Raw genomic sequence first — 70,465 nt, 5'->3', positions numbered from 1 at the left:
GGGCCCAGAAGTCTCGCGAGTCCCCAGAGTGAGCCCAGCCTACCCCTTGAAAGGCCAAACTGTTGAGTGCCTCTTGGAGGAGAACTTTGAATAGCTGCTGGGCCTCACCAGGCCTGTCTGGGAGAGGAGAGGAAGGCTGGGCTGCAGGAAGGATGCTTGAGACACAGACTCTCAAAGTGGGCCAAGGGGAAGCCTCTCTGGCTGGGCCTGCTGCCCTCCTGCCAGGCTGGGGTGTGTGCTTCTGCTAACCTCCCTTAGCCAGGGCCCTCTGGGCCAGCTGAGCCTGTGCAAGCCTGTCTCCCCCTTGGTCCTTTCCATCACCCTGGCTTAGCCTCTAGGAGATGCCCCTGGGCACCAGGGCAGTCCTGGCAATGTCTTGCAGGGGGAAGTTTGACTGTTAACTCCTCAGGCAAATCCAAGCCGAGGGCACCAATCTTGAAAATCATATTCTTATTAAAACAATGCAGACTGCCAGGAGAGGGGAGAGAGCCGCCAGGAAGGGGCAAGAGGCAGAAAGGGGCCAGCATTAACTCTTCAGACTATCTGCAGGGGATTGAAGACGCTGGCCTCTTGCTTCCCCAGCCCCAGCAAACACTTAAGGCAATTTTCAAACAACCCAAAGTGTCTGCCAACTTGAGCTGGGCATGAAGGTGGACTGCATTTTGAAGCCTCATTAGTTTGCGTGTAGTTGAACCTGTGTGAGTGGGTAATAGATCTAAGATTCATGAACTCTTGAGGCCCAATGATTTTTGGAAGTCTCTGGCTTTCCACTTTGGGCCACACCTGCGCCTTTTGGCTGCCTCGAGGCTGGGTTCAGCCTGGCCCAGGGGGTGGGTGGATGTCGCTCTCTCCACCTTCTTGTTCTAAGTTGTCATCTGATCCCTTTGTCAAGGCTGAGAAGCAAAAGGGTTCCCAATTCAGCATACCAACCATGTGGACGTGGGTAGGGCTTGGAAGCTAGTCACCCACTCTTTTTCCAGCTGGAAATGAGGACGCTCAGAGAGAGCTGTATGGCAGACAAAGATCCACAAGCTCTTCCTTATTGTGTGAGGGCAATCTGGGGACCCCAGTCATCAGCTGAAACCATGGCAGGTTCTGAGTCTTTTATGTGTGGCTGCTTCATGCATCCACCCCCCTCAGGGCCACCCCCAATCCTGCCTTCCAAAGTCCTTAGGTAATCAATTAAAAGGCAGTGACCAGTCAAGGCAGAGCTGTACACAGAGGCTTGAATCTGGATTCTTTTTCCTCAGGGGACCTGTCAGAACTGACCGTTTGCCTGATGCAAACAAACATCCAGGCAGGAGGGTCCCCTGCCTCACAGCCAGCACCTTCCTCCACCCCACACCCAACCCACGTTCCCAGCCCCTGGGGGTGGCTGGCTGGTAATTTCTTGATATCATTGTTCCCTCTTAGCCTTACTCTTGGTCTTTCAAGGAAAGCAATGCCTGATACTGTAGTAGCAGTTTCATTTATGACTATTTGTAAAATGTAGAGGCCCGTGTGGGGAATGCAAATCACCCCACCAAGAGATAAAGATTCCTCTTATCTGATTCAGAGGGTGAGGGGTCTGACGCAAGCCGATCTTTTCATTCCTGGCCACAGACGCCTAGGCAGCCTGTGGCCAGGCGGAGTCCTAGGGACCCCATGACAAGATCGCATGTGTGTCCTGGTTCTGGGGGTGGAGGTGGGGGTGGCTGTTTTCCAAGACCTGTTTTAAGATGCACCGTGTGTATGTGTGGGCCCCAGTCTTGTCTGGGGAGTCCCCAAAGGTCAGGTCACAACCTGCGCCGCCTTCCCTGAGAAGCCTCTCATTTCAAAGGCACTTATTGTATTTCTACCTATCAGAAGAAGAAAAGTGTTTTCCTGGAGATAACAGGGAAGGGGGTGGTTCTTCTTGGAGGGACCTGGGTTTACAAAAAATAAATAAATAAAGGGGTGGGGGGGTAGGAGGAAAAGGGAGAGAGAAGAAAGGAGGGAAAGAAACAGCTCAAATGAACAGAGAGATCACAGTTTGCATGGCTGCCCTTCAATGGGCTAAACTGACAAGATCAGTTTTAAAGGGCCACTTAAATCAGTTTCAAAGACCAGAGAAAAATGAGTCGCCCTCTTTGGGGACAATCTGAGGCTGGGTCGTGGACGCCATTCCTCGGGGCTGGGCCAGGTTGTCGACCCCCCCCCCCACTATATAATTATAAGCCTAACTATTATTTACAGAGGAGGAGGGGGAGGAGCGTGGGCACTTTTTCGTTTCATCTGTTTGCCTTTCTGTTTACTGACTTGAGCTCGATTTCACCCAATGCACTTTGCTTGGGCCTCCCAGGGACCAAGCCTGGGGACCGGGACAGGGAAAGCCCTGTGAAACGCACAGAGTTGCGTTTAATTTTTAAGCAAACACCCCAGGACCCTCTCCTGCTCCACCCCCCCTACCTCCCACCCCTCACCCCCAAGTTTTCAGTGCTAGGCAGTTCCTCCAACTCCGGTTGGGGCAGTTTGACTGAGCTATACACACACACCTCATGTGACCCATTTCAAACCTCTTAATCTGATGACTGAATTCTTCTTCTTATTCTTCTTCTTATTCTTTTTTTTTTTTTTAACTTTCTTCCAGATGCCTGTGGTCTCTCTGATGTAGCCCATGTGGAAAGCTTGCAGGAAAAGTCCCAGTGTGCTTTGGAAGAATACGTTAGGAGCCAGTACCCCAACCAACCAACGCGATTCGGGAAGCTTTTGCTTCGCCTCCCTTCCCTGCGCACCGTCTCCTCGTCAGTCATAGAGCAATTGTTTTTCGTCCGTTTGGTAGGTAAAACCCCCATCGAAACCCTCATCCGGGATATGCTACTGTCCGGCAGCAGTTTTAACTGGCCGTATATGGCAATTCAATAAAAAAAAAAAAAAATCAAAATAAGAAGGGGGAGTGAAACAGAGAGAAAGAAAAGGCAAAAGACTGGTTTGTTTGCTTAAATTCCTTCTGTTAAGAAAGGATATAAAAGGATGTTACACGTTTGCTAAAAGAAGAGAGGGGAAGAATTTAATGGACTGTGAATTTCCAAAAAATAAAAAGACTGTCAAATGAACTTTTACAGAATGCATTAAAAAAAAAAAACAAAAAAAACTCCTGTGTCGGTCAGAACACCTTGCTACTTATCATTTTTTTTTTGTATAAAAAGGAAATTAGTCTTTTTCTTTTTTTTTGGTAAATTTTTGAAAAATATTGCTAAAAGTGCATTTAAGGAGATTGGGAGAAAATTAGCAGAATGGAGAAAGTAAGTCTCTTTTTTTTTTTTCCAAATTATTAATTGTCCTGTGTCTATGTACCTCTAGCTGTTCTTTTTTGTACTTTCCTGGTTGCAAACCAGTTTATTCTGTGGTTCTATAATAAGTTTTGATATAATCTTGGCTTCTTAAAAACTGTGTATCCTTAAAATATATGTTCTGCAAGAATTAAAACTGAGTCCATGAAAATATCATAGGGAGACATAAAACTTTAAAAGACAACTCAAAGATGATAGAAACGCACTTATAAGGTGGTGATCAAAAATTTTAGGTGAAGTTGAGCACTCTTAATTTGAGAACCGGAAGAACCACATACAACACTTAACTCCCCCACCCTGCTCCCCCTCCAAAAAAAAAAGACACCAAGACAAACCTAGCTTTTTAAAAATATTTTAAGAAAGAGAATGAACTGTGGAATTTATTGGCAGCCAAGGAATGTGTCCAAGACACAAGCTGAGGTTTTCAATAAAAAAGTGAACTTTTGTAATTTGAATTGGGTCCCGCTTAGTTCTTGAATTGTTATGAAAATCCTATATCTGTTTGTATATTTGCAAACCCTTTGTATTATAATTGTTGATATTCCCTTTTTAAAAAATACCATTGAAATCAGCATGACAAAATAACACTGTTGGCACTTATAGGTAATGTGATTGATTCAGTATCTTAGAGTTTACAGTTTGTGTTTTAAAAAAAAACTGAAGGTTTTTTTTTTTAAGTGCAACATTTCTGTATACTGTACAAGTTATAATAACTGAACTGTTTGGTCGAGTCTTTGTGTGTTATATTCCAAGGAAAATTTGAAAGTATTCAGAAATTAAAATATTATTTGATATCTGAAACCTGTTTGGCTGTCCCCCCTCACTGTCTTTCACCGAGAAGAGCTCCCTGAGAGCTCTCGCTTGAGTGGGCTGGGAGGTCCATTTGTTTATGATCCACGGTCAGTTTGTTCAAAAGTGGACTAGTGTTATTTGCCTGCTTAATTTGGTTGTGTGTGTTGGGGTGGGGGGGGAGCTGAAGTTAATGGTTTATCTATGGTTTAGGAAGTGCCACACTGATATAGTACACCACCCCCATTCACCTAATCCTCTTTTTAATTAAAAATGGATTTTCCAGGGGAAAAAAAAAGGCCCTTATATTTGTCACACTTAAGTGCCTGCTTAGGGAAGGTATTGTGAAAAGCATTAGAAATCTTGAGATCAGTATCTATTTTATGATCAGAAAAAAGTGGTGTTTTGTACATATCTGACAGTTATACAGAAGGCTGTTCCAGCAAGCTAATCACAGCATTATAAATAGAGGACAGTTGTTTGCAATGAGTTTTGCCTGAAGTAGGTGTGAGTTTTCAAAAATCTTTGTGGTTCTCATGTAGCGTGGTTGTTGAGAGGATTTCAAATGCAGTGGTACAGCTGTATATGCTACTTTGCAGTTGGTCTGCCTGTCCCCTCCCCCTTTCTGTTCTTTCTGTGGGAGCCTGACCACAGGTGAAGGGAGTCATTTCCATTGGAGTTATGTACATAAAAACACATCGACATTCTGACATTTCAGATTGGGTAGATGCAATCTGGGCTGCTTTGGGGTTCCTTTGTCCTTAGAAGCCAAATTAAGAAAAAGGAGAGAGAGAGAGAGAGAAGGAAGGAAAGTTGACAGAGGTGTGCTGATTCGGAAGTAGGAACTATTTTGTTTTGGCCTCTTCTCTGCACCCCCCCTCCCCTTTTCCTGGTTTGGAGAAAGCTCAGTCCTTGGAAGCTTGCAATTTCGTTCTGATTGAGGCTTTCCAGCACCCCCCCCCCCATATTTCCCTATGTCATGGTTTAATTTTAAAAGGAGGTGGGTAGGGGAAGTGAAAGGAAAGGGGTCATCTTGGAAAGTGTGTTAAACTTTGACAGTCCTTTCCAGGCAATCCATGTAGACCAGAAATATCTGTCTGATTTCTGCACCTGAGCTGACTTCTCCATCCACCCCTCAGCTTCTTCCTGTAGATATACACAAACGTGAATATGAGTACGTTCCTTTGGCAGAATATCCCTGACCTTTTAGATCGAGGGTTTGTATGTTGGTGTTTATTTTCCCCTCTTACAAGTGTTATCCATGTGAGTGTGTGAAGTTTCTCTAATAAGTAAAACACAGGCCCTTTTCCTTATTTGTTTTGTGTTAGTTTATTGTAAACAGCCATTTGTTGTAAATTATTATTGGCATTAAATTATAATTTATGATTTTCAAAGCAAAAGACAGTCCCTGTTTTATTATGCTTTAAGCATGTGTTGTGGACGTTGGGGATCTCACTCTCCCTCTCTTAAGTTTCTGCAAGCAGCTTGGGGTCTGCGAGGCAGAAAAACAGGACCCCCAATTTTTCAAACAGTTAAAACAAAACCTCTTGTATATGTTTAGAGTGGCCGGAGGAGGATCTGTTTAGAGGCTTGAGCTTGGTTGAAGTTTATTGCATTTAAAGAAAGTTTTTCTTTTCACGCTGAGTTAGAACAAAAGATCTTTGCTGCGACCGAATTGGACAAAAGACGAGGGCTGGGACCCAGCGAGTGCGTTCTGTGTGAAATTGACGAGATCTTTAAAAAAGCTGCTAAACATGGCGACTCTTTCCCTTTAAGTGTCTCTTTTTCCTTGCTGGGTTTTTTTTTTTTTTTTTTTTTTTTTTTTTTTTTTTTTCATCTGATCTGAGCTCGCTTTATTTCTTCTCGCAGCCCCGCTCCCCCTCCTCCTCTTGGCGCTCGGGGGTGTGAGAGAACCCAGTTAGACGCAAAATGCAACAATAGTCCGGGCAGAGAGGGAGGGTGGGGGGCGATCGCTGCTTCTCACCACTTTCAAACAAACCTAGGAGAAGACTGAGCTCGGGGTGGAGGGGGGATTCTGGCCCGATTGCTCGGCGCGTGGTCGCGCAGCCTGGGCCTTGCACCATTAGTTGTCCCTGGGCCGCCAGAGGCTGGGGCTCAAAGTTAGCGGGCGACGTCCAGGGCTGGCTCAGCGGAGCCGGCCGGGTTAGCATCCGGCGGCTGCGGGGCCGGGGGCCCGGAGTTGGCAGCCGCAGCGGCGAAGTGCCTGCCCCCCGGCCCCCGCCCCCCACTTACGCGCGGCGGAATTCCGCCCGCGCCCCGGAAAAGTCCGGGGTGCCGGGCGCGCGGGGCTGCTCTCCGGGGCTGTGCACCGAGCGGCGACGGGCGACGGGCGGGGGCGGGGACGGGGGGCGGTCGGGGGGAGCCGGAGCGTGTGAAGCTGCCTCGAAGCTTGCTTTTGACTTGGTCCTATGAGCTCAGCCAACATGGCGTCTCCCATTGCTCCGGGAGCGCCCGGCTGCCAGGCACGGCAGGGCCGGGTAATGGGAAACACATTGGTTCCCAAAAAGAAAAAAAAGGGGGTGGGGGGACGGCCAAAGGCCATTCCATCTGCAGGCAGAAAACCCTCTTTTCAACTCTGCCTGGCCAGGAAGTGTGCGATCGGTCCTCGATGATCTGTAATTAAGGCAGCAGCATTCGTAGCGCAAATAGTGGTAACATAGGACCCCTTTCTCTCTTGCGCGCCCCCCCAACCCCAGTAATCAGGAGAGTTTATTTCATGTCTTCTCCCCCTTCGAGCATCAGTTTAGGGGAAGCAGAAGTCTGGATCCTCCAACGATCTTAAATGTTTTAATGGTATAGGGGGAGGGGTGTGTGTGTGTGCAGACCTCGGTCGCTTCTCGTGCTCGTTAATGCAGGGGCTGCGCCTGGCTGGGCGCTGGCGGAGCTGGGGGTGGGGGCCAGGCTGAGGACCCCGCCGGACATGGGCAGAACTTGCAGCTTGCAGGTCAAACTTATAGGAAAGGTGGTTTTCCGGGCGGATGGCTGACTGGGGGCGCGCAGGGGAGGAGGGGCCGGTTCCGCGCGGGTGGTCGCAGCCCCTAGAAATGTCTGGACCCGCGTGGACAGCGCCCCTGGCAGGAACGCGCCTGCAGCGAGGATCCCCTTTCTGTGATCGGTCTGAGGGCGGGCGAGGCTGGCGGTGGGGCAGACTTGGCCTCCCAGAGCGGGTCGTCCGAGGGCCTCTGCAGAGACCGTGGATGGGCCCGGGCCGAGCTCTCATACGAGGGGACAGATTGCCCCTTACGTCCAATTCCAGCCCCAGCCCGAGCCTGGAGACCCGACCCTCCGCCGCCTGGGAGGCGAGCGAGGGACTCTCTGAATTCCGGGCCTCGTCAAGATTTATTGAAGTTGGGTTTTAAAAACGTGCTTCAGATGATTTTTTCCCATTTTCTCAGATTTCAAAGGCTCCCTGCAGTGCGGCTGCCTAATTAATGGTGAAATTCAACTAAATCTAATTATGCAGTAATTTTAAAGCAGTTAGTGCTGGGCGTTGGTTTGTAATAGGACCCCAGTTTTTTAAAGTTTGCTTACTGTGTTGGTTTAGGGGAAAGCCATTTTTTTTTTCTTTCTTTCTTTCTTTTTTTTTTTTTTTTTTTTTTTTTTTTTTGGATGGCAAAGAGAGCAGGGAAATAGTTTTGCTGTGTGAACCCCACGGCTGAGAACTGCCCCTCTCACCTCTATCTCCATCCCCATTTTCTCTTTCTCTCATTTTTTTTTTCTCCCAAGCTCACACTCAAAAGCTGAGCCAGGTGCTTACCCACCAAGGAGACCCTGTTTCATAACCAAAGGGAAAAGGGAGAGTTTTTCATCAGGAGACACAAAGGGGCTTGCTATCTACCCTCCTGAGTGGGTCTGTAGATGCCCCCAAAACAGAGAAGGGACGCTCATTTCTAACAGAGAGCCCATTTCCTCTGGTTAACATCCATTGCCATTAAGGCGAAAAGCTGACTCTTGGAGTTATGCATCTTATCGTCCTTCTGAGAACTCACTTGTAATAAGTTAGCGTCCTATTCCAAGTGAATTGTAAAACTGCCTCCTTTAAGATGACATCTGTGTCATTCAAAGTCATTGTTGTTTTTTGATTTTTGTTGTTCCCTACCCCCCACCCCCCGGCACCCAGCAGGCCTGGCGTTGGGGCCAGTGCTGAGGTGCCTATTGGGCCTCTGGGTGGGGTGAAGGGGGAGATAGGTGTGAGAAATGAGCTGACGGGCTTCAGCCTCTGGGTCTTAGTCCAGGGTGAGACACCCCTGAGGCAGAGAGGGCCTGAAGGGGGTGTGCTGTGTCCCCTTCCCCTTCCCCATCCCCCCAGCGGCCCCCTCAAAATGACGTTCCTTGAAAGAAACGTGCTTGTGATTAGCTAAGAAAACACATCTGCTTTTAGAGTTGGGCCTTCGTTAATTAGCTGAACAAAGGGCCGTTTTGGTTTTTACCTTTTGCTGAGGGAGAGCGTGTTATTTCAGGGGTGTCGCGGGCCTCCTCTTTTCAATCGCAGCCACGACGTTAATTTTATTGGGATTACTGATGGGAAAAGAGGTGGCGCAGGCTTCCGAGAGGAAAAGCTTGATCATTACCCCCTTTGGAACTATATTTTTCCACCCAACCTCCTGCTCGCGAGGAGGGGTGGGGGGCGAACTGCGCGGCAAGTTGGGAGCAATTGGAGTCAGTCTCGAGGTACACTGATCCCGGGTGACAGAACGTGTGTTGAAGCCGAACTCCATAATTTGCGCTTCTGTTCCTATATTAGGCCTGGACAACGAACTAATGAGCTTTGGCCCAGCACAGTGTCACTTGTATTTATTTTCTTATGGCAACTTTGAGATAGGAGAAGTGTTTCTACCCAGGATCCAGGGAGGGCCTGGAGTCCCGACCGCAACCAGCAGCCCCGGGTCGTTGGCTGCCTCCTGGGGGAGCGAGGGAGCACGCGGAACTGACAGAGCCCGGGGACTAGGCCTTTAGGCGAGGCCCTGGGGCCCTCAGGAAGGCGTCAGGCCTTTTGGAGGCTCAGACATTTCCACAAGCCCAGCTCCCTGAGGTTGAGGTCCAAGGCAAGCCCAGGGCAGATCCCCAAGGCAGGACTTGGTCAGAGGTGCGAAGGTGGCGTGGCTCCCTGCTGGCACCGGGCGGAGGAGGGACCCAGAGCAGAGCAAGTCAGGCCAAGGAACCCCTGGAGCTCGAGCGAGGCTATTTCCGCCCCGTGGCCAGGGCTGCCTGCTTTGTGCGGAGGGAGGCCTGGGTCAGCTCTCTGGCTAACTGGTTTGGGGGTGGATGGACAGATAGGATGCTTTTTAAAAAGCTCTTGCGGGTTCTGAAGTGCGGCAGCACCCTTCCCTCTGTAGTTTGGCCGATCCGCGGCGTGTTCGTTGGAGAGGCCTGGGATAAAGTAAAGGAGGAGAGGGGACAGAAAGGGGTCATCGAAGGCAGTGCGAAGGTCCTTTGTGCCTGGCATAGAGAACAGAAGGACCCCCTCACTCGGAGTGGGGGCGGGGAATGCAAAGGAAGGGGAAGCGCTGGGAACTGCGAGGCCTGCGGGGACTTCTCCACCCCGCGCTCGGCCCTTGACTTCCGTGGCTGTCGCCTCGCTCCACGCCAGACAGCCCTGGCTACCGACTAATAACGCCCAGGCTCTGTGCCCCCGCCCGCCCTTCCCATTTCTCCTGGCCTCTCCTGCTGCATCCCCCTCCCCACCTCTTCCTTCCTTCCTGCAAATGGGTGTTAACGTGGGTCTTTATGTTCTGTCTATAACTAGGATGTAATCACGCGCCCCATGCCTCTCTCTAAAAGCATTTAATAAATGTCTATTAAAGCGCTACAAATGTAAGATGAATTTAGTGGCACGGCTGCCTCCCTGAATCCAAATGGTAATGATGGATTTATCAACAGGGATTCGCCTTCAGCACAGTGAGGGAGGTTTACTCAGCAAATATGTCAGCAAGCACCCACCCAAATAAAATCGTGTGGTGCCCTGAGGCCGCTAGCCACCTCACCACACTGTCACCCGCCTGGAGGGCCTGGGCTGAGCTGGAGGACCACAGGCGGGGCGCCTCTCTCAGCCTTCGGCGCTCCTCTCTTGGCAGGCGTGTAGGACCTGAGATTTAGGTTTGGAGGTGGGGAGCGGCTGGCAGCCAAGCTGGAGCTTGGCGTTGCCAGGAGGTATCAGTGGCTGCCCTCTGCCCCTCTTGGTTTGGAAGGGATGGCAATTGTCCCTGAGTCTGTGAGTGGGCTCTTGAGCGCCCTGGCTTTGGCCGAATCCAGGTCGTGGGATCCTCGCTGGGCCTGAAGCCCAGACCTGGGCACCATTCTAGGGGAGGGGGCTGAAGGACAGAGGCCTCTGGTCCCCAGGCCCTAGGAAAGGCCCGAGTATGCCCAGAGCGGGAGCCTTGGATGCTCTCCCTGATCGGCCTGCCTGGACAGGGCCACGCTAAACTCCAAGCAGCTGTTCTCCAAGGTCAGGGTGTAACCTGAAGGTGGGGGCAAACCTTCCAAGTCTGTAACCCTAAACAGATCTGGCTTCTCCCCCACCCCCGGCCTTCCTAAAGTTGGTGTGGCTGTGGGTTTGTAGGATTTGGTTGGGACTGGGATCGTGAGCAGGCACAGCCTCAGTGCCTACCACCCCTTTCTTTTCGTCTTTTATCTTTCTCTTCGCGGGGGAGGAAAGCGCTGGCCTCTTCCATCCAGCCCCGCTCGCATTTGCCTTGGCCTCTGAATTCTCTTTCTTCTTTGGAAATTTCATTGAGATGTCTCTGTACTTCGCTTGTCAGTTATCTTTGTTCCTTTTAAATAAAGGGCTTTTAAATGGACTTATTGCTCCCAGCGTGGGTTCCTCTCTCTAAATGTTAGAAAATTGTGCCATCTACCCGCTATGCTGAGTACTGTCGCACTCAGAGACCTCGGGGACCTCCGGGCCGGCTTCAATGCTGCCGTGTCAGGGGCTCAGGCAAGGGGGGGCAGGGGGTGGGCGGCTCACGTGGATTTTCTACATGCAGCCAGGCCCTCGAACTTGGCCACAGGGGCGACCGGGAACCGAATGGCAGGCGGGGCTGGGGTTTGGAGATGCCCCAGCCAGGAAAGGGGGGCTCCGGGGCTGGTTTTAGATGCCACCAGCCACTGGGGCTCCGGGAGAACGGAGGACCATGGGGGTGGCTTCCTGGGAGGGGTGGGGGCAGGGGGGATTCATCAAGCCGATTTGGAGCGATCCTGTCTGCCTCCAGCCCCCTCTCTCTCCCTGGGGGAAGCCGACAGACAGCCTCGGCTGCCTCTGAGTGGCTTCCCAGTCTCTTGGGGAGAGACCGAGAGGAGAGCTTGGGCCAGGCATTCATCTGCAACTTTCAAGTCCGTTTTTCCCGGGTGGAGATATTTCTGGTGTCTTCTGGAAAAGCCAGGACTTGCTTCCCTCTAAGGGAGTGTGGTTTCCCAGAACCGCATTTGAACAAGTCGGCTGTCTGATGTGGGGTCTCCCTGGCCCCCACCCCTCCTCTCTGCAAAGCATCCCACCCGCAACCGCAGGTCCTTTTTGAATGCGTTAAAATGGATTAACAGTTTAGATTTTATTATGTGGCTACCCCTCCCACATGCCGTTTTGTTTTTTTAACCCATTAGAAGTATTAGCTAAGATTTCCAAGTGTCAGTCGGGTATTTATGCTTGTGGAGGAAAAAAAAAAACCCGATAGGGTTTATGACTTTTATTACATGTTTCACACTGTTCAAGAAATGGAGTTTTAAGCAACATACAATTAAATGTATATTGCTCTTTGGAGAAGGGCCAAGGGACTCGGCAATCAATTAGTTCAGATCTTTTGATACTTGTTGCTAAAATCAAACTGTAAAAATGCGCCCAGCCTTCCCCCTGGTTCCCTCAAGCTGTTGAACGGCCACATGGAAATGACTGCTGCTTGCCCTCCCCAGCTGTTTTTTCTCGATGACTCTGCACAGAGTCTTTTTAAATAATCAGACTGTTTTCTGCCCCCCCCACTCCACCAACTTTCTCCCTCTCCTGCAGTCTCTCCACCCTGCCTTCATCACCCAGATCCTTTTAAATTTAAAAAATTTAAAATTCCATCTACCCTCTCTCTCATCCCTCCTCCCCTTGTCTCAGACTAAGGAAAGAAACTGTGTCATTTAATAATCCAGTGTCCAGACAAAGGCAAGATTATGTTCTTTATAACCACAACAGGACAGGGGTAGGGGATATAGTGCCTCTCTCTCTCTCTCTCTCTTTCTCTCTCTCTCTCTCCCACCTCTGTCTCTTTAAATAAGCATCTTAGGAAATAATCTCTTGCACTGACTGAACAGAAACTGCTTCCGCCTTGCAAATGCCACCGTCTCCACCTCCCTGGCTCTCTCTGAGCCAATCGCTTTGGCTGCCTAGCAGCTGGTGCCGGCCCTTGGCCCTGGCTGGGGCTGGGCGGGTAGGTGCACCTATGGAGACAAGGCTGTAGGATCCTGCCCACCTGGACCAGCAGCTGACCAGGTCTGATAGCAAGTTCCAAAGAGCGGTGTGCTAATATATTCAAAAATTCTTAGTTCCCCTCAGCATCTTCTCCCTACTGGCCACCCAGTTCCCAAAAGGAGGGAGGGAAGAGGGGTCTGGGGCTGCCCATACGTGCCTCTCCCCAATTTCCTCCTTTTCTTTCTAGGCCCAGCCACCCCTTCACCACACTCATCACTATTTTTAAAATCCTGTGGCTTTGGGCCTGGGTTTTAAAACTGCTCATTCAACCGTCCTCTCTACCAGGACTGACGTCTGCACACCGCCTCTTCTCCAAAACAGAGTCTGCACCGAATGAAGTGGCTGTTCTGAGTGTCATTAACCTCTTTCCAGAAGCTGCCTTTGCCTCCTAGGGAATGAGGACTCCTGGGGGGCAGGAGGAGCATGGCCTGCACCCCATGCCATGGCCCTGCCCGGCCCGGCCTCCGGGGCTCCGCCCGCCGCGTGCGCATCCCTGTGCCGCCGCCTTCATTGCGAGGAAGGTCTGGGAAACATTTTCTCCGTGCTAATTTTATATTTCCCCTTTTCCCCCCGGCAACATTAAACATAATTCTGCACTGTCACTGTCACTAAGGTTGCGGTTTGTTGATGTCTCTCCTTGGAAATACGACCCCTTTGCCTCCGACAGGGAGTCCTCGCCATGCAGCCTCTGGGAGGCCCCTTCTCCGGCGGGGACTGCAGGGTTTCTGTGGGCAAGCTGAGACACACACACACACACACACACACACACACACACCCATAATAAAGGCCAGAGGGGCCCCTTTCCCTATGACAGCAGAAGCGAATGTATTTTGGACGTGCGTTTGGTCGTTGGTTGGTTTACTTAATAAAAATCCCTGTGTGGGTTTTTTTTTTTTTTAAGTCTCAGTGTGTGTGCTGTGTAACTACAGCCACTCCACTTTTTAAATGTCCCTTTCCACCTGTTTTCCTATGCTCTTCAACTCCTCTTCAGTCTTTATCCCCCACTCCCACCGCTGCCACCTACATTTTCTCTGGCTAAGCAATAATCTGCTGGCCCAGTGGCCGCGTTTCTGGAGATAAAATCCATTTATCCCTTGTGCTGCCTCGCAGAGGCCCGGTTATTCAGGGCCTTTGGTGACACACTGGAGCGACAGAGAGGAGGCTGTTCCTCAGTCCCCAGGCCCTGCTCCTCTGTCTTTTAGTGTGCCAGCCTGGAGGAGCTCCAGAGGTCGATCCAAGCGGCCCAACGCCGACAGGTTTGCCCTGGGCTCCTGAGCATGAGTTTTTCTTTTCTCTGGAGGAGCTGCTCGCACTCTGCATGCCCCACAGCAGCGTTTGGGAGCCTTCTGCACCCAGGCTGCTGGTTTCATGTGATTATCTCATGTCTCGGGTACAGAGCGGAGCCGAAGGCAGCGCCTGGGTCAGGCATTCAGCAGAGGGCCCATGTCAGGGACCCAACCCCAAGGTTAATTTTCCTTCATTAGCATCTCCATAGTTCTCTCCCTGTTTGCGATCTGGGGTCCTAGCTGCTCTCTCCTCCCAGCTCCCCTCTGGAATATTCACGTTCTCTCTGTCTGGGTCTCCTCTCCGAAGCCTACATTCTGCCAGGTTCCTATTGGATCCTCAGACCGATCCCTGAAAAAACGCATCTCGCCAGTTTCCAATTTGCCTATTTCTTTCCCAGAACGCATCTCCAGTCCACACCTCTCTCTTCCACACCCCTCCTGGAGTGTCCTGCTTTATTTGAATTAGTTCACTTCTTCCCTTTTACTGCGCCCCCCCCCCTTATTCTTTCATTCACTGCTCATAAGAGCTAAAGATACAAAATGGCAAAGTTCAGCTGGTTGTGCATGGGGAGAGCCAGCCAACCCAGCCACCTAGAAAGGAACTGGAGGTTTGTAACAGAAGAAACAACAAAGGAAAGCGAATGGCATTTTCGGCTTAAGGAGGGAGTGTGTGTGTAGGTCTGTATTTTGCAAATTTCTTCGAACAGCCTTTGTGCACACTCCAGAGGCGTTTGCCGAAGCTAGTCACGGTATAGGGACTGGAAGTTAACCTCTTATATCAAATGGATCTTTTAATTTAGACACCAATAAATCTCCGTGTCTAGCCACCTTTTGTAGACCCAGCCTGGGCTCAAGGAGACAAGACCGGGGCCCATAATAAAGACCAGATAAAGTTTGCCAAAGTTATTATCCTCCCCCCCCCCTCGCCATCCTTTTTCCGCCAATCTGCAAAATTCCCCCATCCAACAAATAAAAGTTCAGGGAAGTAGCAGCTTTTCCTCCACGAGCAGATGGTTGGGAATTTCTGTACCTTTTCCCAGCAAGCCTGTTGACTGAAGTGCTTTTCCAAGCTCCGACACTGAAATGATTTATAGTTTTTCAACAAGTCATTATTTTGGTGTGCTGTTTAGGTGGAGCTGAGACAATCTAGTAATCAATGTAAGGCTGGGGAGGGGGGAGGGGACCGTCTGGGACGGAGAAGAGACTTAACACCAGAACATGAAAGCCAGTCGGGTCTCCGGGGATGGAATTTGGGAAAGAGCCCTCACACTCGTCTGCTCGGAGGCTGTAAAGAAATACATTGTTAACAACAAAACAGACAATGCCCCCAGCTCTGCCTTGATTCAGCGCTGAGCTACTTTCAAGGTTTTTTAGTAGGACTGTTCATTTTGATGGAGTTTCTGGGCCATTTGAAATTCAACCTTTAGCCAGCCCGCTTGTGGGGTATGGTTACAGAATTCATTTGCTGATTTACTAGCCCTCCTCCTATATTTTCTTTATTTCCTGATGGACTCCCAGGGGTCCAGTCTTTTCCCCCCTTCCTTTTATATTCTCCAGTTTTGTTCTCCCCGCAGACGACTCGGTGTTTTTCCTCTTTCTCCTGGTCACCCACTTGCTTCCTATGTCTCCTTCCTTCCTTAAGGGACAGAGAGGGGGAAAAAGAAAAACAATGGGAGGGGGATTTCCAAATGGTCCCCCTCTAAGTATTATTAATTACTGCTACAAGGCAGCCGGTTCTTAACTAATAACAATTCTTAACTAATAACAAAGTTGTAAATTACCACTGAGTTTCAAATCTGTCCCATTTGTCAGCTCTTGATTGATTTCATTCCTATTCCACTCTTTGAAATAATTTTCGCTGCTCTGAGAATCAGTTCACCCCACGAAGCAGAGAGCAGAGCGCCCCCCGCCCCCTTGCCTGGAACCTGCCCCTCTGGTTTTACTCTTCACCTGAACTTTTGGTTTTCATCCTGGGGCCCATGGCTGGGCCTGAAAAGCAGTGTGGGGACGGTTCCCGGGGCAGACCTGTCTGTGTTCAGTGATTTATATGTAATTTTGAAACATGGGCGAGCAAATTAATTGTATTGACAGAGCCAAACAACATCAGTTCTTAAGTCTCCTCAACATTTTTTTCCCCTCCAGATGCCAGGCTAAAGGAATGGATTTTTTAAAAATTTAAAAGATTCCTAAACCCAGAACACTCACCCAAGCTAAGTCCTGTTTCTCCTTATCTTCCTGGATACCATTTCCAAGGACCTGCTTTACTGTCTGCTAACCTATCAGACATGGGGTTTCTGATGGTGGGTGGGGAGGAAAGATGGGTGGCTGGGTGGGGGGGAGGCCCCAAAGGGCTCTGGGGGACAAGAGCACCCTGAAGTCCCCACCTTCTGGCAAGGGGGGTATATAATCTTAAGGCCCTTTTTCCTTCCACCATCATATCCAGAAAGCAATTTTTATGCCATCGCTACCCTCTGCCTCCAATACCTCTCAAGTTTTAATCTTAATTATATTATTAAGTGAAGTACTGTGCTGTCAGGGAATTGAACATGATTTATGACGTCTGCCTATTAAAGGATCGATTGTGAATATCGCTACTGTCATCTATCAATAGTCTTGGGCTGGGGGTATGTCTCGCTCCGCGGCGGTGGTTTGTAATACCGAAATGACAGACTGCAGGAAAAGACGACTTCTTCGCAGGAGTAGCTTTCCAGGTGCGTCAGGGCGCGTGTTCCAACCACACCTCACGCCCAGAGAGAGCTTAAAGATTTTTTTTTTTTTTAATGTTTAAGCCAGTGAATTCTCCTTCTGATCTAGTAGAAGGAAAACCAGAGTCGTTTTTTTAGGGAAAGAGGTAACCTCTGCAGGTCGATATGAGGGGCGAGCGTTTTCTAGCTTCCAGGCGATTTGCAATAAGACTAGAAGGGAAAGACCAGCAACCAAGGGACCTCTTTACGGGAGGACGGGTGGACGGAGTGGGTGGGGTGCAGACTGTGCGTTTGGAGCAGATGCCCGGTCTGTGCCTTTGCCCTTCCATTTGGAGATGTCCAATTTTGGAGGTCAATCAAGGCTCTCCACTCCGAGCACCCCTGTAAGGTCTCCCTTTCACCTGCTCTGGCCGCCTCCGCGTAGGGGGAGGCGGGTTCGAAACGCGCAGAGTCGAGGCCTGGAGGAGCCTGGGCGCGGAGGCCTTTGTCTGCAGACGGAGCTCCGCAGCTCTGCTTTTCTCCGCCCTTGCGGGGCACCGCACGGGTCACCGGCGAGTCTCAGCCTCTGCTGTAGGGGTATGGGAGGGAGGGGCGGCGAATGGAGCCAAACTGCCGCCTGGTACTAGGCTGGAGCACCCAGGCAGGTTGGGGCGTGTAGCGCGGCCTGGCCTGTGCCCTGCGCGGTGTGTCCTCTGGGCGCACGGGGCCTCTTAGGCCCAATACTCCCTCCTCAGCTGCGGAGACTCGGGGTTGACCAAGTGCCCGCTGGTACCGCGAGGGAAGCACACACGGCCTGGAGCATCGCAGCCTCGACCTGGGCTGGACCAGGCGCAGGATGTGGGGCCTCTCGCCTGGCTCTGCGCCTGGCCGCCCCTCACCCCACCCCCGGGCCTGGCCCTCGCGGCCTTCGCGCCTCAGGCTACTCCCCTCCACAGTTCCAGCTCCAAGAAGTAGGAACATCACTGGAACCTGTTCGCCTTCCCTTTCCCTGTCCCGGGCCTTGGGCCCACACAACGCATGGCCACGCTGGGCGGGCAGGTTGTTAAAAAGTGACCACCAGCAGGGAGGGAGCATGCCTGGGCCTTGGTTCCTGGCTGTCCCCACGCCAAACCTCTTCTGGCCAGGATAATGCATTTCAAGAAGGAAACCTTTATCCCCAGGCACGCTATCCCACCTGCCTTCCCCATCCCAGCCTTCCACTCCAAAGCCTACCCTTGGCCACGACGGTTTGTCCTCAGGTCTGGAGGCTCCCAGGGGGTCTGGACACCATGCCCAGAACATAGTAAGCACTCAATAAATGCTAGCTGCTGTCGTCAATATTAGGCACATCTGGTTTCCTCCACAAGCACCTCCTCTCTCTCACATGTGTATTCCAGAGCAAGGACGGCAAAGCTGTGGTCCCCACCCTCCTTGCCTAGGGGCCCACCGGCTGCCTCTGCCCCCCAAAAGGCAGGATCTACAGCCCCCCACCCCTGACCGGCTGGGGAAAACCTGAGGCCCCTGCAATTCCTCCCCCAGGGTGTTTGTCCAGCCCGGGGCCACCCTGGGCAGAAGACACTAAGGCCTGAAGCAGGTGTCCACAGGTCCCTAATGGGCCCTAACCAGGTCAGCGCCCGGGAGCGGGCATTTCCGCCCCCTAACATCCTCTGAACGCAGAGAATGGTTCGTTGCTTTGAAAGCAAACAACCAACAAAGAAACCTTGAGTGAGAACAGGCTGGTGTGTTGAAGGGGGCAGGGGACCAGGGGCAGGCCGAGGCAGGAGGAGCAGCAGCAGCTGAGTCAGAGGCGTCGGAATGACACGTTTTTCTTTCAGAAACAATTTTTTGGGGAAGCCTTTCACCTGCCTGGGCGGAGAGGACGAGTTGGAAGACAAAAGTCTGTAAACACACGTCCCACGCCAGGTAGCCAATTTTATGTGCGATCTTAAATAAATATAACTCCCCCGTCCCGATTCGTCTTCTTCCCAATAATACTAAGAACACAGCTGTTGTTATTATTTTGCAAACGACATTTCGGTCCCAGTCGTCCAGTGAGGCCGCAGCCGGAGCCACACCCAGGGCGGCGACCACCTGCTGCGCTGCCACTGGGGCTTGTCCCCTTCCTCCTTGTCCCTCCCCCTCACCAGGTTGATGGATATTCTTGGATATGGACCCCTTTAAAAATGCCTTGTCAATGCAGACCACCCGTTCTCTCTTTCTTTCTAGTCCTCTTTCGGCGCGAGGGACCCAGACGCAGGCCTGGCGGCGCATTTTGCGTCGGGGCCAGTGTATCGTCCGGGCCAAAACCTTGGCCTAATTCGAAGCTCGTACGTCTCGAGCGAGGGAGTCAGGGAGAAATCGGTGGCCTAAGGAGCTAGATTTAAGCTTTGGAGGGATTGGAAATGGAGGGCCTGGAAGGAGGATGTGATTCCTAGGATTCTCCCCCGCCCCCTCCCACACAATATCGTGCGTCTCCCCGCTCGGCCTGGGGGGACGCGCGGCCCTGAGCTCTCCGCGGCCTGTGCCCGAGCGGCCGGCTTCTTGGGCTCCCGTCCCTGAGCGTCTGGCGCGCCCTCCCGAGCGCTCAGACCCTGCGTCCTCCTCTGGCTGCTGCTAGCCCCCGGGAGGAGGCGCTGGTGCCCGGGTCGGCCTCTGGTCCCTCCCAGCCGTCGTCCCGGGGGCACCCATCACAAAGCCCGGCTTGGAAGAGGCAACACACACACACACACACACACACACACACACACACACTCCGAAGAGGGGAGTTTGATCTTGTCTCATTGGCGTCTGGGCCTGAAAGGAAAATCGTTTGGGTAAACAGCCAAGCTTCCAGGCTTAACGCCCGGCTCCCGCCCCCGCCCCTCCACCCCCTCCCGCTCCCCCACTCCCCTTCAACCCCACCCGCCACCCACACTCTGCTCCGCCGCCGAGCCCCGAGCGAGCTGCGCGCGTCCGGGCGGGAGCCCAGGGCTCCGGGGTTCAAAGGGCCGCAGCCCCCAGGGAATGCCCTCCTCTCTGTGCCCCGGGGGGCAGAAGCGGACTGCAGGGCGGTGGGACCGGCCTGGGCCACGGTAGGAACCGCGAAATCTCCCGATTCCATTCCCTAAGTAGGGCTCTTCCCGGGGGAGGGCGCCGGGGAGTTCGGACCTCGCCAACACATTTGCGCCCAGACCGAGTGGAGGCCCAGCCCGCGCCGCCCGGCGGGCACCCTGGGCCCCACCAGGCGGTCACAGGCGTGCGCCCACGTGTGTGAGCGGCCGCGGCGGGGGCGTGGAGCCTCTGCAGGCCGCAGTGCGCCGGGAACACCGCCGTAGGGTGATTATCGGGTACCCGCCTCCTTCCAAACGGCCTCGGCTCCTGGCAAAGCCTTTAATCTATATTAAGCGTTTTCCGAAGTTTGATTCTTTCCAAAGGAGAGTTCTTCAGTTAACTGGCTGTAAACATAATTAATAGTTATTAACATGCAAAAAAAAAAAAAAACCAACAACCCCACTTTGTGGTGTTTTAAGAAATTGGCTTCTCTTTAGCTCACACTCAAGCCAGGGGAAAAAAACCTTGAAATCTGCAAATATCCTGATTAGGTTATTAGGCCTGGTGATAGGCTGATACCCCCCCCCCCCCTTCTCTAATGAAATTCCTCTCTCTTCTCCCTTCCTCCGCCTCTCCTTCCCTCCTCACCCTCTCCTCTCCCAGTCTGGATCTCTCTCCAATCCAGGAATCATTAGCAACACCCTCTGGCTACATGTTTTGCATCAATGGAACATTGTGACATAGTTGTAATACAAACTCCGCCGCCTTGCACTGCATCTTGCGGTAGGAAGTGTAACAGCAATAAAAAATCATTTTTCATCTCCAGGCATTATTCAGTGGGGGGAAAACCCCAGAAAATCTGAATGTGAGAACAGGAGGGGGGGGGGGGACGTAAAAATGGAGGCAAGGAGGAGAGAGAGAGGTGAGAAGCCTTTCCTACCTAGAGACTTCTTGAACCTGGAGACAACTAGATTCAAGTTTATAATTTTCTGCTTTCTTCTCTTCTCTTTTTGTACCTGCTCTTCATGTCTGTCCCCCAGTGGACCCCAGGGCCTTCTAGGTCCCAGCATCTCTCAGCAGCCCCCTTCTGCCTGACATAGCATCCCAACCAAGCCCCAGGACTCCCAGGGGCCCCCCACCCCTCCCCAGCTGTGTGGGGTGAGGGGTCCTCATTCAATCCCTACTTAGAAGTCGAGGCCTCCTTCCCGTATGGTCTCCCAGGAACCTTTCCTGGCCTGAGGAAGAAGAGACAAGCCACCCACCCGGAAAGCCAACCTGACTATTTTCTTGGCTAAGCCCTGTAATTTCGGAGCAAAGGCTCTCCGAGAGTCTCCTAATGTGCCATGCGTGTTGGTTATGAGGAGAAGACCCTCCCTCCATCGCCTGCGTGCCCTTTGGGAGCTCAGCCTGCCCGCCCGGGAAAAGCAAAGTTTCAAGAAAGGGGCTCCACAATGAGTGTGTCCAGGCAGGGAAATGCAAGGGCTTAACACACGACCACGTCCACTCTGTGGCCATAGTTTTCCAGTCCAGCCAGCATTGTCCATGGGGTCCACTGAGCTCCTTTGAACAAAAGCAAACGTAGTCAAATCCACATTAGAAAGAATTCTGTGCACCCTCCAGCTGCAAACAAACAAACAAAAACCCTACACAAATCTTTACTGGACATGATAGGACACTGTAATTTTAACACCACATTCAGCACCTTTGCAGGAAAAATCTTGTTTTCTGAAATTTGTTTTTACTTCTAACACCTGTCTCTGGGATGGTGTGTTTTGGAATAAATTGAAGCAGAGACTCACCATATGAGTCAATTAAACTTTCTTTCTATCTCTATAGTCCCGAGGACGTAAGAGTGGGGTGAGCCTCTTAAGTTACGCCCTGGATAAAATAGGGTCCAACATCCAGTTGCACTTTGCAGAGAAATACTATTAAATTTGTAACTCTTGTCGCTGCTTTTGCTGGCTTATATTTGTACAGGTTTAGGGACTGAGTTTTGTGGTCATTTTGTCATCTGAGCCGAAGGCTGAGGGGGGACCAGGCGGGCCCCTTCATGGCAAGGCGTCTTGGACATCTGACGGACCAGAATGAGTGGATTTCGGTGGAAATCGTAATTGGGAAGGGATGACTTCACAGGCGCCGCCTGAAGGGAGATATTTGCATTGGCCACAGCTGAGCGGCCAGAACGCGGTGACGGCGCAAACCTCCGGCCTCGTAGGGACATCTCTTGTTTATTTTATATTTTCTACGAACATAGCGTCACGACTTGGACTTGGCGAAATTGCATCTATGTACTTTTTTCTCTTTCTCCTATTACCTTCCTTTTACGCCTATACAGACGCTTCGCGGTGCGTCGGTCGCGGTTAACGGGGTGTAGCCGGTGAGAAGGAGGCCTGTGCACTTAAGCTCGCCTTAGGGTTTGGGGGAGAAAGTCCGAAGACCGTCAAGTTAGGCTGCAGAAGGCTGGGAGGCACAGCTGTGTAATTCCCGTTTCTGCGGCGAGGTGGCGCTCCAGGGCACGGCAGCGCGCCCGGCCTCCCGCCGCGTTCCCGCAGCGAGGCCGCGGCCACGGAGCGAGGGGAACGCGGGCTTCCCCGCGCCTGGGCCCCGAAATCGGGGCGCGCTCGGACCTGCTGAACCGACTGGTCGGCGGGCGGGCGAAGGCCCGAGGCCGCGGCTGAGGAAGGCCGGCGGCAGCGGTTTGCGCGGCCGGGCCCAGGCGAGGCACAATGCGGGGCTGGGTGGCTGCGGGGGGGAATCGGCGGAGTTGGAGTCCGCGGTGGGATGCGGGGCGCGGGCCCCCCGAGGCGCGCGGGCCGGCGCGCGGGGATCGGGCTCGGCCCAAGCGTGGCAGGCCGGGCCCACACAGTCCGGAGCTCTTGCAAGCCCTGCTCGGGACACCTCGCTTCTCTTTTATGTTCCTTGTTATCTTTTTCTTTTAAACGAAAGGTAAAAAAGGGTAGAAAATCGTATGCACTCCGTATTGCTGTTCCCCCAAACCAGGAGATTTTCCTCTTTGATAGGTTTTTCTTTTCCTTTTCTTCCCTGTAGCTTTACTTGCCTTCCCTTTTCATTCTTCCCCTCACACACTCCCCTTTCTTTCGTGTCTTTCTTTTCCTTTTGGCTAACTTCTGAGAGCTAGTTCTGTGTGGGTGGGTGAGAGAGCCAAAGAGAGAAAGAGAAAGAAAGAGAGAAATTAACAGCCGCCCTAGAAGACCCAGCATTGGGCAAATAGCAGTAACATTGAAACTATTTCGATTTATTGGACACACTTCCATCCTGCGCTTTCATTTCTACACTTTTGCTTTCCCTAGACATCTCACAAGCTCCAAGTCCAAGATGAGGGGGGGGTGCAAATGCCTTTCACCCCCTCTCTCAACCTGCGGTGGAGGGGGCCCTTTTACAACAATGATAGCAATAACAAAACCATTTTTGAAACAATGATAGAAATAATTCTACCGATAGTCACAGTGAACAGCATTGCCGTCTTGCATGAATTTCCTCGTGGGTTTGCAGTCAGCTCTGTGGGGTCCGAGCAAGGCCAGAGGCGTGGCTGTTAGGCTGGGCTCTCTGTTAAGCCATTTCCTTGACCCCTTACCCAGTAGCCTTGGGCTCTTGGCTTGGGCCCTGGAGGTTGGGAAGCTTTGCCGAGCCTGCACCTGGTCACGGAATAGTGCCAGCTGCACTTCCTTAAGCCCACACTCCCTGCCACCTCACCTTCCTTGAAGTTTCTAGTATAAGTGCAAGTATTTTCGGCCCCATTTAGGAGTCTGCGGAAACTCAGGGGGCCAGGTCATTAGGCATGTTCCCGTGGTGACCGAGAATTATAAACAGGACCCGAGTCTCTTCCAGTGCATTTCTTCAAGTATTTATCTGAGTTAAGTCATGAAAAGTGACAGTTGTGGAATAGACAGCTTTTAAACGTAATGAAGTCAGAGGAGGCTTTAACCTGTCGATTGCTATAAATCAACTTTGAAAAAGACGAATGAAGAATATTATTTGGGCGCCGAAGAGCCAGCATTGGCTGAGGGGCCTGGAAGGGCCTGCAAGTGGGTTCTCTGAGCAGGAGGGGGGCCAGGCTCTGCACTGGGAGTGTGGCCCACCAGTGACCCGGGCAGGCTGGGACCTGCACTGCCTGTAGGTGACATTTTGGTGGGGGCGGGTTTCCATGCAGACTTTAGCTCTGGATTTGGGCCACCTCACTGTGTCTGGGCAGGTGGCCTCAGCCCTCAGCATGGTTGGAAATTCAGAGGGGCTGACACCCAGGCCACAATCTAGATGGGACCCAGCCCAGGTCCCCAGCCGGCTGAGGGTGTCCATTTCCTTCTTCAGTCAGGTGGGGCCGAGCCACGACCTGCAGGACACTCTCCTCTTACTAACCCATTTGGAAATGGTGGCAGCAGATGGCGGGCAGGAAGGTGAGGAAGAAGAGTGAGAAATTAAATTTTCCAGGGGCCCTGAGAAGCCAGTGGGTTTGGGTTCTCGGTGACATCACAAGGCCCTTGTCTGCTAGGGAGCCCAGGGGAGGGCAGGACTGGGACCCAGCACCCAGAGGTCCTGCGATGGGGGAAGGGTTTCAATTTGACACCTGCCCCACTACCGGAGTCCAGATATGGCTTCTGATGACAGTGAACTGGTGGGTGTTTTTAAAATAAATTTTCTAGGAAATCTCAGCTCTGGTACAACTGCAGTTTAGATCATAGCGGACGTGGGGGAGTGGGTGGGAGTCGAATGGTCCTCTTCCCAGTGCCTGCAACCCCGAGCCGGGCAACTAACGTGGCCTGGGAGAAGCAAGAGACAGCAGGCTCGCCAGCAACAGGTGCTGCTGCCTTGGGTCCTCCCCTGACTCCTCCAGCCCCGTCCCTTTCCATCTTCATTTCTGGGGTCAGCAGGACAGAGGAAGAACACCTCTCGCCCCCGCCACCCCCCCCCTCCACGATAGAGAGAAGCCCAAGGAGGGCGAGGAGACCCGCCCAGTTTGGGGGCCAGTGCCTGGCTGGCAGGCTCTAGAGCCGGTCTGTGGCCCGGAGTTCGCTCAGCTTGAAATTCCCAGACTCTTGTCTGGACCCTCCGACTGGAGAACCCCTCTGAAGACCAGCCCCGGGAGAAAGAGGCCGGGGATGGGGTGGGGGTGGGTGAAGTGCGCTACGCCCTCCCCTGGGGCAATCACAGGGGACTTGGGGGCGATTCCGCCCCACCCTGGCCTGAGACACCTCCCTTGCGGCCTGAGGGCCCGATGCGGACCTGGTGTAAGGTCCCCTCCCTGCTTTGGAAACAGGGACGTGGGAAGGGAGGCGCCCACCCCGGGCGCACCGGGCTCCTGCTCTATCCGAGCCCCTTCGCCCGCCGGGTCAGCAGGACCTGGCATCTGTCCGCCGGGGCCTCCATGGTCGGCTGCACCGCCACCGCCCCCAGCCCACCCCGCTGGCGCCAGGGCTCCCAATGTCCCAGGCTGGGGCGTCGAGGGCTTGGGGACCTCGGAGACAGCCAGGGCGGAGGGTGGGCAGAGAGGACAGCAACTTCCATTTTTCCGGCGGAGCGCAGGGAAAACCGCCGGAGGGGGCCGGGGGAGACCCCTCCTCCACTCCGCCCGGAGGCTGCCCGGACTCGGCGGGCGACGCGCCTCCGCCCGCCCGAGCGTTTCCATAAATCAGGCCGCTGGCAGGCTGCTAATTAGCTCAGGCGGAAAAGAATAGAAAGAAGGGGAGTCCAGTAGTGCGCAGGGGGCTGGGGGTGGGAACTCAGTAGGTGGGAGAGCGGAATTTCCCCGCGACCAACCCGAGACTCCTGGGGACGCCGCAGCGGCCCCCGCGGAGGCCGCCGCTCTCCTGCCCCCCACCCCCGGCCCCGGCCTGCGGGCTGGGGCCTCCGGATCGCCCTCCTCCCGCCCCGAGAGCACCCCGCCTTGGCCCTGGCGCGCCCACCCACGCCGAGGCCCCACTCCCCTCGCCCCCTGCAACAGCACAGGACTTTCCAAACTCATCCCCGCGTGTCCCCTCCTAAACCTGAAGCCTGCGCCTGGAAAAAAAAAAAAAAAAAAAAACTCCAGGAAAATCGGGCACTGGATCTGGACGGCGGGTCGGACACCTCAGGCTTCGGGATAGCCGGGCTCCCCCAGGGGTGGCGGCTTGTGTGGGATGGGAGGTTGTCACCCCATCCCTCCTGGCCCCCCGCAAAGGCGAGGCGGGTCATCCCAGATTAGAAATAACACTGAAGTTGGACTATTGATTGCCATGTAAATCCGGAGCCCGGGACGCGGCGACGGAGCGCGACCGCTGTTTATTTTCTTTCTTTTCCTGGCCCACCCTCGCCCAGCCGCCCGCTCGCGCCCCTCCCCGTCCCGCGCGGGGCCGCCACTCTGCGATGACATCACCGCGGAGACCCGCGGCCTCCCTGCCCCCGGCCCGGGACCCCGGAGCGGAGATTGACAGGTGTCGTTCGAAAGGACAATGCCTTCCAGGTGTCACCGCCACAGACTCATCTCTCCCGCCCCGCCCCCGCTGCCCTCTTCACTTCCAACGCGCGCTCCCCCTCCGCCTCCTCTGAGTGAAGAACTCTCATGTGCCTCCCCCAGCTCCTGGCGTCTGGGCGCCGGGGCTGCCCGCGGGGCAGGGGTGGCGGGGGCTCTGCCCACTGCCTGCCGCAGGGCGGCTCGGGGCGCCCAGAGCCCCAGGGAGGGCATCGGCCAAGGGGCGGGCGTGCGTTTTGAAGGAATAGGCGGTGGTCTGTCTCCATCCCCGGCCCCCACCGCGCGCACACACACACACACACACACACTATAACAGACGCGAAGATAATCCTGCCATCTGGCAAATCCCAAATTTGGCGACTAAGCTCGGAAAGCAACGGCGACGTGTCATCCCGGGTGTGGGTGGCCGGTCCCACCCGGCTGTCCGGGTAGCCGGGGCGAGGGCGAGGCTTCAGCGGGCACCTGTCCCCGCCCCCCCAACCTCGGCCGCGTCTCTGCATCCCTGCCCGGCCCCCCCCCCCCCGCTAGACTCGGTGGGGGGTTCCCTCCCACTCTGGGCCTCGGGCTCGGGGTCAGGAGTGGGGGGATGGAGGCGCTGGAATTCGGGGGGGCTCCCTTCTCTGGGGCCACCAACACCGGCCCGGGGAGCTCCACCCCAAACTCGGCTTCAGGAAGGAACACGGAAAGTTCCGCCCAGCCCGGCGGCCTGTCGCAGGCGGTTTACATCATTTGGTGATAAGGGTCGTACTTATTAGATTTCTTCAAAGCCCATGGGGGTTTTCTATCTTTCTTTCCTTCTTTCTTTTTCTTTTTTTAAAGGAGGGCGTTGGTGCTAAATTGCCCAGCGCTGGTGTGATAACTGTCAAAAGTTTGACATCAAAGGAGCTAATATTATTCAGTTACCAGAGAAGCTGCCTGTCTAAATAAGAATATCTTAATTACCGCAAGACAAAGGTAGGAACGGGGTCGGATCTCCAAAGGGGAGCGGCCGGGAGCGCCCCCTTTGAAGCCCATGTCTGTATTAGCCCATCGCGGCTCCCCATCCCGCCTAGTCCGACTTCCTTTCCTCTGGGGCGCAGGCCCTCTGAACTTTGTCACTGGATGTAAACACGTCGTTATTGGGGACAGAATCTTCTGGGGTTCTTATTAGGAGAAATTTCCATCCTCTGCGGTTCTAGAGTAGGCCGCGGAGTCCGCGCCATCCATGAAGGGACTAAGGTTTCGTGGACAATAATGTGGCAATTGTTGATGGTTTGTGACCCATAAAATGTGGAGGTGACTGTTCCGGCTTTGGTATGTAATTATGCAAAACACTTTCCATAAAGACTCGCCATTCGATCTAATGGCGGTCCCTGCGGTCTGTTTCCAAAAGGGAGGGTGTAGGCACCAGAGAGAAAAGTAACATTTGTTTTAACACAGGTTTTATGGGGGGGGGCGCGATGGATAAATACAAACACGTCACAACACCGCCCAAACTATTTTTTTTGGGGGGGAGTCAAATGAAAATAATTACGAGGAGGTTTTAATAAGTTAATCACAGCAACACGGCCCATGCACATACAGAGGGGGTGGGGTTCAGGCTTCAGCTTCCCCCCTCTGGACCTGGGCCTGGGCTTCAGAATGGGTGAGTCACCTCCGGCTTCCGCAGGGGTGGGGTGCGACTCTGTCTCACCCCCATCCACCTGGGTGCCCTGCTGGAATCCGGCTGAGATTGGGGGAGGGGCAGGCAAAGTCTCCACGTCCCCAAATCTTGCCTATGAAATTATTTGGCAGAGGACATTTTAACAAAACAGACCTCTCTTAAGAAGACTCCTCCATCCCTTCTCCCTCTGGTTCCCTGAAACCTCCAGGATTTAGGGGTCCCCAGAAAGACTGTGGGAGGGGGGCCCAGGGCAGGAAGCATCTCCTGAGTGATGTCTTAGCCCAGCCAGTGGGGCAGACTCCCAGAACCTAAAGTTTTGTTTAAAAATAATAATAATACAAGACGTTTTTGAAAAGGCCTGCAGGAGGAGAGGTGGAATGAGACAGATTCATCACTGATCCCCATCCGGCCTTGGCTGCTGGCTAAAAGGGAGCGTTTCTGTGTCCCCCACGGGGGCTGCCACCCCTCCTGGAGACGTGCCCGGCTCCGTGGCCTCTCTGCCTGCTGCGTGGTGACGTGGCTGTGGGAGTCCGAGGACGCCTGCGACAGGGAATTTTTCCAGGGGGAAACTGAATAAAAGAAAGGGTCATCTAAATATCAAAGTGACTCATGGGGAGACCTGGAAAAAATATTTAAGCTAATGAAAAGCAAATACAGAAGCAGGCACTTAGGCTGCAAAATTAAATATTATGTTTAAGATGATGCTTTGTGTGTGTGTGTGTGCGCGCGCGCGCGCGTGTGCGGGCTTGAAGCTTTCCGATTCATGTCCACATAATAAACACTCAGGTTTGTCTTTCTGGAGGTGCAAATCTGAAAGCTATTCCAACAAATGAAGTACTGGCAGAGAGAGGAATAAAGAGATCGCGTCTGTCAGGGGTCAGGCAGCCTGAGATTGCTTGTAGAGGTCTTTTGAAAATTTCACACGATTGAAGGCTTAGGGGCTTCACGGCGCTCGCGTTTCAAACTCCCATCAGTGGGATCACAGTCGGAGAGAGAGGTCTGGAACATTTTGATGCAAAGATGGCGGCGGCTGCAGGGTTTCTCTCCGTGGCTCAGACTCGATTTATTTATTTTTTCTTTCCAAGACAGACACTCTGACATGGCCGTGGTCCTCCGGATGACAGAGTCGTCCAAAAAGAAGGAGCAAATCACGTCTTGTCTCGCAACTTTCTCTCGGTCAGAAGGAACTTCGGGTCTTGTCGCCAGGGAAAGAGGGGGGCAATGAGTATTTGCGAACACGCCTAGGACCGCAGCTCACAAGAGGTTCTCATTTCGTAATTAGTGACCCACTCCTAGACATTTAGGTTCCCTTCTCCTCTCTATTCATGCAGAGTATGATCATGCTTTCTCAGTCAGTTCGTGTCCTTGCCTTGCACTGAAATTTCCTGCCACTGTCGATGGTACGCAATTGACACAGGTGTGTGTAAATGTGAGTCCGCACTCACAATATATGTAAGCATACTCGATTTTAACAGCCAACCCGGGACCTCGGCCTGGCTGCCTCATCTCCTGGGCATTCATGCTCACTCATATTTCGCCCACCCCCATCAAGATGTCAGCACTTTCTGGTTCAGAAAGGACATGGAGAAATCAATGGCCTCTGTGATTGATCCGCCAGAGGAGAGAAAATAAAAGGAGCTGAGGAGAAGGGGGTTCTAAGAAAACAGATCAAACCGAGGAACTCGGAAATGGAACCAGGCTGAGTTGACGGTGGGGCGGCGGGGGGAAGGGAAGAAAAGAGAAAAAGCCGGTTAGAGAGAGCCAGGGCTGGAGAACGCTTTTCGAACCGCCAGAAAACAAGCCAATTATGCCCCAAACAGGAATCATGTAAAATTAATTTCTACTAGTTTGGCAAACTTTAGGGAAAGCAGGAGAGAAAATGACAAATTTATCATCACTTGGCTAGTTTTAATTTCTACGCGGATAGCGTACACAAACAACACATATTGGGGGGGAATATTCTGAATTCTGAGATCAAGGGAACAGAAGTCGGGTTCCTGAGAACCGCCCAGAAGCGCACACACAGATCTCTCTTGGGCGTATCAAGAATGTTTCCTGAATTATCAACTCAAACCGTTAATACATGTGTGTTCTTTAACAGGTGGACAGAAAAGGGAAACGTGTGAGGTTGATCCAACTGGTTTTACGAGTTCAAATCCTTGACTCCCCTAGCATCTGCCGGTTGGGGCAGCCGCTGGGGACTTGGGGTGCCGGCGATAGGCCCCAACTGCCCTGGCCTTGGTGCGCCAGGCGAAGGGGAGGTAGGCCCCTGGAGCCCTGGGTTTGGTGATTCCGGGAGGATGGCGGGGAACACGAGTTGTGCGTGGCCCTCAAGCCCCACATCTAGAGCCTTCGCAGGCACCCAAGTTGCCAATTCTGGGCGGCAGAATTTCCCGCCCGCCCTGGAGGTTTTGGAGAGAGCGGTCCTGTGTGTATAATATATTTTCTTCCAGGTCCACAGTTAAGGAATAGAGAGCACGTCTTAAGTATAACTTTTAAAAAACTGGAGCAGAGATGCAAACGGCGGGGCCACCCACGGGGCTCTCAATCTATCTCCGGCTCCTACGCGGGACCAAGGCCCCCAGCTGGGCTTTAAAAGCTGGGGTTTTGTGCATTGAACGCGAAAAGGCCTGTCTTGGTTTCTTGGAGAAGCTCTCGCAGTGAAAAGGGGCCGGCGAGATAACCAAAGAAAGCGGGGACAGGCAGAAGGGGACCCTGGGTCGATGGGGACTGTGCCGCCTCGGAGCTGGAGGCGCTCCGGGGCCCCAGCTAGGAGGTGGCGTAGTGGGGCCCGGGCTCGGCTGACATCCCCGCCCCCGCGGGCGCGCCCGGGGCCGGGCACAGCCACTGAGCCCGGCCGGAGAATGATCAGAGGCTCCTCGGGGGGAAAGTGGGAGGCCTTGGGGGGGAACCCTCCCTGCAGAATACAGAGCTGGCTTGAGACTCGGTGAACACACCAGAACGAAGCGACCTAGAGCGCCCGCCCGCTTTGCCCACCACCGAGGGTTTTCTCGGGCCCGAAGGGCAGATGAAATCAGTGCAGCTCCGACCGGCCAGCGACGGGGCTCGGAACGGCCACCTGCAACCTCTTCACTAGGGCCCCCGGGGGCGGGGAGCCACAGGGACAACTCCAAATCCCAGGCCACCGGCGACTTCCGGTTGTGTGGAGGGGTCCTGACTTCCCACCGTCGCCAGCCCTGGAAGCTGAGGACAGGCGAGTAACCTTTCTCTCGCCGACCCAGTCTCGCCTATAAATAAATAAGTAAAGAAGTAAATTGTAAATCGAGTCAGAGGCTTCACAGAGCTGGAGAGAATTCCGAACCTGCGGGTGTTATAGCAAAGAAAACCGAAAAGAACCCAAACGCCTCTGGCGGCGCCTGGCTCAGGCCGAGCGCGGTGCGTCTAGCGCAGCGCGGACACCCTGCACTCTGCTCCGCGATAACCCCGAGCCAACTCTGGGCTGCACCCCCGCGCGCCCCTCCTGGCTGGCCTGGGGTCAGGAGACCCTGCGTGCACCCCTCTTCGCATCTGCTGGACCCTGTGGGGAGCGCCAACCGGAGCAAGAGGGGCGCTGGAGGCTGGGCAGCCGCTGCCAGGCCCCCATCCCAACCCCAATACCGCGCGTCCCCGTCCTGTCTCTCCAGGACTCAAGCACGGAAACGCTCCGGGCCTAGCGGAGTGCCTCGGAGGGAGAAGCCTTGCGACCGGAGGCTTTGCCCCGCTGCGTTTCCACTGGCGCGGAAAACGGAGCGTTTCCAGAGTGGGAAGCCTCCCGTGGCTGCTGGCAGAGGCCCGCTCCGCGGGGCGGCGAGAACGCACTGGAACTCCAGTGGTCACCATCCTGTCCTTTTCTAAAATGACCCCCCCCCCCCAATCACGAAACTATAAACTCCAGACGAGGCAACGCCTTTCTTCCCGTTTTGCTATCACATTAACTAAACACAATCCCCTTTTAAGTCATCTACACTCTAACTTCAAAGGCGCGCGTGTTAATTTTACCTTTATTTAAATTAATGCCAGGGCTGCCTCGTGAGGTTCTCCCCCCTCCTTCGGCCCTCCTTCCTAGATGTTAACATATGGAGTACAGTAATGATTTAGCGCCCCTCTGGAGCGCAAGGAACCCCCCCCCCCACACACACACACCTTGCCTCATTTTAGATGATATTGTTAACTTCAGGGATCGCCGTGGGAAGTTCAGCTTGAAACACGTGTGCCAGAGCACAAATGACGAGTGTGTTGGTTATCGGCAATGAACTTGAAGGGGCAAAAGACCAGGAGAGCACCCTACCTTTCTTCGGGTGCCTACAGGCCATGCCATATGGCCGTGTGAGATTTAGCGAGCATCCTCTCCCGGTTCGAGGCTCCCCAGACCTGGGCATTTCAGCAGGATGCATGCCCAGGTGCCCTCGCTCCTAGGCGGCTTTGGCACTGGGCACCGAAACTCAGTTCCTCGCAGGCAAGGGTTGTGGCCTTGGAAAGAAACGCCGGGAACTTCGGGCCATCTTTCTGACGCCACGGTTCGGTGTTTTAGGCTTTCTTGACAATTTCTCAGTGTGTTTCTGTCCAGATAGACTGAGCTGTTTGGAGTTAATTAACCTGTGTGGTCCGGGTACCGTGAAAGCAGAGCGGAGAAGACCAGACGGGAAGAAGGGGAGTGCGACGGAAGAGAGGGAAATGAGAGTGTAACAACGTGCGTGGAGCCACATTCTTTTACACCGGTCGGTCACAGTTCGTTACCGACGTTCCAGCTGCGAGGACGACGTGCGCCATTTACCGTAATTGAATTACTGTTATAACACCTTTCTGGGGACCGGCATGCCTTTCACAAAAGTTGCCCGCCAGGCCTGCGGCTGCCTGTCCTTCCCCGCCCGCGCCCGCAGCACGCCTGGCAGACAGAGCTGCCCCAAGGGGATGGGGACACAGGGCTCCACGCAACGCCGGGCAGAGCCACAGGAACCCGGTTCCCGGACAACCCACAGGGCAGCGGGCGTCCCTAACCCTCTGGGGACGCAGGGGAGCCAAGCGGGCTGCAATCGAGGCTGAGACTGAAGAAGCGATGAGCGTTGGTCCTGGAATTGCAGAAAATCAATATGCGGTCGGGGGTAAACTCCACCGAGGCCTAGGCCCTCACGTTTGCACAGGATTTGCGCTCTCCCGTGCTGCCCCACACCTGCGTGGCTCCACAGCGCCACCTTCCTCTTCCCTCTTACTCCCCCGGCACTGGCCCTGCCTCTCTGGGCACCTACTCGCTAGGGGAAATGAGTTCCCTGCGCGGGAAGTGGGGGTCCGATGCTGAGACTCCTCGTGGCGCGTTCCCCTCCACCCAGCCGCTCAGGCTCTGCACCCGCGCCCCGATCCCAAACCCCAGCCCCGGATTTCGGCCCTGCATTCCCCGCAGAACCTCAGCGCCTGCCGGATCCATCAGCCACAGCCTCCGGCCTCCTGCTTGGGCCCCTGGAAGCTTGGCTCCCCCTTCTCACTCTTGGCGGCGTGTCCCTATTCCCCAGGAGAGTCCTCCCTTTGACCAGAGGGCCAGCTCCACTTTCTGCCACTTCTCACTCCATGCTCGTCCCTGTCCAGGGCTCCACGTAACTTTTTCAGCAAAGAGCAAACTTTAGACTCATACACCGCCGCCGCAACCCCGTCTGGGTCTCTGGCTTTCGGCACAGCCTTTGGCTGGGGCGCCAGGAGCGCAGCAGTTTGAGGGAAGTGGTGGCGGTGGCGGTGGGGAATTGCAAAGGGACCTCCGCACCCCACTGCCGGGAATAACATCCCCGTGGCTAGTTCAAAGGGGCCCCAAGGAAAAGGCCAGTACAGGAGACTGCTTCACCGGCCCTGGGAGGGTGTCCGGAGTGAGGCTGGGACGGGCACATTGTGCCCCGAGGCTATCCCGAGAAATTGGGCATCTCCCGGATGCAGGTTAGCCCCAGAAGGCTGAGATTTTTCTCGGGCACTGGGGTTCCTCCTCCCGTCCTGCGCCTAGAGCAGTGAGGGGCACACATCCGTGAGCCTCCGCAGACCCGCCCGGAGAGGCTGGCGCTGAAACCTGAGGGTAGAACAGGCCGGAAGGAGCAAAGCTCCCGGGGGAGGGGGAACCACCTTGGAGTCTGGCTCTCCGCCACCGGGTGGTGAAGCCTTATAGCCTTTGTCTGGGGGGCGGGGAGGTTAGGGAGAGGAGGCGCGCCAGGTGCGTTAGAGAGAGGAAGCCGTGGGCTGTGGGCTTGGCATCCACCTCCCGCATCAGTGTGACTGCAGTCGACCCTTTTTCCCTGGGAGAGCTTCAGCTTCCTCCCGGGCTTCCTACACAGAACGTAGGAACCAATGTAGTCTATAAACCAAAAAGTTGATCGTTCTTGGATGCATCCAGCAACCTGAGCCGGGGTGCGCTCCCCAGCCCCACGCTTCCATCTACTTTTCTACGAAATCAAGTTCCTGCCTGGCCAGAAGACTCCCTGTTGCCTGGTCCTGGCCTCGGGTTGGGATGGGGAGGGCGGTAAGGAAGGCTCAGGGGCTGTGCGGGGTGGCGGGGGGTAGATTCAACGTCAAGGCTCAGCTGAATACAGGAGAAAAGCGGTCCGCCTGCAGGCATACGGACCCTGATTTCTCTCTGGGTGTTTGACTTGCACCCCAGCCTTCCCAAGATGGGACAGGCCCGCGCCTGCCTCACTCCGCAGCCTGGCGAAGGCCAGGAGGCGCCCAGGGGAGAAAGGGCTTCAGAGCACAGTCAGGAGTCAAGGGCAAAACCTCGCTGGTTCTGCTCACAAGGTAGCAAGGCCTGCTGTGTGATGTGAGAGCCTCTTCATCTGAGATCGCAGCGGAGGCTGCGCTTGTGGTGCCCGCAGACTTCAAGTTCCCCTGACCTGTTCCCTCTGCTTCTGCAGCCCATGCCCACCCCCCAGGCCTGCCGGAATGTTTGCCAGCCCCTCGCATGGTTGCCCTCCCTGTCTTCAATCTTCGCTCGGCCCGGTATTAACCTTGGCAAAAACAGAGTTGACTGCCAGCAGCTAGAGATATTTTTTTGCAAAACACACGGAGAAAAAGAGAAAGAAGGAGAGCTGAAGTGCACCCTGAGCCCCACACGGCGAAGCCTTCTCCCTTTATGTCCCCACACAACATCCCCGAGACATAAGAGCTACTATTGCCTCCTTTTTGCTGCTGGGGAACCGGAGGCTTAGGGAAGTTCGGAGCCCTGGTCAGGCTTAGCCAGCTAGGGACAAGCATGCCCCGAATGGAACAGGGTGGGCTGACCCGGCAGCCAGCTTAGGTCCCAGACTGGACTCAGGACAGAAACCGGCTCCCTTGGAACGCTAAATGGAGCCTGTGTCTGGGACAGGGTGGTGGCTTTCCCTGGAGATCTGTCCCAGACCGCAGGGAGCCAGGAAAGGAATCCTTCACAGAACCCAGTGCCTGGCCCGGGCTGGCAGTCAGCGTAGCGCTGACCTTTCCATTGTAGAGAGGAACCAGAGGCACTTGCCGCGTCCCGCACCCCCATGAAAGGAGTGCAGGATAGCTATGCCTTTTGCAGAGCCCACTAAAAGGACAGCTGCCTTTTTCAGGGGTGGAGTGGGGTGAGGGAAACAGAAAAGGAAGCCCCTAGAATATGAAGCCACACTTGGGCATGTTTATCCTGGGCGTGGAGCACAGGTTGGCACACGGCTTCCAGCACAATTTGCAACATCAAAACAAACAGTTTCACTGCAAACCCACCCTTCCCTGAGACTTCCCAGTCTCTCACAGGACACTAGGGCACAAGTTCGCAGGGTGGGGCAGAGATCTGTCCACTTCTGCCGCCAGGGGTACAAAGGGCAAGGAGGGCACCTCCCTGCGTTTTTCTTTTCCTCCACTTTCACTGTGAACATGTTTCCCACGTTCCAGGAAGAAGCAAAGCCTTTAAAACTGATTTCCTCTTTCAACGAGGAAAGTGGATTATTGCCTTGGGCTGAGCGAGACACAGGCTGCAGCAACAACAGAGAACCGTGAACTACCCTACTAAATTGGTGTGTGGAGTGTTTAACATACCCCTTTTTTTCTTTTTCTTTTTTTAGTGTTTTCTTTTTTCAGTTTTCTCAGGAGGGTGATTTCTTAAGGTAAACAAGCCCGTGGTCGGTGAATTTAAGAGAATATCCCTCTTAGAAACTCTCTCTCCCCACGCCTTTCTCTCCATATATTCACAGCGAGCACGAGAAATAACAAACAGAAAGCTGTGTTTGTGCCGACATTAACCACGTTAACTCACGCAAAGCAAGTCAAAGCCAGTGGCCAGCATGCGGAGAATTCCTTCTGTACCCTATCGCTTCTAACGAGACCTGTAGTGTCTGTGGTTCAACTGTATCTGAAGAAGCTCTCAGCTGCGTGACCCAGACACTTTCCTACCTTACTTATTTATGTCATTTAACTTAATTCTTGCCACGAGCATAGGAAACAATTAGTCGCATTATGCCCCCACTACAGGAGTGGCCACAGAGGCACAGAGAGGTCACGCAAGGTCACACAGAGCTAGTCGGGTGGCAGGGGCGAGGTGTCAACAGAGATGGTCTCGCCCCTGAGTTTTTGCAGGTAAAATCAGCGTCAGGTTTCCATTTCTGCTCTATGCAGAAGGATATCTGAATTGAAGAATCTGTTTACTTGGGGGGAATGGCTGGATCCAAGGGTGAGGAATGTAAACATAACTTATTCCTCCTCCTCAGAATTGTTTCAACTTTCCATTTCATAATTGTCTTCAAAAGGATTACTTCCTCAAGAGAGCCTGATGTTTTCCGCTGTCTTCCATGCAAGGGCCACAGGGGCAGGTTCCCACAACCATTCGGAAGGTTGCCTGGGGTTTTTGTCCCCTGTTTTGCTGCCTGCCTGGGATCTTTTTTCCCTCCTTGAGAAGGATCTTTGCTTGTTCTTCCCGGGCAGAGTGTGACTGGATGGCCAAACCATGCTAGGAAAGGGGCCATGATGAATGGGAGTTACAGGGATGCTAAGGAGCCACAGCTCCGGCTGGTTGTCCCAGGGCCTTCTGACTGAATCGCCACCCTTGGTCACAGAGGTAGGACAGCCCCAGTTTTCTCTCTGGTCCCCTTCAGCTGAGCCCCAGGTGACTGGCAGCCAAGCCAAAATACACATTCAGCCAAACAGAAGGGAAAAATCCAAAGCAAAGTAAACTGGTGATGATTCAGATTCAAATGTGGTGGCCAAGTACAAGGTGATGTTCTTTGTCCATGAGGCTAAGTTCCATGTCTGTGAGGCTAAGGTATCTCTCTGTGGCTAAGCATCTAATACACCAAGTTAGTTGTTAGTTTGTTGATTTGGAACAGTTGACAGAGAGTATATATATCTTCAGCTGGTAGGAAGGATCCCCCACCTGTGTGTTGCCTGGTGGGAGGTGGTCAGCCTGGGTCAGCCTGCCCTAGGGGAATACTGTAAGTCAAGATCAGCTGTGCCTGGCCGGTCACACCCCAGGCCTGTTCTGCATTTAGAGCTTCCTGTCTTGGGAAGCCGGCCTGGGATGCTGGGAGGAGGGGAAGGGAGTGTGGGCGAGGCCAGGGGTTTGAGCATATAACACAGAGGCTATAGAAATCTAGTAGGAAGGAAGGTAGGGGTGATTCTTTTCCTACCCTCCAGGAAAACTTTCTCATTTCTGCATTTATTGCACATCCACTTATTGAGTGGGTAGGACGTTCCTAGCCTGATACAAAGCACCCGTGGATACAAAGATTAATATGTCACGGAACCTGGCCTCAGGGGGGGTTTGAACTTTGTGGCGGAGAGGCAAGAAAACACAACAGAACACACTCTGATAATGGTATAAAGAGCTTCGGAAACTTGAAAGAGAGAGTGTTCCCTCCTGCCTGGGAAAGACTTCACAGCGGGTGTGATTTTGACCTTGGACTCAGAAGACGTGGGAGGTGGGGCAGGGCTGGGGTGGGGATCAAAGAGAGAATGGGAGCACCACTGAAGGGGAGCACAGAGCAAAGACCCAGAAGATCACACAGGCGCTCACTTCTCTTGGGGGTGAAACAAGGTCATCGTTCCTTGGATGATCGGAGTTTGGTGTATAGAAGCTCCAGGTTGCTTCCCAAGTTCTTAATAACAGCGTGGCTTCTTCCTCCCTACCATTTTGATGGGAGGGGTGGGTTTGAAATTGCTTCCAAGAAGGTGGAAGATTTTTTTTCTTTTTGCTTTGCTTGTTTTGTGGTTGTTGCTGTTTTTAGTCCAACTGATGAGCTACATTGAGAGTTCCTTCTCGATGAACAAGCTCGGCATCTTGTATCCTGAGCTTTTACCTGAAGGTCTAAGACTGGGAGGGCAGAAAATAGACAAGGTTGTGGAGATATCAGAGGAGGTTAGTATAAAGAGCGATGTGGCAAAAAAAAAAAAAAATCTGCCAGAATGTATTCCCAGTTTTGCACATATGCCAAAGTCTTGGTACCACTGGCTTCCTGTTACTGTCTGTTCTTCTGTCAGAACAGATGAAACATGCTGTTTTGGTTAGTTCTGTGTGTGTCTCTCTCCCTTGGGGCTGGAAGCTCCGCAGAGGCTGGGAGTTTAGCTGATTCACTCGTGTTCCCAGCCCTGGACCTGTGCCAGGCACAGAATGAGACCTCAGTACATTCTGAATGAATGACTGAGGCAAGTTGAAGAATATTGGCTTTTAATTTGTGTGAATGATAATGGGAGCGTCTGAATATCTTTTTATGTTAGTCATTTTGGGTTTTTTCATTGTGATCACATAGAACCTTCATCGTCAACTTAGTTCTCATTTACGCTGGTTGGAGCGCAGGGCGTGAGCACAACATTAAACTGTGTCTTTGCCTTGACCTTGGACAGTCACCTCCAAGAAATTCAACAGCCCCGAGTTTGAAAACCACTGTTTCGAGGCTTCAAATCAATGTTGTCCAATCGGTTGCTTTAGCCACTTTTTAGCACGATGGTAAACCTCAACCATGTTCCCTAAATGGCCTTTTCACCACTCACGGATGTCATAAATTCTTATTCACCCCAAACTTACCTTCGTGCCTATATTTTGTTGTTATTTTATGTATAGTCTCAAGTAAAGGTAGTTAGTCGGCCTAAAGTGTGGTTAAGAAGACTTTATCTTCTTTCTGTGGCTTCCATATAACTTTTGGATGACTAAAATGGGAATAATCTGGATTCTTAAAGGTGAGTATCTTATGGCCGCTTGCCCAGGGAGAAGGCCAGATCTACGGAGGAAGAGGGATTAATCTAGGATGAATTTGACGCCCTATTTTTGCCCAGCTGTTCTGCATTAACATTTTCCAACACAGGCACCGATTAAATCTTGGGAAGCAAACATAAAGAAAAGTATCCAATGAGATAAAAACATGATCAGCTCACTCTGAATTCTATCTTGTATTTTATAGCCAGTCTATTGGCTTCTTGGCTTGGAGCAATTTCAAATTCCCTCTGGCTTAGTGGCCAGACATTTGCTTATTCTTGTTTGCTAAGTACACTCTCCCTGAAAATAAAAGTCCTCCACCTCACCACCTCATCTCTCTTGCGAATTCTCTTTCTAGAATTCAAATGGCAAAGGAGCTTGCAAGCGAAAGAGAATACATGTTTTAGCTCTAGAGATCAGTAGAAATTTTCAGTGAAGAAGTTTAGAGCCCTGGCTGATGTGCCTCAGTGGAGTGAGTGTGGGCCTGCCAACCAAAGGGTCTCCAATTGGATTCCCAGTCAGGGCACATGCCTGGGTTGCAGGCCAGGTCCCCAGTGGGGGGCGCTCGAGAGGCAACTGCACATTGATGTTTCTCTCCCTCTCTTTCTCCCTCCCTTCCCCTGTCTAAAATAAATAAATAAAATCTTAAAAAAAAAAAAAGAAGTTTAGAGATTTTGTTTGCCTTGAGTTGTGGAAGTTATGCTAACCTTGACCCTGATCTTGGTTCGCTGACAGCTGATGTACAGTATCATCCACCTACAGCTCAAGACACAAAGAAGAGAGAAACTTTGAGGCTGCAGGCCTGCAGTGACAAGGACAAAACCAAACTCTAATTCTTGAATTAAAAAAAATTAATTTATGTATAATTGATATATAATGTTATTTTGGAGTATAATGACTTGAGTTACTTATATATTGCAAAGTGATCACCGTTAAGTCTAGTTCCCGCCTGTTATCATTCAGTTACCATTTTTTCTTGTGATGAGAACTTTTAGAATCTATTCTAATAGCAACTTTCAAGGAGGCAATGTAGTATTATTAACGATAGTCACTGTACCCCATGACTTCATTTTTTAAAAAGATTTATTTATTCATTTATTTCTAGAGAGAGGGGAAGGGAGGGACAAAGAGAAGGACAGAAACATCAATGTGTGGTTGCCTCTTGTGCGCCCCCCAAGTGGGGACCTGGCCCACAACCCAGGCATGTGCCCTGACTGGGAATCCAATCAGAGACCCTTTGGTTCGCAGGCCCAGAGCTCAATACACTGAGCCACACCAGCCAGGACTGGATTCAAGCTCTCTGATTAGCAATATTAAAACATGATTCCAGGGAGCCCATGACAAGAAATTCAGATGGGACTGGATGACGCAAATGTAAAATAAAGATGGAAGGTCCATGTTTAGGTCCGTGGCCATCCTGGTGGCTCTGTGAAGACTCCAAACAGTGGACACTCCACTTTTGGAATTCTAATTGGAAGCTAGAATAGTACCCTTGACCGCCTTGGAGATTTATGTTCGTGTAGGCAAGCCTCCACCTAGGAATCTAAATAATTATTATAATAAATGAATCAATAATATTCTCCATGCAAACATTCCCAAGAAATTCTAAGCCAGAAAGACCTATCACGTCACTATGGAATAATTACAAATAACGTTCTTCAACCCACGAGTGCCTCTATTGGATGCAAGAGAGATTGGGAGGGAATGAAAAATGCACTGATCACTGTATACACATTAAATATCTCGAGGTTGGGGAGTTTTTATAGAAGTTGTGGAACACGCCTGCGACTTTGCAGCCACAGGTTTGGCTTTGGGACACAGAGTTATTGTTCGGCAGCCAGGGATAAATCGAAGAAAAGGGTGATGCTATATTCTGTCTCTCGCCAAGAAAGGTAAAGCTGAGAGCACACAGTTAATAGTTACCTGGCGAAAAAGCAGGTATTCTATGAGCTAGTGCCTTGGCATAAACCTGAAACTGAAAAAAAATAAATAAGGAAGTAGGGTGGCAGAAAGTTTTTTTTTTTTTATCTCTCTTAAATTTTCCTTGTTTGAAGAAGAGAGACTTATAAATCGTGTTCTGGAGTTGAACCATCTAAAGAAGTATTTCGTGTGAAGGAGTAATCGTCCAAAACCTAAAATTATAAATTTATAAATTAAAAAGGTAAAAAAGAATTTGAATTTACACCTTGGGATGCTAGGAACATTTCCTTCTCTACCCAGTGGGGCTGCCTATGCTGTGCTCACACACACCGGTTGGCCTTAGCAATCTTCCTTGATTGCCCGCGAAAAAAGCCTTCTTAGCCCTGGCTGGCGTAGCTCAGTGGCTTGAGTGCAGGTCTGCGAACCAAGGGGTTGCCGGTTTGATTCCCAGTCAGGGCACATGCCTGGTTGTGGGCCAGGTCCCCAGTAGGGGAGGACTGTGAGAGGCAACCACATATTGATGTTTCTCTCCCTCCCTTTCTCCCTCCCTTCCCCTCTTTCTAAAAATACATAAATAAAATCTTTTTAAAAATGTCTTCCTATGTTGCCAATTTTATGAGCATTAATCACTGGGAAACTTATAGGGACTAAATTACTTTCTTAAGCCTGTCAGAAGTGCAGCCAATGGAGACGTTAAGGCAGAAACGCAAGGCAAAATTTAGCTCCAAGGGGCATGGGTGGTGTTTGGATCTCTCCAGAGCTGTTTGCTTGCTGCCTCTGTGTGGGGTTTACAGGGCTCTGTTCCAACTCCAGGCTGGCTTAGCCACAGGCTCTTCAGCAACCTGCATGTGGTTGTAAGATTTTATTTATTTATTCTCAGAGAGAGGGGAAGGGGGGGGTGAAAGAGAGGGAGAGAAACATCGCTGTGCGAGAGATACATCCATCAATTTCCTCTCTCGTGCCCCAGGTGCCCCAGGACCTGGCCTGCAACTCAGGCCTGTGCCCTGACTGGGAATCAAACCAGCGACCTTTCCATTCACACGCTGGCACTCAATCCACGGAGCCACACCAGCCAGGGCTGCATATGGCTTTAGACTGACATAAAACGACAAGGGAACATTGCAATGTTGAAGTGGCAGAGGTCCCGAGGGGGGAAAAAATGAAGAAGTGTGCTTGAGTCACGGGACAAAGAAGAAAGGTGTTGCCGTCCCCAAATGTGCCCTTCCCCTACTTGCGTGACACCGTTGAGAATGCCCGCGCCATTGTAAGTGCAATTCATGGGTACTCAGCAATGCAAGGTAAGTTTAATTGATTTGTGGCTTTCGCATGGCTGACGGTGAAGTGGTGCTTTGGCGATTTCCATGCAGAGATGAGATGCGGCCTTCTCTGAACTGGCAGGTGGAAATTCCGCTTCAGAATTCATTATGTGATGGGCAGGACAATGGCGAACAATTGGAATCTGCTAAACAGTTCAGTGGGTCAAAATGCAGTCAGGCCATTAAAAGTTAAATGAATTGCAACATTGAAAAATCTTTGGGAAATACAGCTATGTGGCAGTTTCTAGGGTCCCGGATGATGTTTTGTGACAGCCTTTTCAACATCATCTGCAGTTCACCCCGCTCTCTCTGAGCACTGAGGTGCCCAGCTAGGGCATGGCACGTGAATGAAAAATAACATCCCTCACCTACGGATACCAAACATCACGATGAGGGACTGTCACCTTCTGGGTCTCCTATGGAGTTGCGGGGGGGATGAGGAGGGGCTCACCTCCTAGACTCTTGTCCAACTATTTCCCCTCCCAACCCCAGCACATGGCGATGTGTCACCTATTCTCACAACACAAAGTGACAAAATAGCCCATGGTAATTATAATGCATCGAAAAATAAAATCTACATTAAGACATTTTTACCGGTTTCCTCTCTAATCAACCACCCTCGTGGTTTGAAAATCATACCCACAAATTTGCTAATGATCTTTCTGGAAAGGTGGAGAATGCTGGTGAGAAGTGACACAGAGCTACTTTGAAGACTAGATAGATAGTAAAAGGCCCACCGCGTCTTCTGGCTGGGCGGGCGCTCTGTCTTTCTCTCTCTGGGACGTCTGGATCTCAGAAGGCTTAGAGAAGGCCCGTCACGTGGCCAGGTGAACCACGTGAACTGAGGCCCCTGCCAAGAGCCAGCGAGGGACTGAGGCCTGGAGACAATGGTGAGCATGAACTTGGAACAAGATTCTTCAGCCCGAGTAAGTCTTAACATGACCTCGGCTCCAGCCTCACCAGAGACCTTGAAGGTTTCAGATTCCTGACCCTCGGAAGCTGTGCGGTCATAACTGTTTGCTGTCTTATCTTGCCAAGTTTTGGGTTAATTTGTTACATAACTATAGATAACTAGGACATCCTTAAGAAGTAACCTGCACGGCGTCTGGTATAGACTGGAAAACCGATAAATATTTGCTGAGTGAATTCAGGAAAGTAAAGAAACGGAAAGTTTAATTTATGTTCTTCCGCATCTTTCCCTATTTTTCTTGCCTCTTTTAAAGTAGCTTCAGGGAACAGTGTTTCTGAGAGTGTCTCTTTAATTATTAAAAGGTCAGTCATTCAACAAATATTTATTGCTGTGACTGTTTGTCAATGAACTTCTTTTCGACTGTGAGCCCATTTGAGCTTCTGCCAAGCTTTTAGAAAGAGATGTTTGTTGAAGCTCTTGCTGCCACGCTCTTTGCTTTTACATAGATTTTATTTTTTAATTTCTAAAGAATTTTATTTATTTATTTATTCATTTATTTATTTTTAAGAGAGAGGAAGGGAGGGAGAAAGAGAGGGAGAGAAACTTCAATGTGTGAGAGAAACACTGATCCATTGCCTCTCACACGCCCCCCAACGGGAGACCTGGCCCACAACCCAGGCTTGTGCCCTGGCCGGGAATGGAACCAGCAACCCTCTGGTTAGCAGGCCTGTGCCCAATCCCCTGAGCCACACCATCCAGGGCCAGGCTTTTTGCTTTTAGAAGCTAAAACCCAGATTTGGGGGTAGGTGGACACAAGTGGCCAAGAAAAGTGAAGGATGAGTGGAGAACAGAAATTAGCTGCCCACAGACATACTCAAGGCATTTATAGATGAGAATGGGACCAATCCCAGAACTGAGGGCTATGAAAAACGCAAGCCATCCCACAGTTAATGGGAAAAATCTGGGGCAACTGTGGCTCACCCATACTCTGTGGCTGGCGCTGGCTTTTGGCTCAGATACTACAGCTCAGAATCCCTCCTCTTTATTTACCAACAGTGAGAGCTTAACTGATTTAATCTTTTGGAGCTTCATTTTCTTCATCTACAAATAAAGCAAACAAATTGTACGATACAGTTTCTAATAGACAAGGCATGTAAACGGTTTAGCTCACGGCCTGGCACAGAGCAGGTATTCCAAAACTTGTTAGCTCCTTTCCTCACGATGAGTTGGCATGTTTTGTACCTGTGTGACCGCTTCTCTGCTCGCATGCACCTCGCTGCCTTTATCCGTGTTCAGTCGGGGGCATCGTCTGAAAATTTAGAGTTAAGAAGTGATCAGGGCATGGTTGGACTTCCCTGGTACCCTAGGAGGAGCCTGCTCAGATGGGAGCACAAGAATCCTCTGAGGTACGGAGTGATTACAACACCACAGATGAGTAATTTGAGGCTAAGTCACCAAGAAATTTACCTAAGGTCACCCAGCTAACGATCAGCAGAACCAGGCTTCCAGCCATTGGGCATCTGATGGACACATGTACAGCCTTTTGGGCCGGGATTGGAGAAGATGCTGAAAACTCACGCTACTGTTCTTCTGGCTCCACGCGACCTTCTGTCCAATTTGGGCTCTGCCTTTGGCTGCTCTCTCTCAACATATTGGGAGGCTCCTCTTGTACCACTGACAGTGACCTTGATGGTGGGTCCTGCATGTCCCAAAGCTGCAATTCTGACCTTTGGCTACTGCAGACACAGCTCAACCAGAAGATTTCCAGGCTATTTAGTGAAGGAGTCAAGTCAAGAGGTGCTTCCCCTGTTTATCACGTGGTTGCTTCCCCTTGACTTGGCTGTGCTTGACATGCAATGAGCTTCCTGCATAGTCTCTCCTCTTTTTATCGTGTGAATCCTTCTCATTTTGCCAATTTCCCCCTCATTTTCCTTCCCTTCTATCTACCTCGCATTCATGGGGAGGTTGACGGGGCAAAAAGCTGGGAATGGGGTTGGAATCATTTTGGTTCCTCACTGTCTTCCCTTCTCCTTATTTACGTTATGTGCTTCCATTGTAAAGGCACTTTGGAATTTACCCAGCAAATGAGTATTTTTCTTGTGGATCCAGTTAGATTTCAGATACATGTTTAGAGCTTATGTGAGTGTCAATCACATGTAAGGCTCTGAAAAGACTGAGCCAGAGAGAAAGAGTGAAAGAAAAGGAGTAAACCCAGCTCAACAAATTCTCTTTTTCTTTATTTTTTAAAAATTTTATTCATTTATTTTTAGAGAGAGGGGAAGGGAAGGAGAAAGAGAGAGAAAAACATCAGTGTGTGGTTGCCTCTCCTGTGCCCCCTAGTGGGCACCTGGCCTGCAACCCAAGCATGTGCCCTGACTGGGAATAGAACCAGTGACCCTTTGGTCCTCAGGCTTGTGCTCAATCCACTGAGCTACACCAGCCAGGGCTCATTTCTACTTTCTACTGGGAGTCTTGACAGACAATACCTGTAATCCTTTGCACAATTAATAATCCTCCCTGAGGTAGTGGTGGCCCTTTTAGTTGCAAATGGAACCTCACTAGAAGCTGGCTTAATTTTAAAAAAATGTATTAGCTCACATAACAAAAAAAAACTCAGGATTGGTAAATATGCAAATAACTCCCCTAACAAAGTATTCTTTCCCTTTGAGTCCTGCTTTCCTTTGTGTTGGTTTCATTCTCAAGAAGTCTCTTCAAGTGGCAGCAAGAATGGCTACTAGTGTCTCCAAAATTATGTCTTACTTGTTTAGCTTCTTTCTCAGTAGTTACATCAGACATACCCAGAGGTCTTCATTGGGTTACATGCCTAGTCTTGAAAAACAATCACTGTCATTTTGATTGGTCCAGCCTAGGTCACCTGCCAGCCACTGGAAACAGGGGGTGGAGTTAGCCTCATTTAAATCTAAGGACTTCTCCCTGGCTGGTGTGGCTCAGTGGATTGAGTGCAGGCCTGCAAACCAAAGGATCACCTGTTCAATTCCCAGTCTAGGGCACATGCCTGGGTTGTGGGCCAGGTCCCTAGTTGGGGGCGCACGAGAGACAACCGCACATTGATGTTTCTCTCCCTTTCTCCCTTCCTTCCCCTTCCTAAAAATAAATAAATAAAATCTAAAATTAAAAAAATAAAAATAAATCTAAGGACTTTGAAATGAGAAAGGGGTGGTATTTCCAAGGAAATGGAGGCACTCTTTCATACAGGGGGACTGGATGCTGGACAGAGAAAAATTACAGATCTCTCTCCTAGTACTCAACTCCGTGCTTCAGTATTCGTCCAACGCAGGAGAGAAAATACACTATTTTAGTTAAGGGTGCCATTTTGTGTGACAAGGAGAGTCAGAATGCTAAAAAGGGGTGGAAAAATCTGATAGATGAAATTGAATCTCAAGTTACCTTCTTGTCTTTAATGCTACATTTTCCCCACAGCTTTGCACACGGAATAGAGGTAGATAACATCTTTTACATTTTCATTTTCTAATAGAAAACTAGATGAGGGGGAGGAGAATGTATATACTATAAAACAAATTTTAAAACCTTGTAAATGATCACTCTTTTACAAATAAGTAAATCTGAAGATACTGGTGTGTTCTTTAGATAAGATCATCTTTTTCAATCCCCAGGAAATCCCTGTCATTCAAATGGGTTTACCTTCGCTTAATCTGTAAGCAGAGCTGGTCCTGAGCACGGCTGTGTGGAGAAGGGGAACCTTGTCTATGATATCCTACTTTTCCATAGGAGCCAATGCCCGCGCCCGGAGTGCCCGGTTATGGGACCGCCCCTGCCTGCTTCCAATAACAACCTTGTATCTATGTGGGAAGGCTCCATCATTTTTATTTCATCAGTTTCATCTGTCATATATAAAATGCTCCCTCAATACCAACCCAGTTCATATAAATCCATCAGCAGACTGTGCTCGTAAATAAACCCTATCAACTGATGTTTGTTTAGCGCATTCTTGTGTCCTAAGTCCTTGCACGTCGCAGAGCTTCGGGAGGCAGGCAGGGCAGATAATGACATTATCATTCTCATATCGTAAGTGATGAAACAGAGACGGAATGGCCTACTCAAGCCGGTAATTAATGGGAATCTTCAGATTCCAGGCCTCAGGTTTTTCCCACTATATCTGACTCTGAGTTTGGGTGAGGGCGGTGGAATTGTTTAGAAGCTAAAAGGAAAAACCCTCGGATTGGATGCGCAGTGGTTTAAAGACTGGCTCTGCTGCTTGTTAGCTGTGTGACCTTGGCCATGACTTAGCCTCAAATGACTCTTCTGTGTTGTTAGAATCATTCCAAACCTATAGGCTTCCCACGATGACTAAATGACATGATACATGGACAACGCTTCGCAGAGGCTCAGTATGCAGCCTGTGCTTGAAATGCTGGTTATGGGTAGAGTTGTTACCACATGTCTCTGAAGGGAGATTCAACCTGCATTCACAAAAACAGTAAGGACCTGAAGCCTTCACCTGATTGTCTCTGGGAACTACGTCCTTCAGGTATGGGTAAAGTGGAATGGTGACTTTGCCCAATGGGTCCTTCACCTCACTCTCCTTACCTTCTAATTGCTTGACCTATTGTTTTTTTCTCTTCCAAACACCCACCACGAAGCCCCGTATACATATTGTATGCGTTCAAAAGATTACAAGGTTAATACTCTTTTACGTGGCCCAGGAGGGAAGTGCAAACCCTGCAACTCGATTCAACAATTCAGTTTAACTCATGTAAAAACGCCACCACTCATGGGCGTCCCTCTTCTTGGACGAAATAAGCCCCAAAGAATGTACGTCTTCCATCTTACTCTGTTCCAAAGTCCTCCTAATGTCTATATTAGATTTCCCCATTATTAGTTTTATAAAGGAGAAACCAGTTATTTCTACACAACTCCAGTACTGGTTCTTCCGTGGCGTGGGCTTTGGTCAGATACAACGGTCAAAACGTCCACTGCATTCGAGCAGCCCCCCCTCGCCGGGTGGATTTGTGGATTCAGGCAGGTGTGTGCTGAGAAGAGGCAGGCGTACCTGTCGGTCTTGGGTGTTTCTCTCATCATTTGTGACCACTGAACGGTGTCAGAAACGGAACCAGTGACGGCCAGTAGTCATGGGTGACCACGACCAACCCCCTCCTGAGTAGAGCCTGCTGCTTCATGGTGAATACAGAGAAGTAACAGATGATGAGAAATGGCCGTGGAAGACGAGAGGGCCGTGAGAACGTGTCTGAGGAGCCCCTGACTCCGATTTGGGGAGTTCTCAGAATTGAAGGCAGAAGAGGGGACATTAGAAAGGGTAGGGACCAGATTCCATGAATGAGCAGAGGGCCTCCCCTGTCCCTTTTCCTTCCAATGACTTCCCCTAAAGCCCAGACCTTTGGGGATGGAAGAATAATGACGTATGAACGCATGTGCCAGGCAGTTTTCGTTATTTTATATTCACTTCAACGTAGCCCAGTCCTCCGAGGTAGGTGGGCACTATTGTCCTATTTTGCAAATGAGGATGCTGAGGCGAGGGGAGTGGAATGGTTTGCCCAGGATGACCCAGCTGATGAGAGGCAGGGCTGGGCCCGGGCCCCAGGTGTTCTTGCTCCAGAGATGGGCCCTGCCAGCTGGAATGCTTAGAGCAGGGGGTGGCGCAGGCTCTGATTCAGGAATGCGCCCAGAACTTCCAACTCGGCATCATGCAACTGTGGACAACTAACTCCCTTGACATTAACGCAGAGCTATCTTATCTTTTTTAGTCTGAGGGCCGGACAATGTTTTAATAACACGCGCTTATGCAACAGAATGCTATGCGGCTGTAAAGAGAAAGGAATTCTTATCTTTGGCGGCAGCATGGATGGACCTGGAGATTACGCTGCTGGGTAAAATAAGCCATAGAAAGACTTATATGTGATCGCACTTATAAGTGGAGTCTTATGAACAAAATAAACTGATGAACAAAATAGAACCAGAGGCAGGGACGCATGGAGCAGACTGACGGCCGTCAGAGGGGAGGGGTTGGGGGGCGGACACTGGATGAAAGAAGGGGAAGAATTAGCCAAAGAACATATAGGCATGACCCAGGGACACAGACAACAGTGTGGGGGTGGCCAGAGGGAAGGAGGGGCCGGGTGGAGGGGGACAAAGCGGGGGGGGGGGGTATAAGGACAATTATAATAGCGTCAACGATAAAATAAATAAAAAAGCATATTGAAAATTTAAAAATGTGCTTACAAAGATAAGGATATGGTTAAGCTCCAAACTCTAATGGCTATTGCAGAGGATGGCGGTGTACCGTGGAAGAACTTCTGGACACCTTTTATTTTTTTCTTTTGCTTTTTCCTTCAGAGGCGTAACGCAACTAGACATGTCCACGCCCATGAAAGTCAGCAACACGTCCTGGCTCCCAGGAGGTGACAAGGAGGCTTTCTCAGCACTGCTGTGCTTCATGGAAACTCAAAGACTAAATTTCACAAGGACCGATTTTGAATTTTAACTTGCTTTGTAATTTTTAAAAGCAATATTTCTCACCCCCCCCTTTTTTGTAGATTGTGTGGCATTCTTTTGTCTGCACATGGAAATGGAGGCTCCAAACACAAAATGCTTTTCTGGTCCTTCTTTCAGATTAGAATGTCAAAGGTGCAATATTGCTTTCGACGTGTCTAGTGGCATTAAGTGTAGTCCTAGAGACTACCCCACATTTTCTAGAAAAATACGTGAAAGAGGTGGAGTGGGGGAAAAAGAAGCCCGATTTAAACTCTGATGACGTTACCAAAAGGCTTCATTACCTGGAAGTTAACACAGCCTTGTTAATATTTACTGTGTATTCAACACTTTTTGATGAAACTCTACTTCTTTTGAGAAAAAGGAATTCACGCATGGTAATTATTTTCAAGTTCGGCAGTTGTACTCTGAGAATGCTTGTCAGAGAAGCAGGTTAAAAACCGAAAATGTTGTGTAGTTATTTATATGACCAGAAGAAAAATGCTTCTATTAAAAAAAATATTCCAGGCCCTGGCTGGTGTGGCTCAGTGGGTTGAGCACCAGCCTGCAAACAGAAAGGTCGCCGGTTGGATTCCAGGTCAGGGCACATGCCTGTGGGCCTGGTCCCCAGTTGGGAACTTGTAAGAGGCAACCAATCGATGTTTCTCTCTCTCTCTCTTCTCCCTCCCTTCCCCCTCTCTAAAAAAATAAAGATCTTAAAAAAAAATTCAGGACTATCTTTAATTAGTTTCTGGAATTGATTTGTGCATTGTTTCATTTTTTGGTCCCTGTTAAAATCATCTGTCACGTTCGGTCAGGTCGCATGATATTTTTTATCTTACTGCCTATTTCTAGGGCACGTGAGCACCGGTGAACACTTTCTTATTATCCTGATCGAGTGTGGGGGACCTTTTTTTTTGCTGAGCCTCCTTGTAATCAACTGTGACGCCCTAAAAGCAGGCAAACGGACGGTTTTTGCCTTCCTCAACTGGCCCGAAGAGTGGGTTTTACACTACGTTGCCCTCTGAAAACCCCAGCTCGGTGGTTGATTTTATGCCTGCCCGTGGCAGCAAATTCCACAGAACGAATTCCACCCGGTGAAGAAGAATTTCCTATAACTTGCTTTAAATTTCCTCCGCATTGACTTCTTAGTGGCCCAGTCTCTTACGGGACAATGTAATAAGCGTCTATCAGTTTTACTGCCCAGCACATATCTTTAATGCCTAAGGTAATGTCTCTTATTTTCCAGCCCAGATTTGGTCATTCTTACTTTTGAAATGTCTCGTCGTGAGCGAATGGAATCTACATTGCACTCAATTTCTTGCCCAGGTCCGGAGCGGTGGCATCCCTGAACTATATTCCCCGAAGGTGAGCCAATGAAAGATGAAGACAGTAAATTAGATAACCATGTATTATTCTCTTCTATAATGCTATGGTATGAGGTCCTTTCTTATTTTTTTTTTTATCTTCTTGATTTTTCTGCACAAAAAAGGGAAGTTCATCGAAAGCAACGGAAAGCTTTTTTCTTTTTTTTAAGATTTTTTTATTTAGTTCCTACTCACATGTACCCTGTTAGAGCTCTGTACAGCTTGGAATTTTATAACCTAGAGGAAATAGCTTAAAGGAGATTCGAGCAATCTTTGTTCCAATTTCTACATCCGCAGGGTGGGATCAAGCCTTTTTTTATGAAATGGAATAGACACCCATTTTATTAAATAAATGGACACCTCAAGTGTGAGTCACTAGTAAAATAAAATTATCAAGAAAATGTTGAACTATCCAAAGACCACATTTTCTCTAGATTTTTACCACATACCCTCAAATAATCTGATTTCTTGTGCCTTTCTTTTAGGACTTTTGCGATGTTACTGTCAAGAGGAAATTATCTGATGACTTAGGGAAAGTCCTGTAAGATTTTCAAACCTTAAATTAAAAATTTGTATTTTGCCCTGGCTGGTGTGGCTCCGTGGATTGAGTGCCGGCTTGCAAACCCAAAGGTTGCAGGTTCAATTCCTGGTCAGGGAGCATGCCCCAGGTTGCAGGCCAATGCTTTTCTCCCTCTCTTTCTCCCTCCCTCCCCCTCTCTCTAAAAATAAATAAATAAAATCTTTTAAAAAATGTGTATTTTAATGAAGCACATTTTTGTCCTTTATTGATTGAGATGTGTGTGAGAAAGACACGCTTGTTGAGTAAATTGGCTTGGAAATATATTTGAATCATGGTGGAAGGGCTCCCTGCCCTGCACCCCCTCCAGAAAAAAACTCAGACAGATCAAATTGTGGTATGCATTGAGAGAGGGATGATTTTAATTCTGTTTTCAGTTTGGTGTTCCTATGAACAGGAGAAGACAGAGGAAAGAGGACAACCAAAAGGAAGGGAGAAGACACTTGGGGACTGTGATAAATTAGGAACATACCTTTAGTGATCACTTTTTTTTGTACTTTCTATCACCTTGTATTCCTCCTTCCCTCCCTCCGATCCCCAGCCTCTACCTGCCTTCTCTCTCTGTCACTTTTAAGAAATCGTATTGAGCACTTGGATGCGGGAATTATGATGCTAGGCACTGAATGAGTGGTAAGATTTCTATTAGCGAGTGCCTGCCTTTCAGCCGTACGCCCTGAAGAAGTTCACTGTTTACCCTTTTATTTTCAAAATAATTCCACATGCTCTGACCTCATGACGCCTAAGCCCTGTCCGTGTAGTTAACACAGGAAAACTAGTTATGTGCTGCCGCGAAGGTAAATCAGCTGGTAGACGTACTCACAGGCTTCCACGGCCCCGGGCAGGTGGGCATTGTGGTGACCTGCAGATTATTAATCAGGAATGCACATGTGGGAGTTTCTTCTTTGGTTTATTTGTGCGTTTCCCAAAGAAAGCCGATACAAAGAGATATAGCCACAGTGCCTTTAGCTTTCATTGTTAGCATCTATTATTATGTCATCAGACAAGAATTGCCCAGAGAAATTGAAAAAGATTACCTCTTGGATTGCTTATTGGCTCTCCTTCGCCTGCATGTGTGGAGTTGTCAGAGGAAGAAAGACAAGGATGACTCAGGCCCTCCAGGTAGGGAGGTGTCGAGCCGCCCGCCAGTGCTGGGTGAGCCTGGGTGTCAGCAGAACAGGCTTTGGCAGGCCACCAGACAGAGCACATTTCCTAATCCCAGAGGATTTCCAGCCAGCAAGTCACTAAGGGGAGCCAGGAGTGGGAAAAGGGTGAGGGGATCTAATCCGTGGACCAGAACCTCTGTTTCTTTCCACTTCGGGTTTCCTTTTATTTTAGCTGCTGCTCGTTTTTGGTTTTTGGTTTTCTCACTGGCTTTCACAAGTGTCAGACTTTTCTGCCATTGGTACTCCTGCATGTACTACTATAGAAATTCGTCACTGAAAAATGTACTGGCTATTTTGAGGGGGGGGAGATAGGAGGTTTTGTAGGAAGATATAGAAAGAGATGCTATTTATTGAGCACCTGTTTGTACCAAAAGGTGTGCTAAGACAGGCATGGAGTATTTCAGGTAGTCCTGGGAATCCTGGTGCCTGAGTATCGAATTACCACGTTTCATTGCACCTGAGGAAAACCTAGGCATTGAAAGGTTAAGGAACTTGCCTGAGGTCACAGAGCAAGTAGCAAAGGCAAGACGCGAACCCCTGTAGCTTGGTCAAGGCCATGCTCCTTTTTTTAAATATTGAATTTACCAGGGTGACATTCATTTGCAAAACCATACAGGTTTCAAGGGTACAACTCAACAAAACGTCATCTGCACACTGCATTGTGCACCCACCACCCCCAGAAAAGTCTCTTTCCATCCCTGTTTCTCCCCACCCCCACCTTTGCTCACTTCTACCTACCGCCAGGTCTCTTTCCTTCTGGTTATCACCACACTGTTGTCTGTATCTCTGTGTTAAAGCTCACACTCTGCCCTGGCTGGTGTGGCTCAGTGGATTGAGTGCTGGCCTACAAACCAAAGGGTCGCCGGGTCGATTCCCAGTCAGGGCACATGCCTGGGTTGCAGGCCAGGTCCCCAGTGAGGGGCATGTGAGAGGCAACCACACATTGATGTTTCTCTCCCTCCCTTTCTATTTCCCTTCCCCTCTAAAGATAAATAAATAAAATCTTGAAAAAAGCTCATGCTCTTAAGAGCAGCTCTTGCCTCGATGTCTACCATCCACCAGAGTCTCCATCTCTGCTAAATATCTATTGTGTTAACTAATATTTGCTTTAAACCACCAAACACACATTGGGTTGGGAGACAGGTTGTCAGCTTACCAGACTAAGCATACTCTTACCATGTGGTCCAGCAGTCCTGTCCTTTGGTATCAACCCACGGGAGTTGAAGGTTTACGTCCACACAAAAACTTGCACATGTTTATAGCAGACTTATGCATCATTTGCCCAAATGTGAAACCAATCAAGATATCCTTCAGCAGGGAATGGCTACGCAAACTGTGGAAGGTCCAGACCGTGGAATATATGCACAGCAAAAAGAAATGAGTTGCCAAGCCACGAACAGACACAGAGGACTCTTACCTGCATGTTGCTAAGTGAAAGAAGCCAGTCTGTAACAGCGACATACTGTATGATCCCCACTATAGAATATTCTAGAAAAGGCAAAACTATGGAGATGTTGCAAAATTAGCTATTGCCAGAGGTTCTGCGGAGAGGGGTGATGACTAGGTAGAATGTAGGGGATTTTTAGGGCAATATAACATAATGGAATTCATACATATCATTATAGTTTTGCCCAAACCCATGGAACACACACGACAAAGGCCAAACCCTGATGTAAACTATGAACTTTAGCTAATAATAACATACCGGCTGTAACAAATACACCACACTAAAGCAAAGTGTTAGTAATAGGGGAGAAGTTTGGGAAGGGTTTGAAGGGGAGAGATATATATTTTCTCATACTTTCTATCTTCTTTTCGTGCTTTCTACTCAATTTTTCTAAAAACGTAAAATTGCTCCTCGCAGAAGTCTATTAATTTTAAAAAGGGGCATTGGTGAGTTTGGATGGGAAGGGCTGGGAGAGAGAACTGAAGGACGATTTTTTCACCCTTTCCTACCTTTTCCACATTTCGATTACCTAATGAAAGCAAAGTAAGGTTTTAAGGCATCCAAGGAAAGAATTCTCAACTTGGGGTGTGATTCTGAGGCTATTTCCAAGTTTGGCCTATTTTGAATGGTAGAATCTTGGTATCCTTTATCCTTTTAAAAAATGTTTTGCATACTTAATTCATGAGTTAAGTACTTGCAGAAAATACCACTGAATTTGCAGTTAGCGTCTTTTTTTCTTTATCTATTCTTTCTCACTTGAGCAGCTGGTTGGTTTGTGACCCTATTGCGCGCCCCCAAACCGCTCATTCACATTCTCTTGTTTTATAGCCTTTGTGCAATAAGTGAGTCAGAGAAAGACGAATACCCTGCGATTTCACTTACGTGTGGAATCTAAGGAACAACATAAAAGAATGAGCAAAATTGAAGCGGACTCCTGCAATCTTGACGCATTCGCTGTGCCGTGCTCAGGAATCAGCCACTTGGTTAGAAATTGGCCGGGGTGTATTCAAAGGGCCCTGGGTTGGGGGTTGCTGAAGGCCTCGGGTTGCCTGTTCCAAAGCTTTCCAGGTTGGCACAATCTTACCTGCTCCTCAGAGACCTTGAGGAACAGCCCCTTCTCATGGGCCAGCTTGCACTCTGAGGCTGCTAAAGTGAGACAAGGCTTGGGAGAAAAAGGAGAAAGAGACGGCAAGGGGAAAACAAAAAGCAAACAAAAAGGGAGAGGAAGGCAGGAAGGAAGGAAGGGAGGAAATAGAAGAAAGAAGGGAGAATATAATTTGATGAGCCAATCAAGAAGTTAGTATGGCTTCCCATGAAAGGTCCGGCGTTGGCAGGTAACGCTGAAGAAAGGAAAAAGGTGCCTTCAGTTTTGCCAGCAAAGCTCGGGGCTGGAATTTTTCCTGATCCCTCTCTACTCCAAACCTTGGAAGGAGCATTAAACTGAAAAGGGGGCTCGCTCATGGCTGTGGCCATTTCCTGCGCTCCCACCACCAGGCCCAGCAGCTGCCATTAATCACACGACGCCTCCATCTGTGGGCTTGTCATAGGAGCTGCTCCCTATGGTCGGGAAAGCAGGCGACTGGCAGACACCGAGCACTTGGCTCTGGGGGTCTTCGGTGATGACTGGGTAGAGAAGTCGCTTCTCTTGGTCTGCACTTTAATTCCCACTAAATCCAACGTACTCTTCCAGAATGAGGCAGTTGTGTTTAGAGAGAATGGAGTGAACTCGGTTCCGTTTGGCTTTCTTGCCGAAGGGAGGACATTTAGAAGTTTTAAATATCGCTGGGCACGATCCCACACATGTCACACCCGATTCAGTGAACCAGGAACAGGGCTCCTGGGAACGAACTGGTTTTCCACCTAATCACTCAAGGAATGCTTGGTTTTATGTGCAGAGTCAGCCAGGACACATAAATGGTTTGGAGGAGAGTGTGTGGAGGTAGAAGAGGGGAGAAGGGAGATAAATGGTAATAGAAAAAAAATGCAGCATAAATTAATTAATAAATAAATTAATTAATTGCAAACTTCTGATTCTTTTCCCTCCCCCCCACCCTGGGAGATGATACCCATGACCTCTGATACAAGGGCATTTTCCAAGGTATAATGAATATTATTTTAACATGAAATGTTATTCATGGTGTAGGGACTCCCCCCTACCCCTGCCCCGGCAAAGGCCTCAATACAATGTAATTATTGGCTTAATGTGAAGTTCCCGGAGAACCAGGGCTGCTGCCTTGGTCCCAGGTAGAGTGAAGTTTTCTAAGGAGTGCCTTCCTCTTCCCACTGGTTCCTTTGTTGTTTTTTCTTTCTTTTGGAATGAATCTGTCAATGGCACCATGGTCTATCCTTACCTGCAGACTCTGGAAGGCTCTGATCCTTTTCTTCCAAGCAAATTAATAATGTCAGGATGTGAACAATACATTCCGACTCTACAGCCTCCTTCGGATCTCAAGACACAGCTTTGGATCGCTGGCACACATTCCCTGAGTTGGTTTCGTCTGTTTTCTTCAGCGGTAGAGGTAGACGTGGGCTATCCCTTCCCCCACTCTTGCTGGGGATTCTCACCTCAACCTAGTGGGACCAATTCGTGAGAGGGAAGGGATGAGTTATAGCCACAGGACAAAGGGTGATGATTCTCAACCTTAGCTTCATTCATGCCAACTAAGCCTCTACACCCAGAAATGGAGAACCACCAACTGGAATTCTTGAAGAATGGATTTTCCGCCTTGGCCTATGTTGGGCATCATCCTGCAAACCGAAAAGTCACAGGTTCTATTTCCGGTCAGGGCACATGCCTGGATTGTGGGCCTGGTCCCTGGTCAGGAAGTGTTCAGAAGGCAAGTGATTGATGTTTCTCTCCCTCTCTTTTTCCCTCCCTTCACCTCTCTCTAGAATCAATAAAAGAAAACAAATTTTTTTTTAAAATAATGGATTTCCTTCCCAAAGTGAATATTTCCCCCATTTCCACTGGTTTTCGGACTCAAACAACAACGACCCACCTCCCATTTACTGAAAGCCTGCTCCATTCGGCCACCGCACCAAATGCTTCATGCAGCCTTGTTGGTATTAGCATTTCTGCTCCACACTTACGGAGGATTTATCATCACCATCACCAGTGGAAATCATGGTGGCTTGCTGAGAACTAATTCTTTTTCCAAGAACACAGAGGGCAGGTTATTCTATGAATCCTTCAGCAAGTTTGTAGATTAGGGACCGTTAATATCCCCATATTACAGATGCAGAAACTGAGGCCCGGAGAAATAACTGCTGTGCCCACAGTCACGGAATGCATCACGTAGAAGGGGAGGAGTTAGCCCCACTACACATCCTTGACCTTCAACGCTACAGTTTCTGGCAATTCGTGGAGTAAAAGGGAACTAAAAATTAATGTCAGGTTTACACAAGTATTTCATTAAGAAGAAAAAGGAAAAGTTAGGAAAAGGACTAAAACAATAATATCTTGTGACTGGAAGCTTAACATTTTTAAATTTTGAGAAAGTAAATATTCTGAAGAACCACAGACACCCTGGAAAGTTACCCCAAATTAAATGCAAATCTCTTTTACGTCCGTAGTGACTGCCTCACTGTTTAATTTTTTTAGGTAAATTTGTTGGAGCGACATTGGTTAATAAAATTACAGAGGTTTTAAGTGTATTTTTATTTAATTTTTTGAATTAAATTTTGCTTCAACTTATAGTCAGAAGTGGTTCATTTCCCCCTTTCTTTCTCTCTCCCTTTTAAACATTCCCAAAGCTTAAGACAACTTTAGTACTTGTAAAAGCACAAGAGATGTTAGACAATAAAAGGACTTCAGATCCTGGGGCATTATAATGCTTTTCTTTCTTTAGAATGCGACTCATAGCTTGCTTTATCACAACACTCGGGAAGTAAGTCATTCGCATGAATGAGAACTTGGGACTGTAAGGGTTATGAGGAAAGGTGAAAACAGAGGAGATATAATTACAGGTCTACAGGGCACTTAAGTGCAATGGGATAAAATGCGACATTACCCATGAGGACATGGGGCTCTTTCCTGCTAGGGACAGGTGCCCCCAGGTGTGACGTGACAGTCACCGTCTCCTTGCATTTAGTCTTAAGTACGTACAGTTCATCTCACGTATAGAGGTGAGGAACATAAGGACGCGTCCTCTGAGAAAGAAAAAGATGAATACCAAGAATGCTTATTTAACAGAGTGTAAAAGGAATTCTTGGCTTATTTTATTGGACTCGTGGAGACCGACATGAGCATCCTAGCAAAGACGAAGTGCCTTTCAAGGACTTTTGTCTGCGTACTTGAGTACAGCCTGGTAAAGGTACAGACAGAGGCAGGACAGACGTGGTTGCCTCCGGAGCCCCTAGCAACCAAAGGGCTTCCACCTGCCTCCGCTGCATAGACCCGAGTCAACGCCTCCACCTCTAGCATCTTCATTTCTGCCCTCTCCCCATGCCAGCATCGCAGAAGGGAGGGCAGTTTATTCCCCATCAACCATCCGCTCTTCGGCCACTCTCAGAGCATGCCAACCAGGTTGCCAATTCTGATGTAGACACCTGTCCATTTGGAACAGGAATGGAAACAGCGACTCAGTGCCTAGAAATCCTCAAACACCCTGTCAGCAAACAACAGCTCTCTGCTCACCGCAATCTGGGCAAGACATGTATGGGTCACGCCGGTAGCCAATTACCAATCCTCCAAGACATTTAGGTCTTTGCAGATGGATAGAAGTTTCTGACTTCTGTGGTTGAGGAGGGTTATCTCTTAATGAGGAGGATAATAAATTGCTCTAACTTTAATTTTTGTTATGCAATGCTAATAAAAGTCCAAGGTCAATCCATATTTTAAGGGGGCTTCCTGAGTGACATCTCCATTGTTCAAACAACAATGGAAATGATTTTTCACCCCATTGCTCTCGGAGCCTGAAAATCTTGCATAAATTCAAATAGAAGCCTGTGTATTCCCGTGTGTGTGTGCGTGTATGCCTGTGTTAAAGGGGCCTTAACTCTTCACCTTGTTCTCACTGGCCCGGTCTTTCTAAGCATCACGTCCTCGCGAATCGTAGGTGAAAAATATTTTAGGTCAGTGCTGCCTGTGACTTGCAGATGCAATGTCACCATCGATGAGAACGTTCTGAGAAGGCTGAGTCCTGCCAGGCCGAGGCGGGAGATTAATGCGGGTCTAACGTTATGAGCTAGGCGGCCGAACGCAGTAACAATACGAGTCTGTTGGACACGTCTTCTGGGTTGTCACGTTCAATTTGCACATGACCTCCTGGCCAAAATACGGGAAAGAAGTGGTCGAATGCGGGACTGAAAGCTCATATTATTGCTTTGACAGCTTCACTCATCTAGAAGTAATGCAAAATGCAATTTATATTTATGCCCTCTGACCTCCTGCGCAAAGAGGGAAAGTACCTAATGATGGGCCAAGGTAGGGGAGGAAGAAACAAATCTCAATACAGCTGGAATTTGTCTCCATTTTTGCTTTTCAACCATTCAATTACAGTCAAAAGATAAATGAAACGCGGGCAGTGCACAGGGGAGGTAGTGACATGATTATTTTTTAGTGACTGGGTTCTGGCTTTGAGTGTTGGCAAAGGAGGCCGCAGCACGCCTTATTTCACTGGAGACAGATAATCTGCCTGCTCCGAGAGGACAAAAGCCCTCTGCTTGTAGGTGCGTCATTATGCCCATCGTAGAGGAAAAAAGACGCCAGCGCCTCCGTGACACCCCGGATCCGCACTTGGAAATTCTTGAGAGGGGCTGACACGCTAATCCTATTAACCAAGATAAATCAAGCCAGGCCTCGTGGTAACTGGGGCATTATTCGCTTTCGAGTGGAAATAGGTAGTGGGCAGACGTACTTTTCTTTTTCTTTTTCTTCCTTTTTTTTTTTTTTTTTTGGTGCATCAGAAAATTTGCTGGCTTTTTACACACCCCCAAATAGCTTCATTTTTAGTCGAGTCTGCGGAGAATGGGGCCATCCTTTTCAGGAGTCTCATATTTGTCCTGACTATTTTGGAACGGTGTTTAAAATGAGTACAGTTTCTGAGACCTACAGCCTCATCGTTTCTACAAAAGTAGGAAACACAGGGAAAAAGGATTCAGGCTTTGTCCAGAGATTAAAAGGGACAGTAACAACCACCTCCGTCAAGGCAGCAGCACCTGCACAACTGATGGCTAAGTACCACTTTAAGGTACAGAGGCCCACCAGCCAGCCTTGGGAATTAAAACAAAGAGAGGTGGGAAATTACTGTCAACAATGCAACCGTATATTCCTAAAATAATTCCTCAAGCACAAGTGCGTTTTGCTATGTTCTCACTTTTTTTTTTTTAATTTGAGGATATAAAGCCTCCACCACTTAAGTTTTCCTAGAAGTATTCAACTTTCTCCCCAAGGTATCTCACCAGGGCTTTCCTCATGCAGACGGCTGAAATGGATTTCTTTTCTCTCCTTGACTGAACAGGGTGGACTTTTACGTGGAGGGATATGAAATAACCCTTACTCCAAAATCATATTTTTCTACTTCCCCTCTCTTCTTGCAGGTTATGATACAAACCCTTCCCTCCCTCACCTCACATCCCCCCCACCCCCTGCCCTGTTCAGCTGGCTGATTTCTGCAGGTTTCCTGTAGGGAATGGAATGTGGTTTGGGTTCTGAAACTATTGTGTTTAAGGTTTCACTGGCTTCTTGGTGCAGAAGGAAATTAGCTGCAAGTGTGTGAATTGGAAGAGGGGTGGGCACTGGATGTCTGGAAGCTGTCACACAGGCCAGCGTCAGACAGCATCTCTCTTGGGGACCCCCCCTGAGAAGGCAGGGTGGCAGGTCTAGGGGCAAGGGAAAGGGGGGATGCGTCAGTGTCACAGCTGGATGACAATAAGCTCATGGCCCCCTCCTTGTTTAGGGACCTGGAAGAGGGGTTCTGGGAAATGGGGCCCCAGGGACAAGCCGGGAGACACTGAGACACCTTTTCCATGAAGGGACTTTCTACCTCCATCTTTAAACAAACACACCAGCCACAGAGTAGGGCCCCAGGAAGGCAGCGGTGGGGGTCTGGTTTGGTTCCTCTTTCTCAGTCACTGTCCCCTCCTACCTGCCTTCCTAATTCCCCTCCCCAAGCGCGTGACATCTGAGTCATCAATTTCTCACTGCCACCAACATTAGGAGACAAATCAAGAACGTCAGGGACCCTCAGGGTAACTTCTCTGGGGATAGCCAGATCCGGAGAAATGGGGACAAGCACTTTCTAAATCCACCTAGTGGACTGGAGAGGGGTGTCCCAGAGAGCTAGGAAGGGCACCCCTGGGGCAGGAGGATGTGAACCCAGAGGTCACAGTCAGGGGCGCTCCCTGGTGCTGTGAGGACACACCTGACCACGCGGCCTGCAGGACAGACACCCCCACTCCTGGCCACAGGCTAGGTGCTGAGCCTGGCGCTCTCCCCAACCTCCCGTGAGATTAAATCTCAGCCCCAACCCTAAACGTTCCCACGTAGGATAGAAAAACCTCGAATAAATCTTCCCATGTTGATCATTCTGGCAATAATTATAGGATGCGTCTGACGAGCTAAAGAAATGGTTTGAACCCGTGAACTACCTAGTGGCGGGCGCGAGCTGCTGGGACGCTGGCCCAAGTGGCCTCGGCGACATTTTTCTATTTGTCCCCATCCCCGTGTTCCTCTTGGTCAAGCTCCCTTCCAATTTAAAAAAAAAAAAAATGTGCAAGCAAGCTCTTCTGATTTTGAGGAAGACGTGTGCGCGCAGCCCCCCGAGGCCCAGCACTTGGTCCGCTGAGGTCCCCGCGGGGCCCGGCCGGGAGCTGGGGGGGAGGTGGCTGCGCTTTCGGGCTTTCGGGCTGCAGCCCCGCGCTGGGACCTCGGGCGGGGTCTCCCCACCGGCCTCGCAGGAGTTAAGCCCCGAGGCAGACAAAAGGGAGGCCGCTCGTCCTTTGCTGGGCTATCACTTGCAAATAGAAGCGCTGCCCTCCGGACTTTAACTCCCGCCAGGGAGGGCACTTGATTACAGGTTATGACAAGTTGCCGAGAGACACAGAGAACTCAATAAGAAGAAGCGGCGCGTGGAATCGGAGAGGCTCGGGAGGTCTGGAAGACTGGGAGCGAAGATGACTTCAGATGATAGGTGTTAGCCGGCCCCAGATGGAATCCGTGCGCGGTCGGGCGGGCGGGGACGCGTGGGCCGGGCGCCGAGCGCTCCTGCCCCCGGCAGCCGCCCCCGCTGCCCGCCCTCCGCTGCTTGGGAGGGTCGGGCCCCTCCTGCGACCCCACCGATCGTCCGTCCCAGAAAATTCGCGCCATCCCCTGGCCCCTAAAGTGGCCACTTTGTGTTTTAGGTTGTGCGCAGGAAATTGGCGCCTCCCTCCTTCCTGGCTGGTTTCTTTCTGGACATTTGGGGACAGTGGACGGTCCTCCTATAACGTCTGCTGTGTCCCCCCCCCCAACCCGCCCCGCACACACTGCCACGGGACTGTCTTAGAGTTGTTTTGGTTTTCCTTTGCATTTCCAACCCCTCACGTAGTTAAAATAGAAAAAAAAAAAGTGAAATCAAGCCAGAGATCTGTATTTTGTGCCAGGTGGGGGTGCGTTTTGGGGGTGCGTCTTGGGGGTTTCTTCTAAGTCAGGAGCGCGGTTTGACTTTGACTTAGCAGCTGCTGGGGCCCGGGACGCGCCGTTTGCAGGAGTGGGGACCCGTCCTCCTTTCTCCCCCTGGCAGCTTTTCAAATGCTTTTCATCACCCTCCGCCAGTGGAAAATAGTTCTGTCTCTGTGAGTTCCCAGACCTGCAGAGCCTTGTCCCGTCCTGAACTCCCAGCAGGGTGGGGCACCCCCAAAAGGACCACAAACGGGCCCCCAATTCGAAGTAGAGCCTGCAAAGTTGGGATTGGTCTGAGGAGGCCAAATGGGGCAGAGGGAGCAGTTGTCTGGAGAAATGCTAGAGGGAAGGGGTGGGGGCAGCCGGTGCAGTGCAAAAGGCGGGATACGTGTCTCCAAATTCCATTCCAAATCCAGAGAGGAGGTGGGTCGCAGTTTCAAAGGCAAGCTTTTCTATAATGTTGGTTTCTTTGAAGGGACTAGAAACTTTCTCCTAGCAATACTTAGCTGACTGTGGCAAAACGCTTAACACGCACACCCCCCAAAATATCCTGCAGGTCCCTCTCTTTTCTTCCTCCCTCTCTCCTGTTTTTTTTTTTTTAATCTATGCAAATATGAGCATCCCTGTATGGCTCTGCCATCGAGGAGGGGTGGACAGCAGGTAAATTGTGAACATGTAGCTACTGCACACAAGTGTTTCTCATTCTCTGAAAGACGCCTGGGCCCTGCGGGTCCTTCCAGGTTACTGTACTGCCTGCCTGCTGGTTGAATGGGCTCAACTACAACAACCCCCAAACGCTTTTAGAGAGTTGTTTCCAACAGGCACTTTCTGAGGGTGATGATCTTGGACATATTTTACCTTCGCCTGCTGCGTCAGTCCCTCAGAATCCCAGCTTTGTTGTCCTGAACTCCGCCCAGTCCTCAACTCTGTTTCCTTCACAACTATTTCTTCTCCTCCTGTCAGAAGTGTGCCTGGTTTTTCTAAGCCTAAATTATTGCTGTCTTTCTGGAACTCTCCGTTAACCTTCCCGTGTCCCCCACCCTTATGTCAGACACAGAGACAGACCTGGATGTCCAACGTGCGACAGAGGTTGGGGAAGTTTCCTACGAACAGAACCGAGCCTTTTACAGCCAAGTCCTGAATAGCCACCGAGCACGGAGTGACTGTGGACAATCTTCTGCAAAATGTAAAGAACCACAGAACCAAATGAATGAGGACCTGGGAAATAGATAATTTTTATAATCTGGAAGCCACCCAGTAAACGGAATGAGAGAGACCTTTTTTCTGCCACAACGCGCCATTAGTGATGACTTCGCCTTGAAGCTAAAACCGTCCTTCCCCCAAGACCAGATCGATCTGTTTGTGTTATTTTTGTTTGAAAACTCTTCAGAACCCAAAGCAAATATCGCAAATGGCTGTTTTTCGAATGATCGTCTATTGACAACTAGTGGGCTGGAAGGTCTGCAGGGTTATGGGTTCTTCTCGTTCGATCAGTGACACAAAATGAAAAAGTTTTAGCCTCTTGCTGGAAAACCTCCCTCTAACGTTTTGCTTTTGAAAGGATTGGGGGATGATAATTGGGAACGAAATCACTCCCCTGGCTTGGTCTGTGGAAACTGGAATCCTTTAAAAATCTGCTGGGCCAACACAAACAATAGGAAAATAAAAATTATACGGAGCATAGTGCTCTTTTTTTTTTTCCTGCATTTAGGCAAAGTCTGAACAGATCATACTCAATCTTTATCCTTCTTTTCCTTCTCTCATCCTTTCTGGGACCTGGTTATATATATCAATTTGTCCTCCAAAATCAAGCTCCAACATGCTTAAAACTTCATTAATCTCACATGTGCTTGTCCTTTCTACATGCTGTGCCCTTTTTTCCTGGACATAGCAAATGAGTTGGAGCAAAGAAAATCAAACATCCCTAACTCTCCCCTGTACCCTTCCAAAAAGAAATAATAGAGAGATTTGAGTGGAAGACAGATGAAGCCGTCAGCAGCAACATCACGTAAAGAAAACAGCTGTAAAAATAAGAAAAGTCTTCCATCTGTAAGAAAGTTAAAACAAGGGCCATCGTGTGTACGAGAAATTGCCCTGGTACAGGGGTTCTGTGTTGTGGGAAAAAATTATAAACAAAATCACCGCTTGGAAATGAATAATAAAGAAGAAGGTGCTGGTGAAGAGAAGAAGGGACCACTTTATAAAGCGAGGTGAATGAAAATCAGCCAATTCCCCAGGGGTATTTTTTCATACCCTTCTCTTCCTGAACCTTCCAGGCAGCCGGGAAGCCAGGCAAGGGAGGAGAGACCGGGAACCCTGCAAAAAGCTTGGGCTGCTCCAACCCCTTTGTAAGAAGCATGGGGACATCTCTTTTCACATTTTTCCCCCTTCTGAGGCTTGGAATAATAAACTCAAGTGGCCGCCCGTCAGCCCCTGTCCATCTTCTTTAGCAAACTTGACATAGTGGGAGAAATATGACACGGGAATTATTAAAGAGCAGCTAGTTGACTTTTCACCCTGATTGCTTTCCTCGGGCCCCATTACCTGCACATTTATCTAGCAATATACTGCAAGAATTACAGGGCGTGTGGGCTAGGAAGGAGAGAGGAGAAAGCAAAGCGAGGGTTTCGTGACAATACCAGGAAAAAGTAGGCGTTTTATCACCCTATTTGCTCCCCTCAAGGGGATTAAGACTATGTTTCAGAAAACAAACCCTCCCTTAAGAAGGGGGTCCATTTCCGGTCCAAGAAAGCAGAGACAGAGTTTAAAGAATCATCAACATCACCCTTTTTACATCTCGCTAGTTCCCACTCCCTCCAGGCAGAGCGTGGGAGGATTTTAATTTTTCTCTGTTGCCATCCAGTTGCAAACATTTCCCAAAAGTGAAGAAACACTTCCTAGGCACTTTTTAAAAAGAGTTTGCACCCACAAACTCTTTCCGAGTTGGACTCTTCCAAAACTTCAGAAACCACCCAGAGAGACCATTGCACGTGGGCCACAGAGAATGCTATAAAACCCAGCAATGATCATGCAGACATCCAGACCAAAGTTTCTTTGTGCTAATTAAGCAGCCACTGAGTAACTCAGCAGCTGTGGTGAGGCTAACACAGGAAGGAATATTTAAACACGTAGGGGGTCTCTTCTTTTAAAATGAACAAGGGGAGAGATGTAATCATAATACTAATAATTTTGTCCTTCGGGTATAGATTTGACGATTCTGTTGCCAAGGTGCAGAGAATTGAATCTATTCCAACTCTGACTGAAGCACTCGTCAGAAATGACTCCATCGGACAGGGAAGCCAGGAGGCAAGTGATGGATACTATTGTCCAAACGTGACCCGCCATTAGCACCACCTATCAGCATCTGGAGCCTGTCACCGTGTCCCATCCCAGAGCCAAGAGGGCTGCCTGGCTTATTCCGAGAGCTTCCAGGGCTTTCGGGCTGTGCTCAGCCGGCATCAGCTAAATGGGTGGGGAGGTTGACCCAAAGTGGCTCTCTCTCCCTCTGTCCTTCCGTCTTATTACCCCTCTCCAGGCCTATTGTTCAGCAGGTGCTAGCAATTTGCTCCTTATCATGCTTCTGTTTACGAGGGCCTTTATTAATAACAAAGGCAGAAATGGTATTAATATTAATTAACATAAGAAAATGAAACAGTTTTGGGGGATCCACCAAATGAATCCTCTTGTCGCCTAATTGGAACTGGAGAGAAAGAGGAGGGGGAGGGGTGGAGGGGGTGGAGGAGGGGGAAGGGCTGGCGATACAGATGACCTACTGGGTGACAGGCACAGGTTGGAAGGGTGACATTTTATTGTAAGCCTCCCAATGAAAGGAAGAAAAGGAAGGGACCAGTCAATGTAATGCAGGGACCAAGAGTGCGAGGCTGTTGCTAAGAGACAGAGATGCTGCTAAAGTTCTATCAGAAGCACTCCCCTGACCTTATGCAAATAGAGGCGAGCAACTCTTTGTGGAGCGGCTGAAAATTCCACCCCCAGTGTCACCAATACCTGGCATCGAGCCTTTTATTCAAATGTTCTCTAAAAACACACACAGAGGGTCTGACAAAGCAGGACACATTTAGGGGCTGTAAAGGGAAAAAGACACACATACAAAATAGGGGGGAATAATCATCATCATCATCATCATCATCACAAGTTTTAAAATCCCCCCCAATAAATCAACAGCAGGTCTTTCTGTGGAAATGTCACTTGTCTTTACCTTCTGGCACCGTCTTTTCCCCCTAGCAGGAGAGTCTCCTAAAAATTCGGAAATGGCCTTCTTATAAAAGCTTATTAAGATACCACAGTAGCTCGCAAAGCACTGCCATTAATTTCCACCCTAGGAGTGTGGGGAGGAGATGGGGAGTAGGTGAGTGGGTGGGCAGCGGGGGTTGTGGGGAAGCCTGGTGCAGACTAGAGAAATTACATTCCACGCTCCCACCCCCAACAAAATACAGGAAGTATGTCTTTCCTTCTGTTTTAACTATCTGCTTACCCAGGACAAGTTTAAGTGCAAAAGGGAAGAGAGGCTTAGAGACCACCAGCTCCATCTCCCAGGAGCTGGCTGTCCTTACATCAGTTATATGAAGTAGGAAGGCCTGCCACATCCCGGTGGGAGGCATGTGGGTGGCATTTGGGCACCTTGGCACAAGGGCTGAGGGCAGGTTGGGGACAGGAGGTGGGTGTGCCTTTCCACCCCCTGGGGCAGAGGATGACACACACTGGGACCCCTCTGTGTCCAAGGTGCATCTCCAGCAGGTGTCACAAGCCTGAGCCCTTTTTTCCCCTTCTTGGTCTTTGAGAGGCAGGTGAGACAACCCCTACCCCATCATCCAGTGTGGCCTGGCCTGGAGACTGGGTTTGTCACCCTCTGGGACACTTTAGGCAACCAGGCTTCAGGGTGTGTTTGTATTCTGCCACTTCCAAATGTCGGAGCCAAATTCTTCCCCTCTCTCTCTTTCTCCCTCTCCCCCTCCCCCTTTCACTCCAAGACAGCATTTGTCCCCCTGGTAGATGAAAAAGGAACCACATTTCCCAGGAAAACCATCCTAGGGGTCTCATCTTGAAAAGTGGCAGAACAGATGATTCTCATAATTCTTGGAGGAGTTTCTTTTTGGGGTACACCCCAAGGACTTCTGGGGCTTGGGACTGGGGATGGGGGGAGGGAGGAAGGAGGAGAGCCCCCCACACACACACCTGCTGGTCCCCAAGCCCTAGGAGGCTGGCTGCAGCCAGCAAGATCTGGAAACTTCTGCTGAGCGGGCACAGCACCGACATACACAACTTTGCAAACTCCACTTAACCAGCGAGCTTTCTACCTACCCTGTCCCTCTCCCACCTTGGATTTCAATATTGATAAAATGCCCACCAGTTCACAACGTTATGGTAATGGTTGCAAATGAATACATTTACCAGCTTGGTGGGTGGGTGGGGGGTGGAGCAGAGGATGCGTTTCAAGCATTCAGGGGCAAGATAACTTCCTGGCAACTTTTCCCACGTCCCCATGTCATGGCGGGACTTTTCATAATGCGCACGATACTATTAAAATTTCATATTAGCGGTGTGTATGGTGAACTTTGTAATGGGAAATTCAATCGCTGCTGTAAATATTAATGGAATATGAAATGAAGGTACAGGCTCCACCGGCCCTGACAATAAAACCGAGGACCGTGCGGCGGCCCCGGGGCGAGAGGAGCCCTTTCCTCTTGTCGCTCGCGCCTTATTACATTAGCGCGGGCCGCCCCGTGCCGGCGTGGGCTCAGAAGCCCAGGCGCCGGGTCACCCATGACAAACGTCTCCGTGTCCCGCCTGGCCCTGCCACTCCATCTGCCCGACAGGTCCCCCGAGAGTGCTTGCGCGTGACAGTTTCGGGTAAAGAGCTCTTGAAACAGCCAAGTCTCCAAAAAGGTTACAAGGATTCCAGCGCCACCTTAAGTTCCTGCAGCCAGGGTCGCCGCCACTGTAGGAGGCGTCCTCACCTGGGGGAGGAGGGAGCCTCAAGAGAGTTTCTGGGATGCAAACCACGGAGCTATTAGGACAGCAAGATCCCCCTTTGGTACCTTCACCTCCGCCCCTCGGTCCCCATGATGGGGCCTGGGCGCCGGTTAGGGAGCCTGGGAGTGAGGCGGCAGGAGAGTCCAGGCCCGGTTGTCCCCGTCCCAGCGCGGTCCGGGTCTCGATCTGTCCTCACAGGCGTCAGTGTGGCACTGGCTCTCCAGGCGAGCCTGCTACGCGAAGTGGGACTTGCTGGGGGGTGGCGGTGTGCAGCGATCTGAGCTCACGGGGACCCCAGGCTTCTGTGTCCTTGGAGCAGCAGCCTCTGCCTTGGTGTGGATTTTCGAAAAACCCCTGGGACCGTGGCGGGAGAAGCTGATTGCGGCCACCCAGATTGGCTCAGTCCCGAGCTCCCGTCCCCACCCAGGAGGCTCGCCTCGCTGACCATCGTGGCTGTCAACACCTCCAGCTGCCTGGCGAGTAATTTCAACAGGCTGGGAAAGATCGGTATTTCCAGCGGCAGGCGACGCCTTTCCTCACTCCTAGTATTTATGCTGTACCCACAGCGCTTAGGAGATCTTAGTTTTAGATGGGACATTCATCTTCCCTTGTTAAGAGATGGCCTGCCAGCATTTACGGGGGGGGGGGGGGGGCTTTCCTACTCAGTCCCTCGTAGGACGTGCTCCCAGAGCTCGGCCACTCCCTACCTGGGCCTGCCACGGGGCACAGTGCCACAGGTCCACGCACGACAGAGCGGAACCAGGAATTAAACCGGGGGCAAGGCGAGCTCGTTGGAGACGCCACTTGTACGCTGCGAGGTTAAAGCCAAAATCAACTCAAGTGACAGCCCCGCCGGGGCTTGCCGCTACCACGCGTCATTGCTGCCTGATTGCAAGTGGGCAGACTAGGGTACGGATCCCAGCGAGGAGCTGTGGCTGCTGGTGAAGCCACAGAGCACACACACACTAACACCTGGAGTGGCGCTGGGAGAGGGAGGGAAATTGCTGAAGTCCTTGTTACTGACCCCCAGGCGTCACCGGTGTGACGTGCTCCTGATCCCTCCTTTATCACCCCGGGGGGTCCCTTTTCTCTTAAGTTCACTGGGCACCTCCTCCCCACCTTTTAAATGATTTCCTGTCCGGTTATTCTTTCCCCCCATGAACTTAGAACAGTTCCCTCCTCTGGTCCAGACTCAGGAACGCAGACTCAGGGCTGAAATGCAGGGGATTGATGCGACGTGGATTTGCTTTTTACCGCAGGGGGTTCCCTGCGGGAACAGTTTCCACAGGGTGTCCGTTTAAAGCTTCAGGTGTGGTGTGCGTCCTCGCAGTCGCTCTGGCCAGTACCCGCCCCCAAGCGCTGTTATCTGCGCACCCCGAGTTAAAGGCCTGCACCCCACCGCTTCTTTGCTGCCATTCATTCTTCTTCCCCCTCCCCACCCTGCCACCTCTGCCCCTGCCCTTTCAAAGAGTTACACTTTCCATGAAAACTTCAAAAAAAACAAAACAAAACAAAAACAAAAACGGGGAGGGGGTGAGGGGAAGGACAAGGAGACAGGGATGCAGGTTTTGTAAGTGTTAAATAACTTTCTCAGCGTGTATTAAAGGAAGATTGCATTTTCTCAAGAGCTGATTGACGAGGCGGCGCGATCCGGTCGGCTCGTCTGTAGCATCATAGTTATTGAACCTGCTGGGGGACAGAGTGGAGGGCGGCCCGCTCACGCTGGCAGGAGCAGGCGCATTACACACCGCCGCAGGCCCCCTGATTGACTGTTCCCACCCCGGAGCCTTCGGTGCGTAATTCCGCGCAGCAGGCTGCGGGGTTTTTCAGGAGGGAGAGAAAAAAAAATCCTCTGAGAGATTTCA

General features: G+C 50.4%; 1 protein-coding gene and 1 long non-coding RNA gene across 5 annotated transcripts in view; both read left to right on the top strand.

Annotated features, from left to right (window-relative positions):
• The window catches only part of NR2F2 (nuclear receptor subfamily 2 group F member 2), a 12,985-nt gene extending 8,873 nt beyond the window's left edge, over positions 1-4,112 (top strand). For all 3 annotated transcript variants that reach the window (XM_053912721.2, XM_045196536.3, XM_053912720.2), the window contains exon 3: positions 2,609-4,112. In XM_053912721.2, coding sequence (XP_053768696.1) covers positions 2,609-2,883 — 275 coding nt within the window. In that variant the 3' untranslated portion in view covers positions 2,884-4,112. The remainder of the gene's footprint in view (positions 1-2,608) is intronic.
• Positions 4,113-19,467: 15,355 nt separating this feature from the next.
• LOC123479860 (uncharacterized) lies at positions 19,468-51,569 on the top strand. Of its 2 annotated transcripts, XR_006655642.2 has the most exons (4): positions 19,468-19,608; positions 48,730-48,852; positions 50,703-50,821; positions 51,306-51,569. It is a non-coding gene; the product is annotated as an uncharacterized lncRNA (long non-coding RNA). The 2 variants fall into 2 exon arrangements; XR_006655643.2 differs by lacking the exon at positions 48,730-48,852.
• Positions 51,570-70,465: the final 18,896 nt, after the last annotated feature.

The sequence above is a fragment of the Desmodus rotundus genome, chromosome 10, assembly GCF_022682495.2.
Source record: "Desmodus rotundus isolate HL8 chromosome 10, HLdesRot8A.1, whole genome shotgun sequence".
In the NCBI taxonomy this organism is placed as follows: Eukaryota; Metazoa; Chordata; class Mammalia; order Chiroptera; family Phyllostomidae; genus Desmodus; species Desmodus rotundus.
This window is presented reverse-complemented; position numbering and strand designations above follow the sequence as displayed.